At 35.3% G+C, this 55,335-nt stretch overlaps 2 protein-coding genes and 1 non-coding gene across 3 annotated transcripts; 2 read left to right on the top strand and 1 right to left on the bottom strand.

Moving 5' to 3' along the window:
• Positions 1–20,353: 20,353 nt before the first annotated feature.
• LOC112498712 (small nucleolar RNA R71) lies at positions 20,354–20,460 on the bottom strand. The gene has a single exon (XR_003066130.1). It is a non-coding gene; the product is annotated as a small nucleolar RNA R71 (small nucleolar RNA).
• Positions 20,461–43,877: 23,417 nt separating this feature from the next.
• Positions 43,878–46,946, top strand: LOC102620924 (receptor-like protein EIX2). Its single transcript, XM_006481780.4, has one exon. The coding sequence runs from the start codon at positions 43,878–43,880 to the stop codon at positions 46,944–46,946; it is 3,069 nt and encodes a 1,022-aa protein (XP_006481843.3).
• Positions 46,947–47,853: 907 nt separating this feature from the next.
• On the top strand, positions 47,854–51,242 carry LOC102624896 (protein phosphatase 1 regulatory subunit SDS22-like). Its single transcript, XM_015531333.3, is given in 9 exon segments — positions 47,854–48,171; positions 48,272–48,364; positions 48,631–48,712; positions 48,830–48,886; positions 49,332–49,396; positions 49,479–49,574; positions 49,717–49,803; positions 49,903–49,983; positions 50,070–51,242. Coding segments are annotated over 9 exon segments (1,464 nt in total). The 5' UTR covers positions 47,854–48,000; the 3' UTR covers positions 50,802–51,242.
• Positions 51,243–55,335: the final 4,093 nt, after the last annotated feature.

Here is a 55,335-nt window from a genome sequence, read left to right as displayed (position 1 = left end):
TTTACATTTCAAGTCTTACTAACAACCCTTATTTTTATGTATTTAACCTACTTGTGATTTAATTACATGTGTTTTATTTTAATTAAGTATTTTATGTATTTTAGGGGCATTATAGTCATTTCACAATAAACGAGAAATCAGATGGCAAAACGGACATCACTTTTGAACTCAGGACGGTCGAAAACCTTAGGAGGAGCATAAAAGGAAAAATGGCACTGTTCACATGTACGGTACTATTCACGTGTACGGTACTGTATACGTTACTGTTCACATAGACGGACCGATGATGTGGCATTGACTGATGAGGTGTCACGATCCTGTTGGACTAAAATTCTTATATACTGTTGATGGTGACGTGGCAGCATATCAGTGGACGAAAAATCTCGCATGCGGTGCATGCATCACACATGATTATTTTCAATCAAACCGTGTTACTGTTCATCCACGTGGTCAAACCGTGGACTGTTGACTGATGACGTGGCGCAATCCTGAGCGTCCAAACTATTTTTAATCCGATGGCCATGATTTACTCTATGTATCTATAAAAAGGGGGCCTCTCCCCCCTAATTTGATATCTCTGAATCCATTTTTGGGATCCATTTTCTGTAATTCCCTCTCCATCTTGTATTTTCTTCGTATTTTAATAAATTTTCATTTTGCCCCTAGTTCAATTAAGAGTGGCTAATTTTCTTGCAAGCTTGGGTTGATGGTAAAGTTTCAACATGTGTCATGGGCTTAATTTGGTAAATTTATTTTCTCTTCCCCTCTAGTTTTTGTGGATGTTTTGACTTCTCGTCGACAAATAATAATAAGCTTGTCTAGATACCGTCTTGGTTACACCGGCTCTCTAGTAGAAGTTTATTATTATTTGGTACGGTAAGCCCTTAGCACCATATTGATTAGAGCGTGGTTCATGAGGTGTGGATTCCCCCCTCATGATTTAATTGACATTAATACGGATTATTTAGCCCATGATGCATGTTGATACGGATCCAGATACCCAAGTACGTCAATTTAATAGATTTTCTCTTCAATTTATTCTCTCAATTGCAATTCCAATTTTAGAATTTATTCTCGCCATTTTAATTTAATTATTAGCATATTCCAAATCATTTCCACCATAAATCCAACTACCCATTTACAAAATTAATTCTATATATAATTAAAATCCACCTCCTCGTGGGATCGACACTCGTCACCATTAGTCTATACTACAACAGATTCGTGCGCTTGCGAGTACATTAAAATTTGCACAACAAGTTTTTGACACCGTTGCCGGGGAGGTAAGTAATTTTAATTCATAGAATTAATTTTTGTGAATAATTTCTTTTATTTGTTTTCTTGTATTTTTTTTATTATTAAAAAAAAAGAAAAAGAAAAAAAAAATGAATCTACATTTAAAGGTTAGTATTTCTTTTCTTTTTCTCTTCTTTAAAATTCTGTAATTTAATTTTCAATTTATTTTTCTTTGTAATTTTTTTTATCTTATTAATTTCTTTTTAGTTAATTTATTTCACGTATTTGTTTTTGTGTATTTTTATAGAAAGTTTGTAATAGCGCAATAAGGTTAGTATCGTAATTTCTCCCTCTTCTTTATTTTTATTTATTTTGTTCCCATCTTTATTTTTTATTTTATTTGTTTTGCATGCATGGTCAAATGTCATTATTACCCAATCTTGAACCTATAGACCTTGAACTTGAGAAAACACTTCGCACACACAAACAAGTAAAAAATAAAATGGATTTGCAACCACATGAGAGGCCATTTAAGGATTATTTCAGTCCTTTAGCAAATTTGAGCACATCATGTATAAGATACCCAAATGTAGCTGCTAGGAGCTTTGAATTAAAACCTAGTGTGCTAAATTGTCTCCCCACATTTTATGGCCTAGAAAATGAGGACTCATATAATCATCTGAATGATTTTCATGCCATTTGTCAAATTTTTAAATATGAAATTTTTTCAGACGATGATGTTAAACTCAGATTATTCCCATTTTTTTTAAAGGATAGAGCTCGTTCATGGCTTAATACATTGCCTGCCAATAGCATTTCATCATGGGAACAAATGGTAACTAAATTTTTGAATAAATATTTCCCAGTGCATAAAACTAATGCTATTTGCAGGGAAATCTCGGAGTTTACCCAGAGAGAGGACGAGCAATTTTTCGAAACATGGGAGAGATTCAATGGGTTACTCTTGAAGTGTCCACATCATGGGTATGAGAAATGGCACCAATGCCAATACTTTTTGGAGGGATTACTACCAAATGTGCAAGAATGGCTAATGGCAACAAGTGGAGGAGAGCTAATGTCAAAAAGTGCATCAGAGATTTGGGAATTCTTCCAGCGACAAGCGGATAATTCCCAACAACGGAGTCGATCACTCAGGAATAGTAGAAGAATTAAGGGAGTAAATGAGGTTCACATTGGCGAGTCAAGTTCAGAAATTAAAGAAGTCAAAGCGATAATTGAAGGTCTCTCTCGACAAATAGCATCGTTATCGACTGCTAAATCAACAGAGCCACATGACCATGACTCATACTCAAATCAAGCCAACGCCATAGGTGTAATGAGAAAACCATCTAATTACAACCCATACTCCAACACATATAACCTTGGATGGAGAGACCACTCCAATTTTTCATGGTCTCAAGGACTCCAACAGAATGGACCAGCAACTCCACCAATGCAACGAATTCCTCAAAATCCTTAAGCCTCTCAGCCACCATTCAGACCATACAATCAGAACCAGAACTACTCTCAACCTAGACCATGGGAGGATTCATTTCAGAATCTCAAGAATCTTACTCACTCTACGATTGAGCAACAGAACCGCACCATTGATGGACTACGAAATGAATTGAGAGTGGGTTTCAACTCACAAGCCCAATCAGTTTCAAGCCTCGAGAAGATGGTGGGACAACTTGCTTCTTCAGTTCAGACCTTGGCAATGACCGTTGAGAAAGGTAAGTTTCCAAGTCAACCAGTGCCTAACCCTAAAGGAGTGCATGAAGCAAGTACCAGTTCACCACAGCAGCATGGAGAGGTCAAAGCCGTCATGACCTTGCGAAAAGGAAAAGAAGTCGACAACAAAGTGGAGATGCCGGTGACAAAAGAAAATCAAATTGTACCTGTGAATGTTGATGACTCATCACCGGAGGAGAAAGAAGAAACCAACCCACGAGAATATGTTCCGAAAGCTCCATTTCCTCAGAGGTTAGCTAAAGGAAAAAAGGAAAAATCCACAGGTGAGATTCTTGAAATCTTCAAACAGGTAAGTGTTAACATCCCTTTGCTTGATGCTATTAAACAAGTTCCATCTTATGCCAAGTTTCTTAAAGACCTTTGTACTAAAAAGAGAAATATGCATGTTCAAAAGAAGGCATTTTTAACAAAAAATGTTAGTTCTATACTCCAACATAAAATTCCTTTAAAATGCAAAGACCCAGGCTCCCCCACTATCTCATGTAGTATAGGGAACCACACAATTGAGAATGCTTTGTTAGATTTAGGAGCTAGTGTAAATCTGTTGCCTTATTCAGTATTCGTGAAACTTGGACTGGGAGAATTACACCCAACTCCAGTGGTGTTACAGCTTGCAGATCGGTCCACGAAAATACCTCGTGGTATTGTGGAGGACGTGCTTATCCAGGTAGACAAGTTTTATTTTCCTGTTGATTTTATTGTAATTGACACTCAACCAATACAGGATTCAAGGAAGCACATCCCCATTATCCTAGGCCGACCTTTCTTGGCAACTGCGGATGCTCACATTCAATGCAGGACTGGAAATATGCAGTTGTCCTTCGGCAACATGACTATAGAGCTAAACATTTTCAACATTGCCAAACAACCTCACAGTGCAGATGATGGAATTGTTGATGTGGATTTAATTGAAGCATTAGTTGATGATACTTTTGTTTCAAACCTTAGTGATGATCCTTTACAAACATGTTTAACTCACTTTGGTTTGGATTTTGATATTGACAGATCAGTCGATGAGGTCAACGCCCTGCTTGACTCCGCACCATCCTTGGACACTAATAAATAGAAGTCAAGAGTTGAGCAATTAGCACCATCAGATAAGCAACTCATTCCATCATCAGAATCACCACCGAAACTCGAGCTCAAATCATTGCCCAACACTCTGGAATATGCATTTTTGGGAGAAGAAAGTACTCTGCCGGTAATCATCTCATCATCCCTAAATGACGAACAAAAAGGTAAGTTGTTGGATGTTTTGAAAAAGCATAAAGGGGCATTAGGATGGACCATAGCAGACATAAAAGGTATAAACCCAATAGACTGCATGCATTACATTCACCTTGATGAAAATGCTAAATCTACTAGGGAAATGCAACGTCGGTTAAATCCTAATATGAAAGAAGTTGTTAGAACAGAAGTCCTTAAGCTATTAGATGCTGGTATCATTTACCCCATTTCTGATAGTTCATGGGTCAGTCTTGTACAAGTTGTCCCTAAAAAGTCAGGAGTCACAGTAGTTACCAATGCTGATAATAAATTGATACCCACTAGAGTAACTACAGGATGGCGTGTATGTATTGATTATAGGAAGTTGAATTCTGTCACACGTAAAGACCATTTTCCTTTACCATTTATTGATCAAATGCTTGATAGATTAGCAGGCCATGAATTTTATTGCTTTCTAGATGGCTACTCAGGATATAATCAGATTCCCATAGCACCAAAAGATCAAGAGAAAACTACTTTCACTTGCCCTTTTGGCACATTTGCATATAGGAGAATGCCATTTGGATTATGCAATGCACCTGCTACATTTCAACGATGCATGTTGAGCATTTTTTCTGATATGGTTGAATGATTCCTTGAAGTCTTTATGGATGATTTTTCTGTCTTTGGTGACTCATTTGATCAATGTTTACATCATCTAACACTAGTTCTGCAGAGATGTGTCAAGAAGAACTTGGTCTTAAATTGGGAGAAATGCCATTTTATGGTAAAACAAGGTATTGTTCTCGGTCACATCATTTCGAGCAAAGGTATTGAGGTTGACAAAGCCAAGATGGATCTCATTTCTAATCTTCCTCCACCCAAAACAGTCAGAGAAGTAAGATCTTTCCTTGGGCATGCTGGTTTCTATAGACGTTTCATTAAAGATTTTAGCAAAGTTTCTAGACCCTTATGCAATTTACTTGCTAAGGATGTACCTTTTATCTTTAATGATTCATGTCTTATGGCGTTTCAAAAATTAAAACAGTTGTTGACATCATCACTCATCATTCAAGCCCCGAACTGGAGCTTACCATTTGAACTCATGTGTGATGCATCTGATTATGCAGTAGGAGCAGTATTAGGACAAAGAGTTGATCGAATTCCCCACGTTATTTACTATGCTAGTATGACATTAAATGATGCACAGTTGAACTATTCAACTACTGCAAAAGAAATGGTAGCAGTAGTGTTTGCATTGGAAAAATTTTGATCATATCTCATTGGTTGTAAAATAATTATATTCACGGATCATGCTGCTCTTAAATATCTTCTCACAAAGAAAGATGCAAAAGCCAGACTAATTCGTTGGGTGTTACTTTTGCAGGAGTTTGACTTGGAATTCAAAGATAAGAAAGGCACAGAGAAAGTTGTGGCGGACCACCTCTCTCGTCTCCATTTTGACACAATTACAGAATCATTACCATTGAATGAGTCATTTCCAGATGAACAATTAATGAATGTGGAAGTATTACCTTGGTATGCTGATATAGTTAATTATCTTGTTACAGGTAAACTTCCAGAGCATTGGACCAAGCAAGACAAGGCTAAATTCTTTTCAGAAATAAAGAATTTCTTTTGGGATGACCCGTATTTGTTCAAGTATTGTGCAGACCAAATTGTTAGACGATGTGTCCCAGAAAGTGAAATTCAAAATATCCTTTCATTCTGCCATGAACAAGCTTGTGGAGGCCATTCAGTGCTAAGAAAACAGCGACTAAAGTTTTACAATGTGGTTTCTATTGGCCAACTATATTTCGAGACGCTTACACTTTCTGTTCTTCATGTGATAGGTGTCAACGAATGGGGTTGAGATTTTTGACGTATGGGGTATCGACTTCATGGGACCATTTCCCCCTTCTTTTGGCCATCAATATATATTGGTTGCAGTTGACTACGTATCCAAATGGGTAGAAGCAATTCCATGCAGAACTAATGATCACAAAGTGGTGATAGGATTTTTGAAAAGCAATATTGTTTCACGCTTTGGATTCCCTCGAGCGATAATCAGTGATGGTGGTGCCCACTTTTGTAACAAAGCATTCAAAACTCTTTTGACAAAGTATTCAATCACACACAAAGTGGCAACTCCGTATCATCCGCAAACCAGTGGCCAAGTTGAGATATCCAATCGAGAAATAAAGCACATATTAGAAAAAACGGTGAGGCCAGACAGGAAAGATTGGTCATTAAGACTTGATGATGCATTATGGGCATATAGAACGGCTTTCAAGACCCCGATTGGGATGTCACCCTACAGGCTAGTGTATGGAAAAGCCTCCCACCTATCTGTGGAACTTGAGCATCGTGCATATTGGGCCATCAAGAAATTCAACTTTGACATGCAGCAAGCCAGCTCAAAAAGAAGATTACAACTGGCAGAACTTGAAGAAATTCGCAATGACGCATACGAAAATGCCAAGATTTACAAGCAACGAATGAAAGTCTTCCATGACAAGCAAATTATGAGAACATCTTTCACTCCAGGTCAGAAAGTGCTTTTATTCAATTCTCGCTTGCACCTATTCCCAGGTAAGTTACGCTCTCGTTGGTCTGGCCCATTTATTATTCATACTGTTTTTCCACATGGGGCAATTGAAATTAAGGACCCAAAGAACGGTGTCACGTTTAAAGTTAATGGTCAAAGATTAAAGCCATATCTAGAATACCAACCACATGGAGAAGAAACCGAAATAAATTTGAGTGACCCACCAGATTTGAATTGATTTTTTTTCTTTCTTTTCGTTGATTTGATTTTTTCTTTCTTTCTTTATATTATTCTTCTGCTAATTGAAATTATTTTTGCATAAGTGTGTTTGTTTAACTATTAAGTTTTCTTTTATCGTTTTTAATCATGAGTACCTTACTTAGACCGTTCCTCCTGAACATTCTTAAACCACTTCAACGTGTCAAAACTCATCTCAAAAGGCAGATTCAATTTTGTAAAACACATCGCATTTGGGCTCTACAACCACCAGAATTAGTAGCCTATGTTGAGGGTTTAGAAAGCCAACTCAGAGACATTGAGAGAAGTGTTTACGATATCCAGTTGGAGCTTGAGGTAAATTCAATAAGAGGACGATTTTAATTTTCTTTGTGTGTTTTAATTTGTTTTTCTGTTTGTGTGCTTTAGTTTGTTACCCCGGTGAAGTGGCAGATAACGGTACTCCGTGACAATCAAGTCGGTTACTTCAGTTTCCCATAATAACTGATATTCTGAGGCGAAAGTATGGACAAAAATGAGATTCTAGCGAAGCTTCGCAAGCGATTCCCTTCACTTCCTCAGAATGCCCTCCTTACGATCTATAAAGCTCGGTCCGAACGCATGCGATTACTCATGAGGAATAATATACCTGCTGACATCCGTTGATTAATCGAGGCTAAAGTACGATCGGCAGGTGAGTTACCTCCAAAATTTATTGCATTCATGCCTGGTTGTGGTAAAGGAAATTATGCAAGAAAACAACAAGCTCGAAGAATTTCTGTTGCTTGTCATAAGTGTGCCAGAATGAGTTGCAATAAAAACCCATGTTCTTTAGGAATGGTGTCTGATAACAGGGAAGATAAGATTCAATTCATTAGGGATGACTTGAATAAGGAGTCATTGGATGATATCCTTTTGTCTCTTGAAACGCATCCCAGTGGATATGTGCAAGGAGCGATTCTCCAGTTATGGCCATTATTCCAGAAAGAGCATGCACGATATAGTCTCGGGAATCTGACTATAAACGACCTTGTTTGCCAGTTTATAAGAAAACTGGATAGGAAGCCTATCCTCGACCCATAGAGGGCGTTCAAGCAGTTTCTGGACGTAAAACCAGAGGAAGATGTGAGCCACAGTCGCAACTACCTGTAAATATCCTTTTACTTTACTGTTATTTTATTTCACTATTGTTTTATTTGCGCATTATTGTCTTTAATAATTTTATTACTGTTTGCTTTTTCCTTATTACTGTTTGCTTTTTCCCTTTTACTGTTTTCTTTTTTACTAGCGAGCCACGTGCTTTACGCGTTATTTGACACTAACATGTTACCTCATACACAACTGTGATCCACTGTCACCAAGATTCTTAAATGTGATTTCCTTTTTGTCAAGCACTCACAAATTATTTTTGAGAAGTATCACAATGGCAGCTACTCCCAATAGACAATTCAATAACATTTGTGTGCTTTCTGGATTTACCTATGGCAAACATAAAGAGTTCGTTGAGGCAACTATAGATTTTGGTCGAAGCATAGCAGCGAGAAAATTACACTTGGTGTATGGAGGAGGTAACCGAGGGTTATCAAAAATGGTCTCAGAAGCAGCTTTTATCAGAGGAAGTCAAGTGTTAGGCATCATCCCAAGAGTCCTAAAACCATTGGGCAGTTCGTCTGACTCATCAACTGGAGAAGAGTTAGTCGTCTCAGGTATGCAAGAAAGAATAACTGAAATGCTTAATCATGCTGATGCTTTTATTTTCCTTCCAGGAGATCTTGCAACACTAGAGGCACTTATCACACTAGCATCTTGGGCTCATCTGCACATCCACAAGAAACCCATCGGTTTGTTAAATGTCAATAACTTTTATGATGGCTTTATCGCATTTCTTAACCATGCAATAAAAAAACTATTTCATTCCTTCTAATGTGAAAAAACTTTTTATTTGTGCTCACACTGCTAATGAGCTACTTGATCTGTTACAAGCTTATAGACCGGAGCCAGACCCCTGGACCTTTGTGTTGGAGCGTCCAAATAATGATGGTAATAGTAGCAGCAGTAAGAAGTACAAATTAGATTTAACTCTCCACCTGTAAATATTTTCTTCTGTATTGCACCACCCAGGTGATGTCTTCTAAACTCTACTTCTTTCATTTCAAACATTGAGGACAATGTTTCATTCTGGTTGGGGGGAGGAAATAGTCGACAATTGTGGAATTTTGGTTAAGTTTTTACTAATTTTTTGTTGTAGAAACTAACTGTTGCTAACTTTTTGTGTTGAAGATGGCTGAATATGGAGTGTAATGACTCTAGAAACGCATTTTCATCGTCTAAAAAAAATTTAAAAAAACTTTAAAAAAATTCAGACATTTTCTTTTTCTTTATTATGTGTTTATGTTTATTTTTCTTCTTTTTAATTTCTCCTCTATAAATATACATTTTCCAACTTTTGAGTCGAAGATGGCTGAATATGGAGTGTAGTTCCTCTAGAAACGCATCTTCTTTAAAAAAAATAAAAAATCATTTTCGTTTTCTATCATTTTACGTGTAACTTTTATAATTAGTTTTTATGCATCATTTTCACATTTATGCATGCATATTTTCCTTTCATGTTTAGAATAGGTTGGGGGGTAGAATGTTGTTTAAAAAAAAATTGTGTGATTTGTTTTAACATTGGGTGACATGATTAATTTTAAATTTTAGTATTTGTATTATCTTTGGTCTTAAGTGATGTTACATTATGTTTGCTACTCTACATGTTGATGTCGGAGACATATATGAGTTACTTGAAGGAATGAACATGTCATAATAAGTACCAAGTGAGTTTTTGAGCCTATCATTTTTCTTGGAGAGTAACCCTTTTGCCCATTCTTTATACAGCTTAACAGTTTATTATTGTATACACGATCTCTAGATTTCTTTTGAGTTAACCCTTAATAAAAAAAAAAAAGTGTGTTGCTACATTTGGAGGCCCATCTAACTAGTAGATATGGAAGGTTATTTAGAGTCCTAAAAGACAATGGAAAGGCCATCTTTGATCCGTTTGAGCCTTTCTAGCCATCCCTTTTATTAAATATCCATAGTTAATCCTTTTGAGCCTTTAAAAAAAAAAAACATTTTCTTTGTCAACTTATCATCTTGACCCTCTCCGATTTGGAGTATTACCCGATATCTTATAAGTTCCATCACCTATTTATGTTTGAGAAAATGTAAATAATTATGTTGTTCAGTGAAGTTATACCAAAAAAAAGGCAAAAAAAAAACAACAAAACAAAAGTTGTTGTTTTAAAAGAATAAAAATAACAATAATAGGTGAAATCCACCTTGCAACTTCCAAAAAAAAAAAAAAATTCTCTGCATTTTTCTCAAACATACACTTTGTTTTCCTTATTTCCTTTCTTTGTTAACCATGTCCCTAGCCTACGTTACATCCTAATAAAAGTCCTTCCTGATTTTAGGGAACTATAATCTGAAGTAGAAGCTAGTTATATGGGCTAAAAAGATGTAGTGGTGCATATAAAAATAAATAAATAAATAAATTGGGTTGACTAACAGTTTTTATTTGACTTGAGATCGTATTATTTTTAAGCTGAGGGCATATTTATTTCATCTTGGTGAGAGCATGTGATATCACTTCTTCATTATTTTCTCTCAATTACCATTCATTGGAGTGACTATTTTTATTGGGTTTAATTTCTTTGTGAGAGTGTCACTACTTCCAGTGAGATTTTGGGGTTTGACATGTCATTCTTGAAAGTAGCTATAACAAAGTCTATTGGGCTGATTCATGTGGATGGTTGATGTGGGTGTGATGTTATTTTAGACTGGAGATAATGCTTATACTTTTATTTGATTGCTATCATTAATCTGATTGAATAAACACGAGTGTTTCTAAATTTTAAAAAAAAAATCATTTTGAATTTGAATTTTATTTTCGCTTCATTTGCTAGGGACTAGGAATAAGCTGGTTGAGGGGTGTGTTGAGTGTTAGAAAATGCATATTTATAGAGGAGAAAACCGTCATTTTACATTTCAAGTCTTACTAATAACCCTTACTTTTATGTATTTAACCTACTTGTGATTTAATTACATGTGTTTTATTTTAATTAAGTATTTTATGTATTTTAGGGGCATTATAGTCATTTCACAATAAACGAGAAATCAGATGGCAAAACGGACATCACTTTTGAACTCAGGATGGTCGAAAACCTTAGGAGGAGTATAAAAGGAAAAATGACACTGTTCACATGTACGGTATTGTATACGTTACTGTTCACGACACTGTTCACATAGACGGACCAATGACGTGGCATTGATTGATGAGGTGTCACGATCCTGTTGGATTAAAATTCTTATATACTGTTGATGGTGACGTGGCAGCATATCAGTGGACGAAAAATCTCGCATACGGTGCATGCATCACATAGGATTATTTTCAATCAAACCGTGTTACTGTTCATCCGCGTGGTCAAACCGTGGACTGTTGACTGATGACGTGGCACAATCCTGAGCGTCCAAATTGTTTTAATCCGATGGCCATGATTTACTCTATGTATCTATAAAAAGGGGGCCTCTCCCCCCTAATTTGATATCTCTGAATCCATTTTTGGGATCCATTTTCTGTAATTCCCTCTCCATCTTGTATTTTCTTTGTATTTTAATAAATTTTCATTTTGCCCCTAGTTCAATTAAGAGTGGCTAATTTTCTTGCAAGCTTGGGTTGAAGGTAAAGTCTCAACATGTATCATGGGCTTAATTTGGTAAATTTATTTTCTCTTCCCCTCTAGTTTTTGTGGATGTTTTGACTTCTCGTCGACAAATAATAATAAGCTTGTCTAGATACCGCCTTGGTTACACCGGCTCTCTAGTATAAGTTTATTATTATTTGGCACGGTAAGCCCTTAGCACCATATTGATTAGAGCGTGGTTCATGAGGTGTGGATTCCCCCCTCATGATTTAATTGACATTAATACGGATTATTTAGCCCATGATGCATGTTGATACGGATCCAGATACCTAAGTACGTCAATTTAATAGATTTTCTCTTCAATTTATTCTCTTAATTGCAATTCCAATTTTAGAATTTATTCTCGCCATTTTAATTTAATTATTAGCATATTCCAAATCATTTCCACCATAAATCCAACTACCCATTTACAAAATTAATTCTATATATAATTAAAATCCACCTCCTCGTGGGATCGACACTCGTCACCATTAGTCTATACTACAACAAATTCGTGCGCTTGCGAGTACATTAAAATTTGCACAACAGCAGGTTCTGGCAAACATTTGACTCGCCTCGCCTCGACCAGGCTTTGAGACATTTGACCTTTTATTTGCCTTAGAAATAATTTGGTAAGACATGTCTGAATGGAATTCATCACCTTATCATTACTGAATGCTTAAATAGTTACAAAAAAGTGGAAAACATAAGCATGTGGTAACTATTACTACATTAAACATAAACAACTCAATTGAAATATTATATGAAATGGCTTGCTTGTTGGAAATATTTCCTTAAGTGCTCCGTGTTCCATGATTTCTTTACTTCTCGACCGTTTGGGTATGCCAATTTGTAAACTCCTGGACCAGTTAAACGCATTACCCTGTACTGGCCTTCCTAATTAGAGCCAAAGACGCCTTGGCTGGGATATCTCGTGCTCTAATTCACTTTCCTAAGTATCCAGTCCCTGGCTCGGAATTAGCTCATGTGCACGTTCTGGTTATAGTAGCGCACGACCCTATGCTGATATTCAATCGTCCTCTGCGAGGCCTTTTCTCTTTTCTCATCTAACAGGTCAAGATACAGACACATCTGCTTGTCATTCTGTTCCCATCAAAGTACTCAGTTTGGTGTGTTCCTACTCCAATTTCTGTTTGGACCACAACTTCATGGCCAAAGGCCAGGGCAAATGAGGTTTCTGCTGTTGCGGTTTTGTGGGTTGTCCGACAAGCCCATAACACACCAGGCAACTCATCGACCCACGCTCCATTCTTTTCCCCCAATCTAGTTTTCAAAAGCTTTTTTATGACCTTATTAGCAGTCTCTATCTACCAATTTGATTGGGGATGAGTCGAAGAGCAGAATTTCAGCTCAACACCCAAATTTTGGCAAAATTCCCTAAAGTTGTGGTTGTCAAATTGCCTTCCATTATCTGTTATGAGTATATAAGAGATCCTATATCTACTTATAATATTCCTCCAGATGAACTTGGTTTTTCTTTTCCATGATCTGGCTTAGAGCTTAAACCTCTACCCACTTTGTAAAATAATCTATCGCCACAGTAGCATGTGTAGCAACTCCTCGTCCTTTGGGTAGGAGGCCAATTAGGTCAACCCCCACTGTGCAAAAGGCCATGGAGAGGACATAACAGTAAGTTTCTCTAGAGGTTGAGTAGGGACATTTGAGAAACTTTGGCAACTGCTGGTCATTTCCCTTGCGTTCTGGTGCATGGTCGGCTAGAAATATCTTTGCCTTAACACTTTAAATGCCAAAATTCTTGCTCTGGAGTGGTTACCACATATTTCTTCATGTATTTCTCGTAGCACATAGTTTGCCTCTTCATCATCCAAACACTGCAAAAAAGGTAAGGTAAACCCTCGGCAGTAAAGTATCTTATCTAGCAGCGTATACCTAGCCGTTCGACACTTTAGTTTTCTCACTTGCTTCATATCTATCGGTAAGCTTCTGTCATGGATATATGAATAATTGGATCCATCCGGGACCCTTGAGCATCCACCCTTATTATTTCTGCTTCTTACTCGATGTTTGGAAAAGTTTTGACCTTCATTGGGACTGACATTGGCAGTTTTAAATCTGCTGTTGCAGTCATTCTAGCTAACATATTTGCTCGGTAATTCTCTATTCTTGATATCTACTTTATCTCTAACCCCTGGAATATTCCGACCATTTGTTTAGCCCTCCTTAAATACAGCTCCATTTTTTTGCCTCTTGCTTAGAAGTGTTCGTTAAGCTGATTACAGACCAGTTGAGAATTTGTTCAAATCTCAATTCTTTCAGCTCGTAAGGCATGCGCTAGCTTAAGCCCAGTTATGAAAGCTTCGTACTCTACTTGGTTGTTGGTCACCTGAAATTCAAATTTTACAGCATAAGAAATTTCGACCCCTTCTGAACTGCGTATAACTATTCCTGCTCCGGCCCCCTGCTCGTTGCATAACCCGTCAATCATAATCAACCAGACCTCGATCGGCTCTGCCTCTCTAACTGATTATCCTTCGCAAGTTCTCTCACCCGGCTCGGTGCATTCTGCCACGAAGTCAGCCAAGGTTTGTACTTTGATGGCTGCTTAGGGTTGATAGGTTATATCAAACTCACTCAACTCTACTGACCATTTAAGCAAGCGGCCAAACGCCTCTGGCTTCAAGAGTGCTTGTTGAAGAGGCTGGTCAGTCATTATGATCACTGGATGTGCCTAGAAGTACGACCTCAGCTTGTGTGTTGCTGTTACTAAAGCCAATGCCCATTTCTCCATCGTCGGGTATCTGGTCTCTGCATCTACTAAGGCTTTGCTAGTATAATACATAGGATGTTGTATTCTTTCTTCTTCTCTCACGAACACTGAGCTGGTAGCCCATTTCGAAACAGCTAAGTATAAATAAAACAAATCACTTTCCCACGATGTAGACAATAATGGGGCTTTAGTAAGGCATTCTTTCAACTGCCCAAATGGTTCCTCGCATTCTTCTGACCACTCTATCTTTCCCCCCTTTCTCATAACCTAGAAGAATGCGTGACATTTATCTGTTGCCCCTGATATGAATCGATTCAGTGCTGCTTGCTTTCTCGTAAGGCTTTGCACCTCTTTGATTGTCCGAGGAGATTTCATCTCTGTTATTGCGCTTATATGCTCTGGGTTAGCTTTAATTCCCCGATGGCTCACTATAAATCCCATGAACTTTTCTGAGCATACCCTGAATGCACATATCTTTGGGTTAAGTTTCATTATGTATCTCCTCAGTAATTCGAAGGTTTCTTCTAAATGCAGTATGTGTTCCATCGGCTCTTTAGACTTTGTAATCATATCATCCACGTACACCTCCATAGTACACCTGATATATGGCCCCTGCATTTTTCAGACCAAATGGCATTTTTCTGTAACAAAACAAACTCATGTTAGTAATAAATGCAGTGCTCTCCTTTTCCTACTCATCCATATGTATTTAATTGTATCCGGAGAGTACGTCTATTAAAGCTAAGCAAGGTGTGGCCGGCTATTGAGTCAACTAGCTGCTCTATCTTTGGCAAAAGGAAGCTATCTTTTGGACATGCCTTGTTGAAATCCGTGAAGTCCACACATATTATCCATTTTCCATTTGCTATCTTCACTAGCACTACATTAGAAATCCACTCCGGCTATCTGGCTTTCCTTATGAATCATACTCGTAGTAACTTCTCTACTTCAATATTTATGGCTTCATACTTTTCCTGATTGAAGCATCCTTTTTTTTTCTGTTTCACTGGCCTTGCCCATTTCCTGATTGCTAACTTATGACAAGCGATCTTTGGATTAATTCCCGGTAAATCTTCTGTTAACATAAATATTTCTTTATTATTGATTTTGATGATAACAAACTTGATTAAGATTGATTAATCTTTTAAAAGCTCAAAATAGTTTTCATTGCTTTTAAATCATCATTTTGACTTTATAAAGGCTTTATATTCTATGAAAATATTTTTGGTTATTCTCATGTTAATGGTTTCAATTGAAAAGCTTTGAGATTTTTTATAATAACAAGTATTGCTTAAAATCCTGAAAATAGACCTAATTGACAAGTTTTATAAAGTTTTGGGTTATAGTATAATTTTATAAAGTTTTAGGGTCAAATGATAATTTTATAAAAATAGTTCACTGTAGCAGTTACTATAGTTAACGACGATCTGACAATTTGAAAATTCAGCCCAACGGTCATATTGACCAGTCAAACAACGATCCGACATCTAGTTAACGGCGATCCGACAGTGAGCAGAAAGTCAATAACGGCTAGTTTTCAGCTCCAACTATAAATAAGCTCATTCAAATTCAAACAAGGTTGATCACAACACGACCATTGAGCTTATATTCGAGAATACAATCTTCATAGAGCTTTAAAACACATTCTTACTTCATCTATTCACACATTGGGCATTGATTTGTAATCTTAAATATTGTGTGAGAGAAAAGCAATTTTTTATCTTTTACTTTTAAGTGATTGTAAGTGTTGGGATACACTTGGGTTAAGAGATTGGGGATAATCTCTTGTTGTAAAGGTTCATTGATACCTTGGAAGTCAAGTGTAAGCCTTTGAAGCCTTAGAGGCTTGCTTAGTGAAATCCTCAAGCCCAGAAAGCTTGGAGGCGTGGACGTAGGAGATGTTGGCTGAACCACATAAAAATCTTCGTGTTTGAATCTCTCTTTCCTTATCTTTTTATATTGTAATGGATTTAATTATTATTCCATTAAATTCATTCTAGATTTGCATGATAATTTGTTTTAGAATCAAATAATTTTTAGAATCTCAATTCACCCCCCTCTTGGGTTGCACACTTGTATTTCATCTTCGTGTGACCAGGCGAACATGTCAACATAAGACCTTAAACACTTTATCTGCTCATCCCTCAAGCTTCGGCTTAGATTAGATTTAATTTTCATAGTTCTACTCAAGTCATCATGTTTCATTACCACCTCCTCTAAGGTTTCAACCGGTTCCTGCCGACTCTTCTTGAAATCTCCTCGGTTGTCGAATCATGTAACTTGTAAGGTTTCCTTGGCAGCTGTGGTGTAGCGGCTCCTAAACATCATCTGGTCGCCCTTTACTACGCTTACTACCACATCCACCAACCAGCCCAACTCCGAGCAAGAAGAAAAAGCAGCCAATTGTCCCACCACAAGGCTCACCCAAGGACCGCTTGAGAAGTTCTTCCAAAAAGCAGTAAACCTTTCAGCTAGAGCTGCAACAACATATTCAACAACATGGGAGTATGGGCCAGCTCACCTTCTTTTTTTTTTTCCAAATTATGAAACTTTCCTTTTATTTATTTGTTTTTTATTGATCAAGTTGCATTTTTTTGCTTGTTAATGTATGCGTGTTTGTTTTGGTTTTAATTTGTGTGCTTGTGAAGACACAACCCCTCTCAAGTTTGGGGGGTGTGTTATTATGTATTATGTTTCTAAAGTCCATGTGTTTGTGTTGTGTGTTATGTGAAGCTCTGTTATCTATTATTTGCATGTGGATTTGAAAACCTAATAAAGATAAATTGAGTGTCATTTAGTAATTGGGAATGCCAAGTAGGGATAGTTATAGATAGAAGTTGAAAGTCAATCTCAACACTTAGACTTTGGTTGAGTTTCATGAGTATATTGCAGCAGAGCAAGGAAAACCAAAAAGGGTAGAAAATATCTCAAGTTTGGGAAAAAGTTTTGTTGAACTATACCTATTATGAAATAAATTCTGCTCCAATGGGGTAAGTTACTGAGTAACTAGGGCTGAGTATGCACCTCATATGCAGACTTGACTCAAAATGCAATGAGAGCTATGAGCAGTGCTGCAGTAACTATTGAAAAAAAAATATGATGAAGGAATGAAAAACAAAGGGGTCCACTGCCTAGGATACTGAGTAACCAAGTCTATTCATGAGCTTAATGTTCAACCTTGAGTTAAAGGTGTCCAAAGGTAAGACCTAGATATAGAATCTTGGATGTGTTTGTTGTGGCAAATTTGACATGTGCTTTGAGTGAGTAATTGGGTGTCATCATTACAAGTGATAGGCATTCGCATGAAACCTCAATGTTGCATTGAAGGGTTTGATTCAATAATGAAAAAAAAAACTGAGAATGATTGTTGTAGCACAATGTGAATTTATTGCAAGACTTTTGTCTCCCCCACAAGATGGATTTGGTTATATTGTTTTATATCTGTAAAATGCATTTGATGCTTGAGTGATGTTGCAACATCTCTGAGACTTGATTAAAGTACACACACACACTTTGGATAGAATAATGCCTAAGTCAAGAGCTGAACTACTATGGCAATTTTACATGATTGAAGGTGTGATCTAAGGGTTGAAGAATCCTTGCAAAATTTGATGATAGAGCTAAGTTATTTGTTGCATTATTGTATGATTAAAATGTGAGTGTTGTTGTCATTACTTGAGAACAAGTAATGGTTTAAGTTTGGGGGTGTGATAACTCTATGAAATGAGAGTTATCATGCTACTTTTGAGCTTAAATCAAGATTACTTAGAGAGTAATTGATGTGTTTTAGTGCATTTTAATGATAGTTTACATTAACATTCATTTTAGTTTAAGTTTAATAAAGTGCGCTTGATTTCGAATAATTGTGTGCTTAAAACATATGAATAATTGTAGATGACCAGGACTTTAAATTTCATGGGAAGGATATTGTAGCAATGGGCTTACAAAAAGGACAAAAGAATATAGCTATAGAAGAATTGAAGTAAATCTGGAATAGTGCAGATGTTGTAGCCATTGCTGTAACAACCGATGTTGTAGCAATTCTAAAACAACGACAGAAAAAATCCCGCGTAAAGCAATTAACAGATTGTGACATGTAGTTTCCTAATTGGGAAAATACAAGCTTGGGATCTCCGTTTACCCTAATTTTGAGCTATAAAATAGGCACACATGCAAAAGAAAAGTAGGTCGTCAACCAAGATCACAAATCAAAAAGAAAACAAAGGAAAAACATATTTCAAGAACAAGAATCAAGGCTGCACCGATGGAGAATTTACGGGAATCAATTAGAATTCAATCTTTCTTATTCTTCTTGTGATTTCTTGTTTCTTTTTTTATATGAGAATGTATTTGCCGGTCGAATCTCTACTGTTTAGCTTTCTTTTGCAAATCATGAACTAATATTATTTGTGGTTGAGTGATAAATAAATTTAATGGCTCATTGACTTAATTTATATGTTGTTGCATGTTTTGCTATAGCATTTTGTTGTGATAGTATTTATTTGAAGTCATTATTTCGGCTGACCACCCATTTAATAATACAAACTAGGAAAGAGCCACAAAATGGCATATCTAAGTGAAACACATCAGAACAATACTTGGTTTTAGATTGGGTTTCCTGGGTTGAGTGTAATGTGAGCTCAAAAAGGTCATGCCTAATCTAAAATTAGTGATGAACTAGATATAAGGATTTACCTTGTAGGGTAAATAAAACCCAAACGTGTAATGTTATATCTTATGTTGGGCATAATTATTGGTCACTATTAGGTTGTATATAGATATAAGACATCCAATATGCGACAGCTAAGGATACATGAGGATTCTGCCTAATGCTGTAGCAGATTCTGCAGCAACTGAACTGAAATTTACAAGAAATAGTCAAATTTGTTAAGAGAGTTAATCACTCAACTACTTCATTCCCATTGATTTTATCTTTGTGTTTGACGTGAGAGTTTTCTTTTCTGCATATTTACTTATTGCATTTTATTAGGTAGTTTATTAGTTTAATTGTTCAATCTATTTTCAATTCGAGCAAAATTATTAGGGTTGCTTTAGTAATTTCCATAACATCAATCCATGTGGATACGATCTTCAATACTTATCATTATATTACTTATTGTGTACACTTGCACATTGGCACCCATAGCATTTGAATTTATACCAACAAGTTTTTGGTGCCGTTGCCGGATATTGATTGTTTATTGAAATTTGTGAATTTAATCTAAAGAGTGTTAAACCTTGATTTTATTTTAATTGGCTTATTTTGTTGATAGGAAACTCTTGCATGTGCAAGTACAAACCTGTTGAGTTTTAATTTGATCCAGAGAATGAAAGAACTGCTGAGAGATTAAGAAAAGAGCATAAAAATTCAAAAGCTGCTATAGCAATAGATGACTTAGAAGATGTGGAAAACTTGAACTCTATAAGGGAAATACAACCAGTTAATAGTCGAAAAGGTCATAATAGACAAAATGATCAGGGACAATCAGAAAACAACATCATATACATGGCAGACAATAATGATAGAGCCATTAAAGACTATGTCGCGGTGACCCCTCAAGTTATGCATCCTGGAATTGTTAGACCTGAAGTGCAAGCTGTTAATTTCGAACTCAAACCAGTGATGTTTTTTATGTTGCAAACAGTGGGGCAAATTAATGGGTTACCTTTAGCAGACCCTCATCTTCACCTCAAACTTTTCTTGGAGGTAAGTGATGCATTTAAAATTGCTGGAGCATCATAGGATGCATTAAGACTCAGAGGTTTCTCGTATTCATTGAGAGATTGGGCACGAACATAGTTGAACTTTTTACCGCTATGGAATTATTTGGCTGGAGCATTTAAAATTGCTGGAGCATCACAACATGGAATGATTTGGCTGACAAATTTTTGATGAAGCACTTTCCACCAACCAAGAATGCGAAATTGAGGAATGAAATAACATTTTTCCATTAACTTGAGGATGAAAGTTTGTACGACGCATGGGAAAGATTTAAGGAATTACTCAGAAAATGTCATCATCATGGTATTCCTTGTTGTATACAAATAGAAACTTTCTACAATGGGCTGAATCCAAGTACTAGATTAATGGTTGATACTTTAGTAAACAGAGCTTTATTGTTTAAATCCTACAATGAAGCTTACAAAATTTTGGAAAGAATTGCCAACGACAATTATCAATGGCCATCAAGTAGATAAATTGTAATAAGGGGAGCAACAGGAGCCCATAATGTAGATGCCTTTACAGCATTATCAGCCCAAGTAATTTCACTGACAAACATTGTAAAAGCCATGACCAATGATCTAGCAACTATCCAATAAGTTGTTCAGGTTTCTTGTGTTTATTGTGGAGAGAGGCACTTATTTGATAATTGTCCTGGAAATTCAGCTTCAGTCAATTATGTAGGCAATTATAATAGACAACATCAGAGTAATCCATACTCAAACACCTATAATCTCGGATAGAGGCAACACCCAAATTTCTTATGGAGTAACTAGAATCAACCTGTTACAACATCAAATAGATAGAACAGACCTGCACAGCCACTAGGATTTCAATAGCAAAATCACAAACAAAGAACCACCAACAATGATCAACTCTGTTTTCTTGAAGCTTTGCTCAAGGAATATATTGTGAAGAATGAAGCAGATGTCTAAAGTCAAGCTGTAACTTTGAGGAATCTAAAAAATTAGATTGGACAACTTGCTACAATATTAAGTAACAGACCTCAGGACAGTCTACCTAGCAACATAGAAGATCCAAGAAGTGGAGGCAAAGAACATTGCAATGTGATTAACTTAAGGTCTGGAAAAGATGTTGATAGTCGTATTGGTTTCACAAGGAAAATGATGGAACATAACTTAACCCAAGAGGAAAAACAAGTTAAAGAAGAGCTATAACAGCCCAATTTCCAACATATTGGTGAGAGTAGTCACGCTGCAGCAACTACATAAAGAAGTAATTTAGAGTTTGTTGAAGAAGAAGTTGCAGCACCAACAACAACAAACTAGACTAGATCAAAAGAACAGCAACATGCACTACTTGTTGCAGCCCAACAGTTTAGATACCCACCACCATTTCTACAAAGATTTCAGAAGCAGAAATAAGATAAGCAAATCAGCAAATTTCTAGAAGTGTTAAAACAGTTGCATATTAACCTTCCTTTTGTGGAAGCATTAGAACAAATGCCAAATTATATGATATTTTTTAAGGATACTTAGCAAGGAAAAGAATGCTTGGAGAATTTAAAATTATTGCTCTAACACAAGAATGCAGCCACATGCTTCAAAGTAAAATTCCTCAAAAATTGAAAGATCTAAGGAGCTTTACAAAATCATGTTCTATTGGAACTAGGTATAATGGTAGAGCACTTTGTGATTTAGAGGCAAGTATCAATGTCATGCCCTTATCCGTGTTCAAGCAATTGGGAGTGGGTGAATGCAGACCAACAACAGTAACTCTACAGCTGACAGACATACCTCATACATATCCAGAAGGAAAAATTAAAGATGTGTTAGTAAAAATGGATAAATTTATTTTTCCAGTGGACTTCATCGTGCTGGACTTTGAAGTAGACAAATAAGTGTCATTTATTCTTAGTAGACCTTTCTTAACCACTGGAAATACCCTTATTGATGTGCAAAAAAAAATTGACCACAAGGGTGAACGATCAACAAGTCGCATTCAATGTGCTAGATGCTATGAAGAATCTCGATGAGATTAAAAATTATAATTTCATCAGTGTTGTAGACATTGCTGTGACAAAAAGATTAAATGTTGTTGAAGCAAAGAAAAGATCAGAGCTGCTAACTTTCAACAGCTTGAAGAAGAGGATACTGCAATAGCACACATAGTATAGATAGAGGAAAAGCAACCTATAACGCATGACAGACCTTTTGAACCTCTAGACCGCTCAAAAAGATAAGTAAAACCAATTGTACCATCTGTTGAATCACCCCTTATTTTAAAATTGAAAATCTTACCTTCACATTTAAAATATATTTATCTTGATAAAAACAATACACTCCCCGTAATCATTTCTTCGTTTTTTAATACAGGTCAAGCGAACAGCCTAGTTAAAGTATTAGGGAGATACAAGAAAGCTATTGGATAGACCATAACAGATATAAAGGGAATCAGCCCAACATATGCATGCACACAATTTTACTGGAAGATTGTTACAGCAATTCAGTAGAACAACAGAGGTGATTAAACTCAATCATGAAGGAAGTTGTGAAGAAGGAGATCATAAAATGGTTTGATGCTGGGATCATCTACCCAATATCCGACAGTTCATAAGTGAGTCTAGTGCAGTGTGTTTCAAAGAAGGATGGTGTAACTGTTGTAGCAAATGAAAAGAATGAACTCATCCGTACAAGAACAGTGACTATATGGAGAGTTTGTATGGATTATAGGAAGCTGAATAAAGCCATAAAAAATAACCACTTTCCATTGCCCTTCATAGATCAAATACTGGACAGATTTGCTGGAAAAGAATACTACTGTTTCTTATATGGTTACTCAGGATACAACCAAATTGTTATAGCACCAGAAGATCAAGAGAAGACAACATTCACTTATCCTTATGGAACTTTTACTTTTATGAGGATGTCATTTGGCTTGTACAATGCTCCAGCAACTTTTCAGAGATATATGATGTCCATTTTTTCAGACATGGTTGAGCAAACACTAAAAGTATTCATGGTTGACTTCTCGGTTTTTGGAGAAATATATGATGATTGCTTGCATACTTTAGGAAATGTGCTTAAAAGATGTGAAGATACTAATTTGGTACTAAATTGGGAAAAATGTCATTGTATGGTATAAGAAGGTGTATTTTTAGGACATAGAGTTTCTAAGAAGATGATAGAAGTAGACAAGGTAAAAATAGAAGTGACAGATAAACTCCCACCCCCAACTTCAGTCAAAAGAATTAAGAGTTTTCTAGGTCATACTGGGTTTTACAGAAGATTCATCAAAGACTTTTCTAAAATAGCTAAACCTTTATGCACACTGCTGGAGCATAATAGACCTTTTAACTTTGGTGAGGATTGCTTAAAGGCTTTTGTGAATTAAAGAAAGCTTTTGTTACAGCACATGTTGTCATAGCACCAAATTGGAGTTTACCTTTCAAACTAATGTGTGATGCCGTGACCACTCAGTTGGAGCAGTGCTAGGACAAAAGAAAGAATAAGATTTTTCACTCCATTTACTATGCTAGCAAAACTCGAGCAGATGCTCATATCAATTATACAACCACTGAAAAGGAATTGTTAGCAATGGTCTTTGCATTTGACAAATTCAAAGCTTACTTGGTGGGCACAAAGGTCACAGTCTACACAGACCATGCAACAATAAAATATTTAATTGCAAAGAAAGCTACCAAACCAAAGTTGATAAAGTGGATTCTTTTGCTACAAGAATTTGATTTAGAAATCAATGATAGAAAAGGGACTGAGAATCAAGTAGCAGACCATCTGTCCAGGTTGGAAGTATATGCAAGCATATTAACCAAGTAAGACATCACAGAAACATTTCCTAATGAACAACTCTAATGCTACAGCATACACAGATGCTGCAGCATTCTAGACTCCAATGGTATGTAGATTTTGTAAATTATTTGGTAAGTGGACTGTTACCACCTGACTTAAATTATCAGCAAAAGAAGATATTCTTCCATGATATTAAAAGTTATCAGTGGGATGAACCGTATCTATACAAGATGTATTCAGACCAAGTGATCAGAAGGTGTGTATCAGATAAAGAAATTCCACACATAATGTATTCATGCCATGCTGTAACTTATGGAGGACATTTTGGAGGCCATAGAACAGCAGCCAAAATCCTACAATCAGGTTATTTCTGGCCGTCCATTTTTAAATATGCTTATGAGTTTGTTAAATGTTGTGACAGGTGCTAAAGAACAGAGAACATATCTTAAAAACATGAAATGTCATTGAAAAATACGTTGGAGGTGAGCTCTTTGATAAATAGAGGATAAACTTTATAGGTCCATTCCCACCACCCCTTAGAAACTTATATATTCTAATTGTGGTAGATTATGTGTCCGAATGGGTGGAAGCTATATCATTACCAACAAATGATGCCAAAGCAGTGGTAAAATTTCTTCACAAAAATATCTTCTCAATGTTCGAGACTCCAAAGGAAATCATTAGTGATGAAGGCACTCAATTTTGCAATAGGATGTTTGCGGCAGTATTGGCTAAGTATGGAATTAAACACAAAATTGCTACAGCATATCATCCACAATCCAATGGTCAAGCAGAAGTATCTAATCGAGAGAAAAAAAGGGTTTTGAAGGAAGTGGTGAACCCCGCTAAAAAAGATTGGTCAACCCATTTGCATGATTCTTTATAGACTTATTGTATTGCTTATAAGACACCCCTAAGCATGTCCCCATACAGAATTATCTATGGCAAAGCTTGCCATTTACCCTTAAAGCTAGAGTATAAAGCATATTGGGCACTAAAACAACTCAACATGGACATGTGTTGGTTATTTTAACTCAATTGCTATTGATGTCAATGTCCAAGTGTACACAACAAGTAATAAAGTGATGAATATTCAAAATCGTCTCCACATGGATTGATGTTACTAGAAATATTACGGCAATCACGATGGTGCAAACTTCCTTCTATCTAAATAAACAAAATAAAGTTGATTGACTAATAATATTAACAACTTAACAAAGTAAATGCAGTGATGAAAGTAAATTAGACGGTTTATGCAAAAAGAATTCACTAAGAATAAGGTAGTTGAACGATCAAACTCTCTTGATGGGATGACTGTTTGGTTCAACTAACACCAATTACTGCAGCAACTTCTATAGCACTGGGTAGAATAACCTTGCATCCTCAGTTTTCGCTTGTTAGGATTCTCATACCCTGATGCAACCTAACAATAACCAGTTGTTATATCACATAAGATATGGCTTTACAAACATATACTATCTCTACCCTACAAGGTGAATCCCTATATCTAATTCATCACAACACTTAACTCAAGTGTGGCTCTTTTGGGACTCAAGTTAAACTCAATCCAGGAAACTTGACTTAAGATCAAATATTACTCTAACAATTTCCACTAAGACATGCCCTTTTGCAGCTCTCTCTTAACTTGAATCATTAAATGAGAGGTCAACCGAAATAATGATTGTAATAAAAGCTATTAAAGCAAAATTCTACAACAATCTTGCAGCAACTCATAAGAACAGTCAAGAGCCCATTTAGATTGTTTGTCACTCAACTACGATCAAATTTAGTTCATAACTTGGAAAAGAAAAACAAACAGCAAAGTATCAGCCATGAAATCATTGTTTCAATCAAAGAGTAAGTAAGGGGACAAGTAAAAGATGATAAAAATTGAATCTAAATAATTCTGTAGATTTCTTCAGTAGAGTAGACTTGTTTTCTCTTGAATTCTGCTTCTTCCTACTTTTTCTCTTAATTTTTTTTATGTTGATTCACGGCCCCTCTTTTCCATATGATATGTGCTCCTTTTATAACTGAAAATTAAGGTAAACGGAAGCCTAGGGCGCGCATAAGTTAGATTAGGAAACTGCATATCGCAATTCTGCAAATATCTCGCACGGAATTTCTTTGTCGTTGTTCCAGGATTGCTACAGCAACGACTACAGCAACTGTACTGCTCCAAATTTGTTTCAATTCTTTTGTAGCCATGTGTTTTCCTTATTTTTGCAAGCCTGTTACATCAGCATTCCTTCCTTGAAATTTGAGCTTCCGGATACCTACAATTATGCACACAATCTAAGCACGAATTATTATAAATCAAACAAAATTTATTAAGAATAACTTAAAATGAATGTTTATGCAAAATATAACAAAAATACAATGAAAACACATTATTTACTATCTAAGTAATATTGATTTAAGTATAAAAGTGCCATGATAACTCTCATTTCAAAGAGTTATCACACCCCCAAACTTAAACAATTACTTGTTATCAAGTAATAATAACAACACTAACACTTCAATCACACAATCATGCAACAAATAACTTAGCTCTGCCATTCAAATTTGCAAGGATTCTTCCACCCTCATATTACACTCTTAATCACGTAAAATAGTCATACCAATTTAGTTTTAGACTTAGGCTTCATTCTGTCCAAAGTGTGTGTGTGCCTTTTTGATCAAATTCCAGAGGTGCTACAGCATTGCACAAACTTTGTATACAATTCAGAGGTAGAGCACAAATATATTCACATATGGGGGGAGCCGAACTCACAACTATGTTCAAACTGTGCTATATATATATATATATATATATATATAACAATTAAACCCTTCAATGCAACATTGAACTTTCATATGAATGCTTATCATTTGTAATGACGATGCCCAATTACTCACTCAAAATACATGTTAGAGTTGCTGCAGCAACACATCCAGGATGTTATATCCAGGTCTTACCTTTGGACGCCTTTGACTCAAGGCTTAACATGGGGCTCATGAACAGACCATGTTACTTAATATCCTCGGCAGCGATCCTCCTTACTAAAATTTTTTTTTTTTAACTTACTGCAGCAATGCTCATAACTTTTATTGCCTTTGGACTCAAGTCTGCATATGAGGTGCATACTCAGCCCTGGTTACTCAGCAACTTATGACATTGGAGCAAACTTTATTTCATAACAAGCGTAGTTCAACAAGAAATTTCCCCCGAACTTGAGATATGTTCTACTCTTTTTGGTTTTCTTGGCTCTGCTACAGCATTCTCATAAAACTTAACCAAAGTCTAAGTGTCGGGACAGAATTTCAACCTCCATCTGTAACTATCTCTACTTGGCATTCTCATAAATACTGAATAACACTCAATTTATCTTCATTAGGTTTTCAAATTCATACACAAATATTAGATAACAAAGCTTTACATAACACACAACAAAAACAAATGCAATGCACTCAGGAACTCACTATATAATAGCACAACCCCCCCAAACTTGAGAGGCGTTGTGTCCTCACAAGCACAGAACATCAAAATAACTCAACTAACACATACATACACCAAACAAAAGGACTTGCAGAATGAATCAGACAATTAAATTTAAAGGTAAGAAAAGTTGTGCAGAGATAAGTAAAATAAACTGGAGGATATAAGGTACTCCCTTGTTGCTGGGAGCATTGATACAACAAATTGCAACCAATTCACCGATTTTTTGAGGCGCTCCACAGACGATCCTTAGGAGATTCTTGTCGTGAGGTAGCGGGCATCATTTTTTTCTTTCTCGGAGGTGGGTTGGTGGGAGGAGTTACAGTGGGTACAGCCTGCCGGGATGGAACAGATCTGGTCCTTTTTGGCACTGGTGTGTCTGATGCAGCAACACCTCTAGAAGTGCCCCATTTTCTCTTATTGGGTCCTTTAGGACTAGTTAGAATAGGTTTGCTGGGAGATTGTACGAAGTAGCTGAAGCTGGTTTTTCAGCTACATACCCCTCAGCCGTGATTGCAACGATAATATCAAGTAGGTATTTTGTCTCTGTGGGTTTGTTTGTAACCCTAGTTGCTGCAGCTTCCAGCTCTGCATCAATGTCTTCTGCTTCATCTTCGGATGCAGAGCTGGAGCTTTCTCTTTGCCCTTTCGAGAGAGGAATGGAATGGGAGGCTCCTCTGCCGGTTCATCTTCCTCTTCTCCTATGATGTGCTTTTTCCTAGACTAAAAGGAAGTCCTAGCTGGGGGTTCCTTGAGTTCTTTTTCAAGGTCTTCATCCATCTCTGTTAAGGAACTTTCGGTTGCAGACTTAACACCCTCTTCTTCAAGCTGGTCTAATTGATCGTCAGCATCTGAATCAACTTCTGTTTGCGGTTCTGCTGCAGCTTCATCGACAAATAGTAATAATCTTGTCTAAATACCGCACTGGTTTAACCGGCTCCCTAGTACAATTTTATTATTATTTGGCACGATAAGCCCTTAGCACCATATTGATTAGAGTGTGGTTCATGAGGAGTGGAAACCCCCTCATGATTTAATTAGCATTAATAAGGAATATTTAGCCCATGGTGCATGTTGATGCAAATCCAAATACCCAGGTACGTCATTTTAATAGATTTTCACTTCAATTTATTCCCGTCATTTTAATTTGAATTTTAGGATTATTTAAATCACTTCCACCACAAATCTAATCACCCACTTATGAAAATTAACTTTACACACAATTAAAATTTACCCCTCATGGGATCGACACCGTCACCATTAATCTATTCTACAATAGATTCGTACACTTACGAGTTCAATAAAATTTGCACCACAGATTGTTGTAGCACAGTGTGAATCTGTTGCAAGACCTTTGTCTCCCCCACAAGATGGATTTGGTTATATTGTTTTATATCTGCAAAATGCATTTGATGCTTGAGTGATGTTGCAGCATCTATGAGACTTGATCAAAGTACACACACACACACACACTTTGGATAGAATAATGCCTAAGTCTACAGCTGAACTACTATGGCAATTTTGCATGATTGAAGGTGTGATTTGAGGGTTGAAGAATCCTTGTAAAATTTGATGACAGAGCTAAGTTATTTGTTGCACTATTGTGTGATTGAAATGTGAGTGTTGTTGTCATTGCTTGAGAACAAGTAATGATTTAAGTTTGAGGGTGTGATAAATCTATGAAACGAGAGTTATCATGATACTTTTGAGCTTAAATCAAGATTACTTATAGAGTAATTAATGTGTTTTAGTGCATTTCAATGATAGTTTACATTAACATTCATTTATAGTTTAAGTTTAATAAAGTGCACTTGATTTCGAATAATTTTGTGCTTAAAACATATGAATAATTGTAGATAATCGGGAGTTTAAATTTCATGGGAAGGATGTTGTAGCAATGGGCTTACAAAAAAGACAAAAGAATATGGCTATAGAAGAATTAGAGCAAATCTGGAACAGTGCCGATGTTGTAGCCATTACCGTAACAACCAGTGCTGTGGCAATTCTGGAACAACAACAGAGAAAATCCCACGCAAAGCAATTAACAAATTGTGATCTGTAGATTCCTAATCAGAAAGATGCGCACTCAGGACATCTGTTTACCCTAATTTTGAGCTATAAAAGAGGCACACATGCAAAAGAAAAGCAGGCCATCAACCAAGATCATAAATAAAAAAAAAGAAATAAAGGAAAAACAGATTTCAAGAGCAAGAATCAAGGTTACACCAGTGGAGAATTAGCGGGAATCAATTGGAATTCAATTTTTTTTATTCTTCTTTTGATTTCTTGTTTATTCTTTGACATGAGAACGTATTTGCTGGCTGAATCTTTGTTGTTTAGGTTTCTTTTGCAAACCATGAACTAATATTATTTGTGGTTCAATGATAAATAATTTTAATGGCTCCTTGACAGAATTTATATGTTACAGCATGTTTACTATAGCATTTTGTTGTGATAGTATTTATTTGAAACCATTATTTCGGCTGACTACCATTTAATGATACAAGCTAGAAAAGAGCCACAAAATGGTCTATCTTAGTGGAACACATCATAACAATACTTAATTTTAGATTGGATTTCCTGGGTTGAGTGTAACTTAAGTCCAAAATGGTCATGCCTAATCTAAAATTAATGATGAACTAGATCTAGAGATTCACCTTGTAGAGTAAATAGAACCTAAACGTGTAATGTCATATATTATGCTGGCAAAACAATTGGTCATTGTTAGGTTGTATATAGATATAAGACATCGAACATGCAACAGCTGAGGATACATGAGGATTCTGCCTAATGCTGCAGCAGATACTGCAGTAACTTAAATGAAATTTGCAAGAAATAGTCAAGTCCGTTAAGAGAGTTAATCACTCAACTACTTCATTCTCATTAATTTTATCCTTGTGTTTGACGTGAGAGTTTACTTTTCTGCATATTTACTTATTGCATTTTATTAGGTAGTTTATTAGTTTAATTGTTCAATCTATTTTCAATTCGAGCAAAATTGTTAGGGTTGCTATAGCAATTTCCATAACATCAATATCTATGGAGATGATCTTAAATACTTATCATTATATTATTTGTTGTGTACACTTGCACATTGGCACCCATAGCATTTGAATTTATACCAACATTGGTCTCTCCCTTCGTGCCCACGTTCTCTCGAAGTCAGACTCCCAACTCCATTGTTATGTACCCCGTCGAGATGCCGCCTATTGAAGGAATCTCCTCATTTCTATTCCTTCGGTGACTGGGCTCCTGGCAACATCATCTCTTGTCACATTGGTCTTGTAAACCCTTATTTGCTCATTCCTTAGCTCATGCAATATGGCGGTAAAAGTCTCCATCTGCTTTTCCATCCGCTCCATTCGCTCATGCATCACTCTCTCCCTTGCCTTATTTGCTATTTCTCTCACAGTTATCGTCTCATTAGTCTCATGCTCGCCTCCTTGGGCATTATTCCTCCATATATCCTTGTACACGCGTTCACTTCTCTCTGCGAGTTGCTCTGTTTGTAGTAGCTTTTTGTTCAGCTCCTCACAGACGGGGACAAAAATGTTGATGCAAAAATTTGATTGTATTTTAGGGCTGACCAGGTTGTCTCGTCAACACTCGAGTTAACTTTGGCTAAGCGCTACGTTGCTCGTTCCTTCCCTTGACGAGCGAATTCTACGACCACAACCAACCTCGTTCCTTCTCTTTTGACCTAAACTCACATAAATGGATCAGGGGCGTCGGTAATTTTTTCGGCGAAAATCCTCTAATACTTATGTCAGTATGTAGGGTCTTAGGAAAAACGTTGGACTATAGATCTATGCAAGCTAACAATTGTTAAATAAAGGAAAAGTCTTTTTAAAGGTTTCATGAAAGTGAGTTCTGAATCCAAAATGGCAGAGTTTTCCCTTGTTTTTTTCCTTTCTTTTTCCTTTTCTTGTCGTTTTTCAGGGTTTTATAGTCAGCAACCGTTTGTGTCTTGAACATCCCCCCACCTCCTCTATATTGGGGCCATCATGTAGGGGTGGGCAAAATACCCGACCCGACCCGACCCGACACGATCCGACCCGAAAAAATTCGGGTTCGGGTCGGTTCGGGTTGTTATTGAAACCCGAACGGGTGAAAAATTACAAACCCGATCGGGTTGTGATCGGGTCGGGTAAAACCCGATCCGATCCGAATACCCGATCGGGTCGCCAAAAAAAAAAATATCACTAAACCTATAAACACATCACACATGCACACACCAGACACCACACACACGGCCACACAAAGTTACAACTCAAAAAGTCACAAAAACAAGTGGCTAAAAAAAATTGACAAATAAAAAACAAAACATAATTATAACCCACACACACAGGCCACACAAACATTGAAACATATCTTCGCTGCCTTCACACTTCACAGTCCTCATCCCCACAGCCCTCATCCTTAACACTCACGACTTCACACACACACACAAATATCGCAAAAGCCAAAAGCAAAGCGGCAGCTAGCAGCCAACGCAGAGAAGAGAACGGAGGAAGCGCAGCCAGCGCATGCAGCCACCTAACCCGTGACTGGATCTACTACTCCGCGACATCCGTAGCTACCAGATCTGCTGTTGCCGGATATCTACAGGATCTGCTGCTGCTGGATCCGCTGCGCTGCTATCGGATATGCTGCTGCAGCCTCCACCATCACCGAGTTCCACCGCGAAGGCGCAAACCGGCAACCCAAATTCTTTTCTTTTTTGATGTTTTGATGGGATATAATAATATATTATATATTATCTGTTAATTGCTAAGTATATGTATTGTTAAATGTTAATAATAAAATGAGGGAAATTCTTGTATCGAAAATTTTGGAGTTTAATTTATTAAGTCTGTGGAAGCTTAAATAATATGTATGTATGATTTGTTTTGTTTTGTTTTGTTTTGTTTTTAATGAATAGATTAAGCAGATTAAGCATTAAAATTAAATATTTTGCATTTGATCTGTGCAGTGTTTCACCCGATCCGAATTAACCCGAATTTAACCCGATTATTTGACCCGATCCGATCCGATCCGAATATGTTCGGATCGGGTCGGATCGGGTTACAACTTCGGGTTGAGTTCGGATGAATTCTTTTCTAACCCGATCAACCCGAAATCCGATCGGGTTGATCCGAACCCGACCCGAACCCGAAAATGCCCACCCCTACCATCATGGATCAAATGGACTGCGAAAATCGTTCATTGGTTATCGTGCCTCCCTCGAACGGTTTGGACGTGGTGAAGCTGCTGCCTTGATGTGGCATCATGCCTTATTTTTAAGTACAATTCTCTGGTCCACCTATGGCTTACACCGAAGAGGGCTCTGGTGCCATTGTATCTACTCATCAAAATAGAGCAGAGGAGATTCTACCTCAACCAGATGAATCACATGCGGCTGATGCTCTTTTAATCACCCAAACAATATTAAAGTTAGACATTTTATGATTATATGATAAACGAGTCTAGAAATATGTATAAAATACGAACTTAAATTGTGACAATAGATTAAATTGTGAGAACAGATATAAACCGTTGAATTAATACCAACGAATTAATGTTTCGTTCAACTTTTTTCCAGCATTGTAATATTTGTAAGAAAAAGAACAACAGTAAAACAAAGAAAAAGAGAGGGGGTGGGGGGACCACTGAATTAATTAACCCATTCTTTTAATATTTGCATGAAAAAGAAGAACAGTAAAATGAAGAAAAAAAGAGGGGGCAAGGGGACCACTGAATTAATTCACCCATTCTTTTAATGCACTTGATTTATTTTGCAAGCATAAATTGGGGAACGGTGAATTAATGCACTCGTTCTTTTTCTTTGTTTTCTTCCTCTTTTTTTTCCTCGAATTACACAACGGATTTTTCTTGAAGATTATGATATTGACGAAAAAAAAAATGCGAATTAAAAAAAAAAGAATACTCAGTTTCCTAACAAGAGACTCAGGCAGGCTTCCATGTTCCAAATTTTGCACAAACAAAAAGAATACGATGGATTTTTAAAAAAAAAATAGATTGGCAACGGATTTGGAACAATTAATATATATATATAATTTAAATTTTAAAAACTATAGTTATGAAATTAGAATATGAACTTATTGGATTAAAATTAGAGAGAACGTATGTGATTATGGCGGTAATATGAGATCTGATGATTTATATATTAGAGTTTATAGATAAATAAGATACAATTATCTTTTAATAAAATATAAGGTTATAATAAAAATTTTAATAAGGTGTGGTACTTTATTAAATAAGCTGCTTATAAAAAGTAACCCCCTACCTGCTTTTAAAAGCTGCTAATAAAATGGATAAAATTATGAAATAATATGATTTTACAAAATTTATCAAACACTGTTTTTATCAAAAATTATGCAATAAACAGCTTATTAAATTTCCACCACAATCTCAAACTAGCCCTAACTAGGATTAGATTGACAAGATTGAATGAAATATTTTGTCCTCTTTATCACTCTTTTCTTTTTCATTTAAACTAATATTTAACTTAAGTTAAATATAAAAATTAATTTCATAATTTATTCACCTAGAATTTTATATTATATCCAGTATCAAAATTTTATTCAATAATTTTTTTTAAATTGTGCTTAATTTAATTCAACAATTTAGTTAATCTAGTATTGAATATTAAATGTAAAAATTATTCAATTATTTGTTTACAATAAAATGAATATTAAGCATCCAAATTATTATTTACTAGTATTTTATATCCATTAATATAATAATTCATAAGAAGCACATCATTCATTAATTGAGTTTTATATAAAATATCAACTTAAATATCATTAAACTTAATTTTAATTTAATTTAATTTAACCCAATCTAATATTATACCAAACAAGCATAAATATATAATTTAATCTAATTTAATTCTAATAATTAGTCGAATCCCATCATATGTCTCGAACATAGCCAAAAAGTATACCATTCATGCATTCGATTCGAGTGCAAAGTGCAGTGGTGGAGGAATTAGGCTTGGCAAGGGGATGGGTCCGGCTAAGTTTTGTAAAATAAAGGGTCCCAACCCTTAAAAAGCCCGACCCTACAAACTAGGGTTGTACTCGGGCTTTATCCAAGCCCGACCATAATTTTTATATTTTTTTAATTTTTAGATTCTTTTTTTGGAATAAGGCTCCAATTCTTCATTTTTTTTATTAACTAGAAAATAGAACCGCGCTTCACGCGGCTTTTAAAAAAAAAATTATTATTATCATTTTTTTTTACTTTACATTTGATGAAACTGATAAAAAATATAAATTATTTTTTTTAATATGAGGCAGCCTTATAAAAAACAAAAAAAGTTATTAGCCAACAATACAAATAAAGAAGCAACGCAAGATAAAGAATAAAATGAGAGAATATATTATAGAGTGATTTTATTCATTCCAATTGTGTGTGTACAAAATAAAAAGATGAGCTCTCCTTTTATAGTTATATAATTACTCTATGAAATTAATGAAAAATTATAGATCATAATTCCTTATGAGATAATGGGAGTTATAAGAAAGCTAAAGGTTGCTAAAGGGAGGTAGTGGGGAGATTAAGAGATATATGTTATAAGCATCTACATTTATTTTAATAAATTAATAACACTCCCCCTTAGATGTTCATTACAAAGAATATACCTCATTAAAATCTTTACATAATTATTATTGTGTAATAACAATCAAATTAATTATGAGAAGATGAAAAGTCAAATTTAAAAAAAAAATCTCTATTTATTAGATAATAGAGAATATACAAAGATGATAAATGTTCATGCCACATCACCTCCTCAAGTCTCAGCTTTATATATATATATATATATATAGATATATAGATATGATTATTAGATAATAGAGAATATACAAAGATGAGAAATGGTGATGCTACATCACCTCTTGTATAATTTATGATTAATAAAGTTTCAATTAAAGAAGATAGTGGGTCTTTTGATGAACTGTTACATATTAATTGTGTAATAGCAGTCAAATTAATTATGAGAAGATAAAAAGCTAAATTTGAAAGAAAATTTCTCTATTTATTATATAATAGATAATATATAAAGATGAGAAATGGTGATGTCACGGCACCTCTTGTAGTTCCAACTTTCTATAAGTATATAGATTGGATTAACAAGGGTGATAAGTTTGTTTAAAGTTAAAAACACAGCCTGATAGATCATAAATAGACACAGAGAAAGTCGTGGGTTCAATGAAGAAGAAGAACAGTTGTTGGTCTTCATTTGTTATGTTGCGGGTGGCATGTGTGTTGCTGTTGATGATGATGATGGATGGCAGAGTGAAAAGGGTGAGTGGGGGGGGGGGGGGGGGGAGGATTGAGCCCGAGTCAGTGCAGCGAAGAAAGGCGGCTAGGGGTAAACGCATGCAAGCCAATCGTGTATGGGCAGCCTCCATCTCCTGCATGTTGCCAACGTATTAGGGTTAGCCATATTGAGTGTGTCTGCCCTGCTATCACCCCCAAGCTGGCCGCTTTCATTAATGTCAACCGTGTCCTTCGCCTCATTGAAGGCTGCGGTAGGAGAGTCTCTCGTCACTTCAAATGTGGGAGTAAGCTACTACGATATTTACAAACACATCATCTTTACACACACAGTTCCTCTTTCATCATGATCTTTGTTAAAATGAAATATAATTACCTTCATCTTCATTGACATCAACTTTGAGCCCGAGTCAGTGCAGCGAAGAAAGGCGGCTGGGGGTAAACGCATGCAAGCCAATCGTGTATGGGCAGCCTCCATCTCCTGCATGTTGCCAACGTATTAGGGTTAGCCATATTGAGTGTGTCTGCTCTGCTATCACCCCCAAGCTGGCCGCTTTCATTAATGTCAACCGTGTCATTCGCCTCATTGAAGGCTGCGGTAGGAGAGTCTCTCGTCACTTCAAATGTGGGAGTAAGCTACTACGATATTTACAAACACATCATCTTTACACACACAGTTCCTCTTTCATCATGATCTTTGTTAAAATGAAATATAATTACCTTCATCTTCATTGACATCAACTTTGAGCCCGAGTCAGTGCAGCGAAGAAAGGCGGCTGGGGGTAAACGCATGCAAGCCAATCGTGTATGGGCAGCCTCCATCTCCTGCATGTTGCCAACGTATTAGGGTTAGCCATATTGAGTGTGTCTGCCCTGCTATCACCCCCAAGCTGGCCGCTTTCATTAATGTCAACCGTGTCATTCGCCTCATTGAAAGCTGCGGTAGGAGAGTCTCTCGTCACTTCAAATGTGGGAGTAAGCTACTACGATATTTACAAACACATCATCTTTACACACACAGTTCCTCTTTCATCATGATCTTTGTTAAAATGAAATATAATTACCTTCATCTTCATTGACATCAACTTTGAGCCCGAGTCAGTGCAGCGAAGAAAGGCGGCTGGGGGTAAACGCATGCAAGCCAATCGTGTATGGGCAGCCTCCATCTCCTGCATGTTGCCAACGTATTAGGGTTAGCCATATTGAGTGTGTCTGCCCTGCTATCACCCCCAAGCTGGCCGCTTTCATTAATGTCAACCGTGTCATTCGCCTCATTGAAGGCTGCGGTAGGAGAGTCTCTCGTCACTTCAAATGTGGGAGTAAGCTACTACGATATTTACAAACACATCATCTTTACACACACAGTTCCTCTTTCATCATGATCTTTGTTAAAATGAAATATAATTACCTTCATCTTCATTGACATCAACTTTGAGCCCGAGTCAGTGCAGCGAAGAAAGGCGGCTGGGGGTAAACGCATGCAAGCCAATCGTGTATGGGCAGCCTCCATCTCCTGCATGTTGCCAACGTATTAGGGTTAGCCATATTGAGTGTGTCTGCCCTGCTATCACCCCCAAGCTGGCCGCTTTCATTAATGTCAACCGTGTCATTCGCCTCATTGAAGGCTGCGGTAGGAGAGTCTCTCGTCACTTCAAATGTGGGAGTAAGCTACTACGATATTTACAAACACATCATCTTTACACACACAGTTCCTCTTTCATCATGATCTTTGTTAAAATGAAATATAATTACCTTCATCTTCATTGACATCAACTTTGAGCCCGAGTCAGTGCAGCGAAGAAAGGCGGCTGGGGGTAAACGCATGCAAGCCAATCGTGTATGGGCAGCCTCCATCTCCTGCATGTTGCCAACGTATTAGGGTTAGCCATATTGAGTGTGTCTGCCCTGCTATCACCCCCAAGCTGGCCGCTTTCATTAATGTCAACCGTGTCATTCGCCTCATTGAAGGCTGCGGTAGGAAAGTCTCTCGTCACTTCAAATGTGGGAGTAAGCTACTACGATATTTACAAACACATCATCTTTACACACACAGTTCCTCTTTCATCATGATCTTTGTTAAAATGAAATATAATTACCTTCATCTTCATTGACATCAACTTTGAGCCCGAGTCAGTGCAGCGAAGAAAGGCGGCTGGGGGTAAACGCATGCAAGCCAATCGTGTATGGGCAGCCTCCATCTCCTGCATGTTGCCAACGTATTAGGGTTAGCCATATTGAGTGTGTCTGCCCTGCTATCACCCCCAAGCTGGCCGCTTTCATTAATGTCAACCGTGTCATTCGCCTCATTGAAGGCTGCGGTAGGAGAGTCTCTCGTCACTTCAAATGTGGGAGTAAGCTACTACGATATTTACAAACACATCATCTTTACACACACAGTTCCTCTTTCATCATGATCTTTGTTAAAATGAAATATAATTACCTTCATCTTCATTGACATCAATTTTTTGTTTTTCTTTTTTCAGGTATCACAACTCCCTGACTTATCCCGCAGTTAGTTAATATACTTTGCCTGCTCCTATATATATATATATGGAGACGGTTGGAGAGATTAATAAAACGCTGGCATTACTTTTAATGCTCAAGCTTTATATATAATTTATTTGTCTGGTGTAATGGTAACTCATGTATTATCTTCATCAAATTACGCGTTTCTCTTATTGCTTTTCAATTGATTTGCTGTCTTCAGCAATCGATCCTTGATTTTCTTGTACAATTTTCATTACTATTGTTGAGTTTTCTCGGACGTTGATGGCTTGTTGCTGTGTATGTATGGCTGCAATTAAACGACTGGAAACATTTGCTCTGTGCTATTCTTGTCTCTATATTGATTCCAACTAATAATAAGAAACGCTACACATATAAATTAATGGTCCTGATCGATAAGCCAGCAAAGCAATTAACATACAACAAAATGCCTAGATGCCAGAATGAAACGGATTAGAGGAAACAAAATTGCGATTTGGCTTTCATATCCCTTCGAAACAAATTGGTGATTTTCTTCACAATCGAAAAATGCCATCCCTCAGCAGCTAGCTAGCTTCGCACTCCTAGTAGTAGCTAGCGTTTCTACCTAGAAACTGTCATCTCATTCTCATCTTATCCCAAAAAAAAAAAAAAACTGTCATACGCATAAACATTATGGAAAGATTTCTTTTCAGCACTACTTTCATTAGTAATAACAGCTGGCCTTTCAGTTAATAATACTAAGTCAAGATTTAGAACACCTAAGTGAAACTGGATCTGCTCAAACCAATCTGAGTAATTAAGGCCATTGAACTTAACAACAAATGAAACTTGCGAATAAAGAGCAACATGCACAAATATTGCAAATATATAAGTGCTTACACATTAATGCTTTGAACTTAAACACATAATATATATTTAGATAAAATTCACATAAACCTTAAGCGCATATTGAAGTTCACCTTTGGATACAATAATACACTACAATAAACATAAATAATACTTAACTTTAATTTCACATAATTAGTAATCAAGTACACATTAATTAGATATGCATGCTACCTTTAGATGTACTAAACATATCTAATCAAGCAAATTAATTACTTATAATCATAATCATAGAATATAAAATTAATTAATCAACTTTTAGACGATTCTTAAATATTTTATAATTTATGAATTTTAATATACCCATACAAGAAAATTGTCATGTCATTCGATCATAAGCATCACAATAATTATGAGTATTTGAAATTGAAATTGATTTGACATCTATGAAAACTTTCTAATCTAACCACTTCGGTAACTAACAAATTAAATATGATACAGACATCAAAATCAAATAATGACGAATGTTGTAAAAATAATAGGCATATAAATACTTACAATAATAATCATATATTAAAGAAAAGAAACATAAATTCCTTGAGTTCATTAATATTGCATGTAAGCCAATAATATGCAAATAGTTTCAAACATATCAGACATATAATTCATAAGTTTGGTCAGATTAATTCGTCATGGCCAAGTTCTTAAGATTCATAAGCCTATATCAAATTCATAAAACAAAAATGTCATGGCCCAAGCATAATTGAGATATAGTAAAACCTATAAAACTATATACATCATGCGCAAGTTAGAAAACTTACCTCCTGCCATAGTTATCAGATTCAATTGTACACAACCTTTCTACTGGAATGCAAACAAAACCAACGAAAACAAGCGATGCTTTATCCTCAGAATTTTCTAGTCTATCCAACACTTAAATTCCTGAGAGTAGATGGTATACACAGGCTCTGTTGTTAGACCAGGGACCCTCAATATTTTTCTCGAGAAAACGTGACTGTTAGTCATCTCCCATCAAGATGACATGTTTAAATAAAAGAGGAAGTTATGAGCCGTTATCCCCTTAATTTTAGTAAACCACCCATAATGTGTATGAGAGATATTAGGAAGAGGTGTTTTATCTTTATTCAAATTTTAAACCAAACCCAACGTTTTAAAAGTAAACTAAATAAAGATAAATATCAATTTAAATTAAAAAACTAATAATTAAAATAAATTAGATGGCCACATAATACACGTTTTGAAAACGTGTCTAACAAAACCTTGACCAAAAAATAACAATAATAATAAAAATAATAAAATATAAAAGCCCATTAGATTCATGAGTAATTCACGTGAACAATGGTTCACAATTTCATAAATCGCAGGAAAAATTCATACGGCCGTTGCAGCGGAAATATATATACATCACCATAATCTTTAATTGAAAATCACGAATTCTAATTATTGGGCTGATACTAATTGTTGGAATTTTTTATAATTTTCATAAAGCTAATAAATCCTAATTTGCATAAACTTTAATTCTTAAAATTATAAAATATCATGATTTTTACATCATCATAATTAAGAAAAAACATACCCTGATCCATGAGAATTTTTTTTGATGAAATATCACTGTAAGGAATTAAAAATTAACAAAATTGATTTATCTCTCTTGACCCTTATAGAGTGATTTACTTTCTGATGGAGAGAAAATTAAAGTGATATCCTTTTTATATTGGGTGGAGAGGGGATCAATTTTAATAAAACCATAATTCCTACTTTCCATCAAAGTGGGCAATTAATTTTAAAATTTCAGCTCATAATTTATTTTATTATTTAAATCCTAAATTATTACTAACTTATAATGTGGCACGCGGGCCACTGTAAAATATTCCAACATTAATTTCGGCAAATTTTAGCTAGCTTTCCCTTTTGGGGGGTCAAGCTGGCTTTTGGCTTAAAATTTTCCACGAAGGAAAGCAAAGACACCAAGTCAAGGTCTTCCCATCAAATGAATTGCTTAAACAACACGGCAATGTAACCCCACTACTACTAGAAAGCTCTTAAATATAATATAAACTAGAAAATAGAACCGCGCTTCATGCGGTTCTGAAAAATGAATTTAGTATTATTTTTTTTATTTTACATTTGATAAAACTGATAAAAAATATGAATTAATTTTTTTTAAGATGAGGCAGCCTTATAAAAAATAAAAAAAGCTATTAACCAGCAATACAAATAAAAAAGTAATGCAAGATAAAGAATAAAATGAGAAAATATATTATAGAGTGATTTTATTCATTCCAATTGTGTGTGTACAAAACAAAAAGATGAGCTCTCCTTTTATAGTTACATAATCACTCCATGAAATTAATGAAAATTTATGGATTATAATTCCTTATGAGATAGTGGGAGTTATAGGGAAGCCAAAGGTTGCTAATGGGAGATAGTGGAGAGACTAAGAGATATATGTTATGAACATCTACATTTATTTTAATAAATTCATAAAACTTCCCATTGGATGTTCATTACAAAGAATATGCCTCATTAAAACCTTTACATAATTGTTATTGTGTAATAACAATCAAATTAATTATGAGAAGATGAAAAGCCAAATTTAAAAGAAAATTTCTCTATTTATTAGATAATAGAGAATATACAAATATGAAAAATGGTGATGCCACATCACCTCCTCAAGTCCCAACTTTATATATATACTAGAAAATAGAACAGCGTTTCAAGCGGCTTTGAAAAAAGAATTTAGTATTATCCTTTTTTTTTTACTTTACACTTGATGAAATTGATAAAAAAATATGAATTGATTTTTTTTTTAAATGAGGCAGTCTTATAAAAAACAAAAAGAAAACTATTAGCCAGCAATACAAATAGAGAAATAACGCAAGAAATAAAATAAAATAATAGACTATATTATAAAGTGATTTTATTCATTTCAATTGTGTATGTACAAAACAAAAATATGGGCTCTCCTTTTATAGCTACATAATCACTCCATGAAATTAATGAAAAATTATGGATCATAATTCCTTGTGAGATAGTGGGAGTTATAGGGAAGCTAAAGGTTGCTAATGAGAGATAGTGGAGAGACTAAAAGATATATATTATGAACATTTACATTTATTTTAATAAATTCATAACATTCCCCCTTGGATGTTCATTACAAAGAATATGCCTCATTAAAATTAAAATCTTTACATAATTGTTATTGTGTAATAACAATCAAATTAATTATGAGAAGATGAAAAGCCAAATCTAAAAGAAAATTTCTCTATTTATTAGATAATAGAAATATACAAAGATGAGAAATGTTGATGCCACATCACCTCCTTAAGTCCCAACTTTATATATATATTATATTGTATTATTATTGTTCCATTTTTTGTTGATTTTGGTTGTAAGGAATTAAATTAATTAATTTTTATTTAGCATTAACAACAATATAACATGTAACAATCTAACCAAATTAGCAAGTAAATAAACCAAATATTAAATATTAAATTAATATGAAATAGGGACAAATATTAGTAGAGTGAGTTGAGACCACGAGTGGTATGTATGTTTAACTTTCAAGTGTTATTTTTTTAATTTTAAAAATTCATTTGAGGATCGGTCAAAGTTTTTTTATAAGGCCCTACATTGGGTCTGATTCTTTGAGCCCTAACTCAGTCATTAACTCCTTAAACTGAGGCTAAAGTCATAAAAGTTATGGTTAGATCAATTTGGCCAGGCCAATAGTTGGGTCGAGCCTTTCTACCATCGCTAGGAAGAATTATCGGGATGAAAAAATAAATTTTAATTCCTCTAAAATATTAATAATATACTAGTAATTAAATATTTTAATGATTATTCAATTCCATAAAATAGCCAAGACCTTTTTTTCCCCCTTGACTAAAAATGCCGAAAGCAAGTCCACTGGAGGAGCCATCAATGACATTGAGAATTTAAAGACCCGAAGCATTGAGCACGAAAGTTCTTGCCGACAAGAGAAAGAGGTGGTCATGATATTTTCTTGGAAACAGATCCAGTGCTCAGCTGAGTTTGTGCTGAGCACCCGATCAATGGTTAGCAATTATCTTATATAGACCTTAAGCAATTTCTAACTATTGATATGGTGCTCAGCACAAACTCAGCTGAGCACCGGATCCTGATCCTATTTCCTTAGTTTTTGTCGGCCCAAATTAACAGAGACAAAATATACCACACGAGCTAAACACTTTCCGGATAACCCGGTGAAATAAATTTAGAGATTAAGTGAAAAAACAAATCAAACGAGTTTATTTATTGTCCTACAGAAATGAAAACAACTATTACAAAACCTATATCAATTGCTTTTCGACTCAGGGTTTCAACAGTTTTCTGCCTTGGAAACGCCTTGTAAAGTATTTGATTCAAAACCTAACCATCGCAGTTGAGACGAAACTTATAACAAAAATTACAACATAAAACTCTGAAACTTCATAATTAGCCTATTACTCTAAACTTTAAAGTCTATCATTTTAACCATTCAATTCCTTTTCTAAAACTCTTTTTTTTTTTTTTTTTGGTTTCTTTGTTTGTATCTCCCACTGTAATAATGCAAGTTCAAATTCCACCCGGGGGGGGGGGGGGGGCCACAGCAAACAGTTAATTGATGACTTAGAAGACTTGATGATGATCCAAAGCAACGAGCACGGAAATTTCTTGCAGAAATGTGAGACTGAGATCATAAATCCTTTTCAAGCATACTATTACGTACCAAATTCGATTGATGCAAACGTATCATATGGGCAAACGGAGGACATTATAAATGTCAAGCAATATAATAACATTCTCATCATAAGCACATTTCCTTTCCCCATAATTAATTCATCACTATCCACAGCAATGACATCAACCATCATGCGTGTTTCTGTTGCCCCTCTCTTTCTTGAGTTGTTTACTTCAGTTACCATGATCAACATCAGCTTCTGCATTGCCAACTCTAACGTGGCTTGCATAGACAGTGAGAGACAAGCGCTTTTAAAGTTGAAGCAAGATCTCAATGATCCTTCAAACCGTCTTGCCTCTTGGAATATTGGTGATGGAGATTGCTGTGCATGGGATGGTGTTGTTTGTAACAACTTCACTGGCCATGTCCTTCAGCTCAACCTCGGAAACCCTGATCCTAATCATGGGACGGGGTCAAAGCTGGTTGGTAAGATAAACCCCTCTTTGGTTGACATAAAGCATTTGATTCACTTGGACTTAAGCGGTAATGATTTCCAGGGAATTCATATTCCAAAATATCTTGGTTCTCTTCAGAACCTTAGATACCTGAATCTCTCTGGAGCCGAATTTGCAGGAGTGATTCCTCACCAACTTGGAAATCTCTCTAATCTTCACTATCTTGATCTCAGTAAGAATTTTTATGAGTTACAAGTTGAAAGTTTTTTATGGCTATCTGGTCTTTCTTTGCTAGAGCACCTCGATCTGAGTCAGGTTGACCTTAGTAAATCCTCTGATTATTTACTCACGATAAACTCACTCCCTTCTTTAAGAGTATTGAAGTTGTCCTACTGTGAACTCCATCATTTTCCTTCATTATCCTCTGCTAATTTTTCCTCCCTTAAGGCCCTCGATCTTTCTGGAAACCATTTTAATAACTCTTTGTTTCAATATAGTAGTTGGGTTTTTGGTCTTCGTAATTTAGTCTTTTTCGATCTTGGTAATAATGAATTTCAAGGTAAAATCCCCATTGGACTAGGAAACTTGACATTTCTTAGACGTCTTGATTTATCTTCTAATGAATTCAATTCTGCAATACCTGGCTGGTTGTCTAAGCTTAATGATCTTGAGTTCCTTTCTCTTAGAGGTAATAGCTTGCAAGGTAAGATTTCATCAATGGGTCTAGAAAAATTGACTTCTATCAAAACTCTCGACCTTTCCTTAAATTATGAGCTTTCAGGGAAGATTCCAACATCGTTTGTACGGCTTTGTAAGTTGACATCAATCGATCTGTCGTATGTTAAATTGAGTCAAGACTTATCACAAGTTTTAGATATTTTCTCTGCGTGTGATGCATATGCACTAGAGTCACTAGTTTTGAGGAGTTGTCAATGTTCAGGTCACTTGACAAATCAACTTGGGCAATTTAAAAGTTTGAACAGGCTTCGACTAGGTAACAATTCTCTTTCAGGTCCACTTCCATCTGCTTTAGGAGAACTCACATATTTGACAGATCTAGATCTTTCCAGAAACAGGCTGAATGGTTCCATTCCATTGTCTCTAGGACAAAATTTAAACTTAGAATATCTAGATTTGTCCAACAACTTGTTGAATGGTTCTATTCCATTGTCTTTGGGAAAATTTTCACACTTAGAGTATCTAGATTTGTCCAACAATAGGATGAGTGGAACACTTTCTGAAAATCATTTTGTCAATCTAACAAAACTGACTTCATTTTCTACATCTGGTAACTCGCTAATCTTGCAAGTCAATCCGAACTGGGTTCCTCCTTTTCAACTCGATGAATTGCTATTGAGGTCATGTCATTTAGGGCCTCATTTTCCATCGTGGCTTCATTCACAAAAGCATTTGTCTGATTTGGACATATCCAACACAAGAATTTCTGATACTATTCCTCGTTGGTTTTGGAATTCCATTTCCCAATATAAGTTTTTGAATCTCTCTAGCAACCAAATCTACGGTGAGATTCCAAATTTAGATTTTGATAACCGTCCATCGCCTCTTCTACCTCCCTCATCTGGCATACTTGATTTTTCTAATAATGGTTTTTCGGGGTCCATTTTTCATTTAATATGTAATGGGTTAAAGAGCATTTCTTATCTCCAACTCTCGAAAAATTACTTTTCTGGGGATATACCTGATTGTTGGATGAATTGGCCTGGCTTGGGTATGCTGAATTTAGGTAACAATAACCTTACTGGTAGTCTTCCGGCTTCAATTGGAACTTTAAGTTTTCTTTGGTCATTGAACCTGCGCAATAATAGATTGTCTGGAGTCATTCCTGCGTCATTTCAAAATTGTTCAGGTTTGGTATATCTTGACATGGATGAAAATGAGTTTGTCGGGAACATCCCAACATGGATGGGGGAGAGATTTTCTGGATTGTCGATACTCATTCTTCGATCAAACAAGTTTCACGGCTATTTGCCAATTCAACTTTGTCGTCTAACTTCTTTACAAATTTTGGATGTTGCAAACAACAATCTCTCGGGAACCATACCCAGATGCATCAGTAACTTCACTGCTATGGCGACGACGGACTCATCTAATCTACAGAATGCCATATCTTACGTTACAATGATGGATGGGACCGAAGCTGCGCTGGATGCATCAGTTGTGACGAAGGGGTTTATGGTTGAATATGACTCCATTCTGAATTTGGTAAGAAGCATAGACATTTCGAAGAATAATTTCTCGGGAGAAATACCTATGGAACTGACAAATCTTAAAGGACTGCAATCACTGAATTTGTCCCACAATTTTTTCACCAGCAAAATTCCTGAGAAAATTGGTAATATGAAATCAATTGAGTCCCTCGATTTCTCAGCGAACCAACTTTCTGGTGAAATTCCCCAAAGTATGTCAAGTTTGTCATTTTTAAATCACCTGAACTTGTCCAACAATCACTTGACTGGGAAAATTCCTTCAAGCACTCAATTGCAAAGCTTCGATTCATCCTGTTTTGCCGGCAACAATCTATGCGGAGCTCCACTTCCTAATTGTACTGGGAATAATCCTCTTGTACCTGAAGATCCAAATGGAAATGGAAACGAAGATGAAGACGAAGTGGACTGGTTGTTGTATCTAAGCTTGGCACTTGGATTTGTAGTGGGTTTTTGGGGTTTCATAGGTTCTCTACTTGTCAGCAGAAGATGGAGGTACAAGTACTGTCATTTTTTGGATGGCATTATGGATGAATTTGGCTGCTTTGTAAGAAGATGTTACTAGATCTTTCCGTGCCTGTATGTTTGTTGTATTATGTACTTGGGGTCGAGGATGCAATGTCACTCGATCATTACAATAAAAGGAAAGAATTGGACATTGGAGCCCTCCAAAATTACACTATTTTTTCACAATGTTTCAACATTTAGATCACCTAAGCAGGTGTCGAGATTAAATGAATTTAAGCAAAAAAACTCAATGAGAGAGCTATTGATTTCACAGTCCAATCTCTACATAAAATTTATGTTTCTTCGTTTCAGAGGGTAAAAAATAAGAGTTGTCCATTCATTAGTCCATCCGACATTGCTAATGAAGAACTGCTTTAGATAATTTACAAACATTTTCTCTAAATTAAATTTGTATTTTAGAAAAAAAAAAGTCTCACAATATTCCAAACACACCTAATAGTTGATTTTAGGCAGACTTTTTTTTTTCTCTGTCTCTCTCTCTCTTTCTTGAATAGCACAACTTGTTAGGTCAATTCACCTAGACATTTTCTTGAATGAGTGAAGAAAATGGTGTTTGGTGTCAGTGATAAAGAGATGGAAAAATTAGATTGTTTATGACTGAGTGACTGTGTGTGATAGAGTATTTGAACTATACACAGTTAATATAACATAGATGATTTTAGGCAGAGATCGACTGATTGTGAATGCCTTTTGTGCTCAAAATGACTCAAATTCAATTAGTAATAAAAGGGTTAAGAGTTTGATATTTAACGGGGAGGTTTCTTATTTCCATTCAAACCTAATTAAAGGAAAAATATATAACAAACGTATTTTTAGGCATTGTGATCCGGCTCAGGGAAAAAAAAAACTGAGAGTGAGAGAGAGAAAAGTTGAGCTATTTTTGTGAATTGACCTAACAATTGGATCACAAATTTCACTAATATGAACTCCTTCAGGTTTGAAAAAAGAATTACATTGAAACGACGTGTCGGTTGACTCAAACGAGTACGGTACAAACCCTGCCTGAGAGTTTAGAGATAAACCCTGGAAGCAGAGACATTCAAAGCTAGGGTTTTGCTAATTCTCAAGGACTAAACCGAAGAAGCCAAATCATGACACGACTGAGCACCGAGCAAATTTTGAAGGACAACAAGACTGGCGATCCCAATTCCATAAAATCTCTGACTCTCACTCACAAAGCTCTCTCCGACGTCTCTTGCTTGACCGATTTCAACAACTTAGAGAGACTCGACCTTAGCTCCAACAACCTCACTTCTCTTGAGGTGCCTACCATTCATTCATTTCCCCAACACCCCAGTAACAAATTTACGCCTTTATCATTTCTTGGCATGAAATTTCATTTTTTTTAAATTTTATTTGAAGGGGTTGAGGCATTGCGTGAATTTGAAGTGGCTATCAGTTGTGCAAAACAAATTGCAAAGCTTAAAAGGAATCGAAGGACTCTCTAAGCTCACTGTAAGTGTCATCCCCTTGCTTTGTTCGTGATGTTTTACATTTTTTACACTTTTAAATGGTTGCTTGTGAGAGATTCTTGTTTTCCCATGAGAAGGTTTCAATGCTTATTGTTTCTGGTGATTTGGTTGAAATCTTTTATCCGTTTGTTATTATTGTCCATTGGGACACTTGCTCGGTCTAAACTAGTTGTTTGAAGTAGTTTAGGTTTGGAAATGATGAGCTAATTGGATTATTTAAATTCACCTTGTTCTGTCTTCGAAATTCAGGTGTTGAATGCGGGGAAAAATAAGCTTAGATCGATGGATGAGGTGATGTCTGTCGTGAGCTTACGTGCTTTAATTCTGAATGGTGAGATTTAGACCCTAATTGCAGCACCCTTTTTGTAAGTTGGTGATATAAAATATGGAAATCAGTTCGTTTTTTAACCTTTTTTTTTGGGGGGGGGGGGGGGGGGGGGTTGTGCAGACAATGAGATTGTTTCGATATGCAAACTTGATCAGATGAAGGAATTGAACACTCTTGGTACAGATTCTTATTTCTTCATGTTCACACTTCATTGTGTTTGATAAAATCTGTTCCTTGGCTGATGTTTGTTAGTAGATTGACATTACATGCTCTAGCCTATGTTTGTTCAAGTGGTGTTGTCTATATAGAACTTTGGCGAGAATGGGAGAGGAATAAGAGCTGTAATTCTTAGAGAAGTAACAATTACATTTTTCTTAGAGTCAATAATTTTTAACTCTATAAATTTTACTTGTTCTAGGATTTGGTTTAAAGGAGTGGTTGGTTAAGGCATGGTCGAAAGACTTTTGAGTAGAGAGCAAACCTGTTTGATTTTGAGGAGATAGCAAACTTGTGTGCAATTCTTTTTGATTTTGCATGTTCGTGATTGATGATACTGTGTTCAGATCAAAGCATTATTGGAATTCAAGTTGATTCTTGGGATAAATGTTTGTTTCTCCTGCAGTTCTTTCTCGAAATCCAATTCGCAAAATTGGCGATTCTCTGCTCAATATGAAAGCTATTACAAAGGTAAGCAATGCTTTGGTCATTAATTGCCCTTAGCTATTATTTTGAAACTGTTGCTAAGGCTGTTAATCAAGATTGGCTCCAGCTCTCTCTCTCAAACTGCCAAGTCCAGATTATTGGTTCTTCGCTCAAGTCTTGCACAGAATTGAAAGAACTCTGACTTGCTCACAATGACATTAAGGTAAATCATGTACCCAGTGGTCATTTTATGATAGCAGGCTATCCTCAAATTCATTATATTTTTTTTGTTTGTTAATATCATGATTGATATTTTGTTCATTTCTTAAGTTGTCTTTCTCTGTCTCACTCTCTGAATTGCCTAGACTCTTCCGGCCGAGTTGGCTTTTAATAAGAAGCTTCAAAATTTAGACTTAGGAAAGAACTTGATCACGAGATGGTCAGAATTGAAGGTGAGGCATTGAAATATTTGTTTCTTTTATATTTGTTTTCATCAAGTTTTTTCTGTATACTTCATCACCATGCATAATGGTAACATGCTTGAATAGCAGGTGCTACAGTCATTAGTTAGTCTGAATAACCTCAATCTACAAGGAAACCCTGTAGCTGAATATGATAAATTGGCAAAGAAGGTAATATCGCAATCATTTTATCATGTTAATCATCTTTCAAGAATTCTGCTCCTAGCTGGATTAATCTATGTTCAATATTGTTGCAGGTCAAAAATCTATTGCCAAACTTGCATATATTCAATGCTAGACCAATAGATAGAATCACCAAAAATGAGAAGGACAATATAGTTGATAAAGTTAATGATTCCTCAAATAATGCTGATGACACGATAAAAGTTCATATGGAAAAGAAAAGAGATGGCACTAGAGAAACAAATGACAAACCCTCAAATAAAGAAATTCAGTGGCGCAAAAGTGATTCTGCAGCAGGGAAGAAATTGAAAAAGAAGTCAAAAGAGCAAGAAAGGGAGCTTGATGCTATTAATGATGCAATGAACTCTGGAGGCATTGTGCCTGGTCGAAACAAAGATGGCGATCTAAATAGTTCTAGAGATGTTGATATGGAGAAAGATCTGAAGCGGAAGAGAAAGAAAACCAGTGAAAATCTCTCAAACAAAGACATTCAAGTTGACGATGATGATAACATATTTAAAAAGAAACAAAAGAAACAGTCAAAGGAGAAACAAGGAGAACTTGACATTATTGACAATCGAGAAGCCGCTTTCACAGAGCTCTTCTCTGCCAATATTGCAGGAAATCCTGAATTTGATGGTGACAATATGGTTAATGAAGCTTCTAAATTCAACTCAGTTGATGGCTTAGTTACCTCTTCTGCTAAGAAGAAGAAATCTAAAAACAGGGGTATGGGTCTGACAGTTCAATTGTCTCAGGAACCTGAAGTTGGATTGGGTGGACCATCAACTTGGGGTGATGAGTGATTGATTATACTGTGATGGAGCTGCGTGAATTATTTGAAACTCTTTCAGTTGAGCTACTCTTCATCTCTTATTGAGTTTGATTATTATTCTTTGAGAAGCTTAACTCTCAGGTGTACTCCATAAGTTTTGACGGTGAAACTTGCTTTTCTTTTAAGAAGGTTTCTGATGCTTAACATTCCATTTTGCTTCTCGAGTCCAGCCATCTCTAGTCTTTAATGGAATGCTAGCCTGGGTTGCAATTTAATGCTTGCCATTGTTGCTATGTGCTGCAATTTCACAGTGGCCAAGACCTCAATTGTACCTGTATCATCAATGTGGGAATCGCCCTCGTGTTACACGTTTCTTGGAAGTAAGTTTGCTTGAATGATTGTCAATAAGCCAGAACCATAACTGTATGTAGAACATTCTTGTTTTATCATCCCAACTATGTCGTTGAAATCATTTGGTTTGGCTTTGCTGGTCTCAGTTCATCACTTTGGCTGTGTTTGAATCATAGGATTACAGGGTATTAAAATATAGTTCACATTAACTTAATACCAAGGTTGTTTGTAAAAAAATTTTAATGGGTTAAAGGGGGTATGCTAATGCGGAGATGGGTTTAGCTAATGCGGTAGTTGCCATATTAGTGTTTTGCTTTTGCCTTTTTTTTTTTAATAAATAATAATAAATAAATATAACTTTTTAATTTAATATGATATTAATTTTTATTTTCTTTTATTTTTACATCATAATTATTAATATAAATTAATAAATTTATTATTTATTATTCATATTTTAATTTTCATTATATTAAAAATATAACAAAATAATGTATTATTTAATTATATAATAATTAATAAATAAAATTGATTAATATTTGACAAGTTACTATAACTAATAATAAGTACTTAAATAATATATAAAAATAAAAATATTACATAATATTACATTATTTAATTATATTATAATAATTAATATATATAATTTATTATTATTTAACAATTTAATAAAACTAATAATAATTACTTAAATAATAATTTAATATAACTAATAATAAATATTTGTATATGAATAAATTTAAATAATATTAATTTAAAATTAATACCAATAAAATAATAATATAAACCATTATTAGATTATGATATTATTTAGAGATTATTGGATTAAATTATATCCTTCAATCTTTATTTTACACATTATATATTTAGAAAATATGGAAAAATAAATGTTATGTTGCCAAAAATGTAAAGTTATAAGCTTCGATCTTTATGAAAAATTATGATATTTTTTAACATTTATACTAACAAATAATGTTAAATTTTTAAAATTTAAAATTTCTATACTTAGCGTTTTTATAGGTACTAAAAAATATTATTTTCTAAATGTATAATTTAAATTAATCACAATAAAATTAATATAGTACAGTGTAACATTAAATATTATACAATATTATTATAATACAATACTAATTTAATGCAGTCTAATACAATGCGCAGAACACATCCTTCAGATACAAACAATGCAACAACGCCTTTTATCCCAATTGCGTAATTGTAGCATCACTTTTACATTGAATTGTTTATTTACTAAATATAAGCCACGTCATGGCAATGAATACCTCGCACCAGAGTACTGAAAGAAAAACAACACAATATTTCTCTTTGTTTCTTTTTTAAATAGAATTATTACAAGTGAATTAAAAAATTATTAATTTTTCTTATAAACAAAAAGGGGTAATTCTTTCTTTTTTTTTTCAGTGGGGGCTTGAGCCCTTGTTGGTCCTACACTGCATCCCCTCTGTCCACACCTTTTTTTAAAAAAAAAATTAATATCTCATCAATGAAATTTGCGAAGAATGAACTTTGGAATCGGATGAGAGATGAATGGATAAATGATAATTTGATTATTTATGTAGAAAAATATGTATTTAATAGTGTTGATAATGAGTCTATTGCACAACGTTTTTAGAATATGAAATCGCGTAGAGAATAATTGTAAATGTATTATCAAAAATTTTATATATTCAAGTTTTAGTTTTTACATTTTGCTGTTATTTAATTTAGCCATTGGTGAATTATTTTTCTAAATCCGCCACTGGGTGTGGAGATGTGGTTAACTGATTTTGGGGACTAAAGTGAAATCAAGTGAGAGTTGCGTGGGTCATTGTGCAGATTGCATTCAGTTGAAGGATGTATTTGTAAATTTCTGGTGACGTGGCCTGGGTTGTTAAAGTTCGTTATATGGTTTCTGGAAATTTTCCAGGTGAAGCTGGCTTGTAGCATCTGATATATAAGCTCTTTCTCACTCATTTCTTCTCCAATTAGAATAATTATTCTACACACATAATTCTTGTAATCTTCTCTTCATTTATGATCGACTTTGTACTCAGTTTTAATGAATGAAAGAGTGTGAATTTTTCCTTCAATTCTGTTATCTAGTTCTCTGAAATCTTGTTCTGTTTTTCTGCTCTTTACTCCGATCTTTATCAATCTTGTTTCAATTCCATCTTGATTAATTAAATGTTGAAGTGTTGAGTTAGTTCTTGTAATTAGCCATTCCAAAATATAACAAAAAACAATCAAATTGAAACACGCACAGCACACACGACTACGAACAAATCTCTTCTTCTTTCACACACACAATGCAAAAGAAAAGTGGTAGCTGACAGCACTAATGATCGAAGACGGCACGGTAGACATAGAGGCAGCCCATAGTCACCAATGCAGCCACAACCATTGTCATCGACGCAGCTCGCAGCTCACCCATCGGATCTGCTGTTTTGCGACTGGTTTAAGCTTTAACCTCAATTGGACTGAATTTGAGTTAAGTATAAGACACACATGAACTTCTTGCATGGGATGGTGACAGTATTTACAAAGTGTCCGCATTAATTTGGTTTTTAAGAATTCTTTCCTTTATTGTTTCTTACAGTATTTGGAGTTATACTTGGTTGCACTTGAAAATCTTGTTAAGTTAGTGTAGTACGTGATCCTACCCATTTTACCCTTCAATATATTCTCAGGATGCTGTAGTTCGCATATGCACATAGTGAGGGATTCCTCTATTTATAATTAAAAAATTCCTAATTTTTTCTTTCAAGCAAGTTCAATAACGTTTTCGTTTCGTGACTGAACTTTTGAACAAGAACAGCAGCCTTATGCACAAACCTGGCGGGAACAAGCTGGGAATAAGAGGAACCAATATGCATACAAATGAATAAACACTAGTACTGTTAGTAGTTTGAGGGCTTCATGTCTTGACAATTTCTATTCATTGTCGACTTAGCCTACCAATTAGACCAAAGTTAATCGCATGGGCCAATGAAATCTCTTGACCAACAAAATAAGAAAGTCTCTGCTGGATCAGAAAGTCTCTGCTGGACCAGCAGCACAATTTTTTGTACAATATCTTTGATTCGCAAAACGAATAACTCAATTTCAAATTAAATAAATGGAAAGTGAAGAAACGTAATTTGTTGTCCTTGCACAAAGTATTTTAGGCCTCGTGAAAACTATAAAGAAATTTTTTTATGGAGAAAAATTTTCAGACAGGCATTAAAAAAATTAAATCTAGAATGAAGAATACAATAAGTTCACACTATTGTTAAAAAATACAAATTAATAAAATTTTTATATAGTTAATCAATTAAATCTTCTATTAATTTTTTTCTCTTAGGTTCTTTGACCATCTTTGATCATAAGTTTTAATATAAATTTTATTTCACTATTTTGCTGTTATGATATAAAAAGACAAAATTATCCTCATAAAACATGAGTTGTTATATCTAATAATTTAGGTATTTAATTTTGTAACTTATAATCTAATATTTTAAAATGAAACTTAATTATTATTTCACTACTCTTATGTGTAAATGACATAAATTTGACAGTCTAATAATTTATATGAGAATTGTACCATAAAGACGTTATGTTAATTTAATTAAAAAATAATAATCATACTAATAAAATAGTATTATAAACAACTAGTTTGGTACAAATTAGAAAAAAATTAAAGTTAAAGTAAATTCTTGATAATTTTACTTCAATTTAAACTTATGTCAAACCAATCTTTATAATCAAATATGTTAAAAAAGTGAATCAATGTACAACTTTTAAAAATAATGTACAATTTTTATAATTATTTTTTAAAAATTGGTTGGATTTATAAAAAATGTGGAATGGAGTATCATCACTTTAAAATTAATGGGGTTTCCCATCAAGTAATGTACTAGCTACTTTCTTTTGAAATCAATCATAATGGTTAGAAGTTAAATTTCAAGAATTTGAGCTACAAAGTCAGAGATAGCTTTGACAGCTTTGGCCAGCATCCTGCATTGATAGCTTTGGCTAGCTATCCCCATAGGCCAGAACCCAAATTCTTCCATTAAATAACTGAGACTTGAGATCGAATTGAAGTTCAATGTTATGTTACTATCAATTCAAGCTGTCAATAACTAAAATCTGGTTCCAAAAATGTTTTCGTTTTCCTCACACATGGATGCCATTTGATGATAAACGTGGTCCAATAATGGAAACTGAATATGAAATCAAAGATC

This window comes from Citrus sinensis, chromosome 8 (assembly GCF_022201045.2).
Source record: "Citrus sinensis cultivar Valencia sweet orange chromosome 8, DVS_A1.0, whole genome shotgun sequence".
Classification (NCBI taxonomy): domain Eukaryota; kingdom Viridiplantae; phylum Streptophyta; class Magnoliopsida; order Sapindales; family Rutaceae; genus Citrus; species Citrus sinensis.
The sequence above is the reverse complement of the archived record's forward strand: the minus strand, read 5'-3'. Positions and strand labels throughout refer to the sequence as shown.

Coding starts and splice junctions, on each gene's coding strand:
- LOC102620924 (XM_006481780.4), top strand. CDS start 43,878: ATGACATCAACCATCATGCGTGTTTCTGTTGCCCCTCTCTTTCTTGAG.